At 36.7% G+C, this 72089-nt stretch overlaps 1 pseudogene; it reads left to right on the top strand.

Moving 5' to 3' along the window:
• Nucleotides 42924-44192, top strand: Cct5-ps1 (chaperonin containing TCP1 subunit 5, pseudogene 1; annotated as a pseudogene).

Genomic DNA, 72089 nt, shown 5'->3' with positions numbered 1-72089 from the left:
GAATGGGGAAGAAGCTGGAAGAAGCTAAGGAGGAGGGTGACCCGATAGGAAGTCCAGCAGTCTCAACTGTCCTGGGCCCCAAGATCTCTCAGACACTGACCACCACGCAGGCAGCATACACCTGCTGATATGAGGTCCCCAACACATATACAGCAGAGCACTGACTAGCCTGGCCTCTGTGAGTTAAGATGTATGTAACCCTGGAGAGACTTGAGGCCCCACAAGTGGGGAGGCCTGGTGGGGTGTGGTAAGGGTGTGGCGCCATGCTTTTGGAGACAGGGGACTTATAAGATGGAGAGTGGTTGTGGTGGGCAAACCGGGAAGGGGTGAACTCTGGAAGGTAAAAAAAGGATTAAATAATAAAAATATTTTTCTTAAAGGGAATTTAACTCCACCCAGATTCATTGACTACAACTCACTTCTCCCTCTTTGGCCAGTCTCAAGTCCTCCTTGGCATTTATTCCACAGCTCTGCCATCTCCAGGTTCTAGGGGGTCTTCAATGCAATTCAGGGTTTACGTTCAAAACTGTATGCAATGGTTTCTTTAGGCCCCCATGCAGGAACTGCTCTGCAAAATCTGCGACTTCGGCTGCCAAATGTCATTACCCTTTTCCCATAGACTTCTGGACTTTAAATCTAGAGTAACCTGGCTGAAACTTCCAAGATTTTCTGCTTTCCAGAATGGGAACTTGCCTCTTTTTTACTTGAATTTGAACCAACTTTCCATTGTTGTCGGTCCTTAGCTACTTAAAAATTTCATTAATTCCTTTTCAGAAGTTGCAAGCTTAGCTGGGTGGGGTCTTATGCTGAGGACACAATTCCCTTTATTCCTGTTTGAATCAGTTCTGTCTTTCAACTTTTTCTCTTCTTGAACACTGGCCTTGGCTCTAATGTTATATTTCCAGGAGCTCCTTTTCTCTTTAAATTGCATTTTGTTGTTTGATTTTTGGTTGTTTTTTTGTTTGGTTGGTTGGTTAATTTTTTTTGCCCAGTTTGGCATTTGTCATAATAGATTTGCATACGAGTAATTACTAGTAACCATGTGACATAGTTAACACTAGGATGTCTTGAAATTTCTTTTGCCAGTGCCATTAATCTAAATTCTACAATTTATCCTTGTGTACATTTTTAGGACAAAAGTAAAATGGAGTCACCTTCTTTTCTGGAATATCATACAAATTGTCTCTAGTCCATTTATTAATATTCTTCCCTTCCCAAATTTTTACTTGTGTCTATGTTGCTCTCAATATTACTGTTTTCCCAGTTCCCTCAAGAATGAATCACTAAACCCCTTTTAAAGCTTTCAACTGGTGTTATAATCCAAATAAATCTCAGTTTTCTTCCATAGTACTCCAAACAATATGTTCAAACTTGTCACAACAATAACCCATTCATTGGTATCAATTTCTGACTTAGTCATTTTTCTATTTCTGTGAAAATACACTATGACCAAATAAACTCTTATTTAAAAAAGAATGTAGTTGAGATATTGTTTACAATTTCAGAGTATTAGTCCATTATTATTGCAGGACCAGATAGTCTTGGTATTAGAGAAGGAGCTGAGAGATATTTTTCCTGATTCACAAAGAAGCAAGAAAATAGAGAGATACTAGAGACCTGTCACAGAGTTTTGCCATATCAAAGCCCACCACTTCCAAGAAGGTCATGCATTTTAACAAACATGAATTTATGGAGAATACTCATTCATAGCAATATACTAACTCTTATGAATAAGGAGGTCATGAATACAGCTGAGCAAATATCTGTACAGTAAAAGATAGAGGTCTTTGAACAAGGCTTGTGTCATATTGTAGTTTACTTTTTGATTATTGAGGAGTCTCTGCAGTGATTTCTCTTGTGGCTGAACCAGTTGGCAATACTAAAAGCCTACTACCACTGAATGAGCGTCACCTTTTCTCACACTCTTACCAGTATTTGTTGTTAATTGTTTTCTTAATATTTGGCATTTTAATTTGTGTAAGACAAAATCTTAAAGTGGTTTAATTTTCATTTCTCTAACTTCTAACAGTGTGAAATTTAAGAAAAATGGCAAAGACTATATATATTTATATATAATACATTATTTTATAATAACACATAACATTACACAATACCTAACAGACAACATATAACATATATCTCATATCATAAATATTTTTAAATCTTCCTTTAAGAACTTTTAGTTTAGATACATACTAGTATTTAAGAATTATTTTTGGCTAACTTTTTTTTTTTTTTTTTGGTTCTTTATATGCCTAGGGCTAGCCACTGTACCAGCTCTATCTGGAAGGCAGAGATGGGCAGTATAGATTGTTAAAGGGGGCAAAAGAAACCAATTAACACTTGGTAATATTTACCTTTTTTTAATTTTTTTTTTCAGAGCTGGGGACCAAACCCAGGGCCTTGTGCTTCCTAGGCAAGCGCTCTACCACTGAGCTAAATCCCCATCCCCAATATTTACCTTTCTTAATTCTTCTCTATTCTATTGCTAGAAACCTCTAGCTTCTGGAGATTAACACCTGCTGTTTAACAACCAGGGATTAAGTAAAAAAAAATAGCTTACTCTGGCTCTTTATTTCTTTCCTGGTAAGCCCTTCACTTGATCAGGCAAGAGACAGACTCAGAGTTTCATTAACTCTTTGTGAGCAAGAGATAGAGGAAAAAAAAGTCACACACTCAGAAAGAAAAAAACTCATTCACATCTGATGAGTCAGAAAAAGAGGTTATGTTCATTTTTCATTCATACATACATACATATGTACATACATACATATATACATAAATATTTGGTGGATGGAGCAAAAACACCATAGAGAAAGCTCCGACAATTTTATAATACACATATTTAATATGTGATAGAACAAAACTCCAAAGAGCAAACTCTAACCAACTTTTATTTATGCACACAGGAAAAAATATGCATTCTGTATGAAACTGTAGAAAGCCACACCCAAATACAGAGACACTGACAAACTGGATTAAGCAGAGAATGGCTAAATTGAATCTTTATTGTCATTTTTAGTATTTATATTTTCTAAAGACAATTGATAATATTTTTATTTTTTTCTTTTATTTATATCCCAAATTTTTCCCCTCCCAGTCCCCCCTCACCAAGTTCTTCTCCTGGCTCCCCCCTCTTCTTTACCTCTGAGAGGTTGCCCCCCTTGCATCCCCCTCCCGTGGGTCACCATGTTTCTAGAGGATTAGGCACATCCTCACCTACTGAGGCCAGACAAGACTGTCCTGTGCTACATATGTCCCAGGAACTGAGAACCAGCCAATGTATGCTCTTTGGTTGGTGGCATAGTCTCTGAGAGACCCCAGGTCTCCAGGTTAGTTAATACTGTTGGTCTTCCTATGGGGTTACCATTCACTTTAGTTCCTTCAATTCTTCTCCTAACTCTTCCATCGGGTCCCTGTCCTCAGGTCCATTATTGACAGTATATATCAACATATGCCTCAGTTGCCTGTTGGTTGAGCAACTCAGAGGACAGACATGCTAGGCTCCTGTCTGCAAGTACAACTTAACATCAGTAATAGAGTCATGATTTGATGCCCACCCATTGGATAGATTCTAAGTTGGGCTGGTGACTGGTCTGCCGTTCCTTCAGTCTCTGTTCCATTTTTTATTGCTGCATTTCTTTTAGATAGGAACAATTATGGTTTGAAAATTCTGAAGGTGGGTTTGTGTCCCCATTTTTTCAGTTGGGGTTCTGTTTAATTACTAGAATTAGTATCTTCAGATTACATTTCCCCACAGTTGAGCTTTTAGGATAAACTCACCCACATTAAGTCCTGAAAGCCCCCCTATGCCAGGTCTCTTGGACTTTCTAGCATTTCACTTTACCATACCCCTACCTAACCCCCAGCAACTACATATTTCCATTGATTCTCTTGGTCCTATGAACTTCTCTCCTGCCCCTATATCTGATGTCCATCTTCCTCTAAACCTGATTCTGCACCCCTTTTCCCTTTTGCCTCCCTTCTCCCACACAGATACCTCCTTTCTCTGTCTTCCATGGTGAACTTGTTCCCCCTTCTACATAAAATTGAAGAATTCTCACTTGGGTCTTCTTTCTTTAATTTCTTATAGTCTGTGGAATGTATCATGATTTTCTGTCTCTCGTTTTTGTCTCTAACTTCTTATCAGTATGTACATATCATCGCATATTCTTTGTGTCTGGGTTATTGCGCTCAGGGTGGTATTTTCTAGTTCCAAACATTTTCCTGCAATATTCATGATATCCTTGTTTTAAATAGTTGAATAGTATTACATTGTATAAATGAACCACATTTTCTACATTTATTATTCAGTTGAGTACATCTGGGATGCTTCTAGTTTCCGGCTATTATGAATAAGGCTGCCATGAAAGTAGTGGACCACTGTGTCCCTGTGATATTTTAGAGCATATTTTGCATGTATGCCCAAGAATGATATAACTGATTCTTCAGGTATAATTATTTCCAATTTTTTTAGTGGTTGTACCACTTCACAATCAGACCAGCAAAAGAAAAATCTTTCCTTAGCAGCATGTGGTGTAGTTTGAGTTTTTGATCTTAACCATTCTGATTAGTATAAGGTAGAATCTCAGGGTCATTTTTAATGACATTTCCCTGGTGACTAAGGATGGTGAACATTTCTTTAAGTGTTTCTCTGCCATTCAACATTCCTCTGTTGAGAATCTTCTCTTTAATTCTGAATTCTACTTATCATTATTATTATTATTATTATTATTATTATTATTATTATTATTATTATTATCTTCAACCTTTTTGCCATCCAGTCATTATTCCCCTCCTGTTCTGCCTTCTGCCAGGTCCTTCCTCATCTCTTTCCTCCTCTCCTATCTCCAAGAAGACTCCCCACCACATACACTCACTGCCAGGCCTTCCCATTCCCTGGGGTCGTAAGTCTCTCAAAAGTTAAGTCCCTCTTCCCTCGCTGAGGACATACCAGGAAGTCTTCTGCTGTATATGTGTCTGGGGCCTCAGACCAGATAGTGTAACTGCCTGGTTGGTGACTCAATGTTTCAGAGATCTTGGCAGTTCAGGTTTGTTGAGACTGCTGGTTGTCCTATGGGGGTGCCCTCCTCGTCCACAACTTCTTCTGGCCTTTCCGTAATACAACCACAGGAATCCCCAACTTCAGTCCATTGGTTGGGTGGAAGTATCTACTTATATCTCAGTCAGCTGCTTCTTGGGTCTTTCAGAGAAGAGCCATGTTAGACTTCTATCTGTAAGCATACCATAGCATGAGTAATAGTGTCAAGTCTTAGAGCCTCTCCTTGAGATGAATCCTGGTATGGACTGGTTACTGGACCTCCTTTCCCTCAGTATCTCCTCCATTGGGTCCCTGCAGTTCTTTTAGACAGGAACAGTTCTGGGTCAAGTTTTGAATGTGAGATATCAATCCCATCCCCCTACTTGATATTCCCCATTTCTGTTGGAGGTGGACTCTACAATTTCCCTCTTCCCACTGTTGGACATTTCATTTAAGGTCCTTTCTTTGAGTCCTGAGATTCCCTTACCTCCAAGGTGTTTGGTACAATCTAGACGGTCCCCCGACTGACCTTCCACTTCTTAAGGTTGCATATTTGCATTCATTCTGCTGTCTCTCAAGGCTACATTCCTGCTCCTCCCCCATTTTTATAATCTAACTTAAGTTCTTTATAAATTTTGGACATTATTTTGCTACCAGATGTAGGGGTAGGGAAGACCTTGCCCCAATCTTTAGGTTGCTGTTTTGTCCTAATGAGAGAGTCATTTGTCTTACGAAGCTTTTCACTTTCAAGACATCTCATTTATCAATTGTTGATCTTAGAGACTGAGTCTTTGGTGCTCTGTTCAGGAAAATTTCCCTTGCTCTATTTCCCTACTCTCTCTTCTATTAGATTCAGTGTATCTGGCTTTATATTGAGGTCCTTGATCCACTTGGACATGAGCTTTGTGCAGGGTAGTAAATAAGGATCAATTTGCATTTTTCTGCAGGCAGAACACCAGTTTGACCAGCATCATTTGCTGAAGAAGTTACCTTTTTCTTTTTCATTATATGTCTTTGGATTCTTTGAAAGATCAAATTGCCATAGGTATGTCAGTTGATTTCTGAGTCTTTGATTCTATTGTATTGATCAACCTGTCTGTGTCTTTACCAATATCATGTAGTCTTTTTCACTACTGCTCTGTAGTACATCATGAGATCAGGAATGGGGTTTCGTTTAGAAATTCTCTTATTATTGAAAGTTGTTTCGGCTATTTTTTTTTCATATGAAGTTGAGAACTGCTCCCTTCATGACTGCAAAGAATTCTGTTGGAATTTTGATGGGTATTATATTGAACCTGTAAACTGCTTCTTATATGATGGACATTCATACCTTGTTAATCCTAGTGATCCATGAATGTGGGAGGTCTTCCTGTCTTCTAATGATTTCTTCAATTCGTTTCTTAAGTAACTTTCAGTTCTTGTCATACAGATCTTTTGATTGCTTGATTAGAGTTACCTAATCAAGTTTGGATATTTTATATTATTCCTGGTTACTGTAAAGGTTGTTGTTCCCGTACTTTTTCTCTTAGCCAATTGAATGATGTTTTTGACATATTCTTGGGTTTGGTTTTTGAGAATGCTATTATTTTTTACATTGGTATTCATAAGTAAAATTGTTCTGGAGTTCTCTTTCTTTGTTGAGTCTTTCCATATTTTACATGTCAGAGTAATGATTGCCCCATAAAAAGAATTAGGTATTATTCCTTCTGTTTCTATTTTGTTGAATACTTTGGAGAGTATTAGCATTAGCTCTTCTTTGAAGGTCTGGTAGAATATTTCACTAAACCCACCAGTGGCTGGGTTTTTTTGAAATGGAAATTTTAAATGACTGCTTCTATATTGGTAGGAGGTATAGAAATGTTTAGAGACAGTTTACCTGATCTTAATTTATCTTAGGTATGTGGTATCTGTCTAGAAAATCATCCATTTCATATAGATTTTCCAGTTTTGTCTTTTATAATAAGAGCTAATGTTTTTTTTTAATTACCTCGGTTTTTGTTTTTATGTGTTCCATTTCCTTTTTGATTTTGTTAATTTGAATATTGCTTTTGTTCCCTTTAGTTAATTTGGCTAAGGGATTATCTATCTTGTTGGTGTTCTCCAAGAACCAGCTCTTGTTTTTTTTTTTTTTTTTTTGTTGTTGTTTTTTTGTTTTTTTGTTTTTTCTCTTCATATTGTTCTTTTTGTTTCTACTTAGTTGATTTCAGCCCTGAGTTTGACTATTTCATGCCCTCCTCTTGGGTATGTTTCTTTTTGACCTAGAGCTTTCAGATATACTGTTAAGTTGCTAGTATAGGATCTCTCCAGTTTCATTATGAAGGTACTCAGTGCTATAAATTTTCCTATTAGCATTATTTTCTTTGTTTCCCATAAGTTTGGATATGTTGTGCTTTCATTTTAATTGAATTTGAGAAAGTATGTAATTTCATTATTTCTTCCCTGAGCAAGTTATCACTGAATCAAAAAGTTTCCTTGAGCATATGGTTTTGCTGTTTTTTAGGATTTTTTTTGTTTTTTTTTCTATATTTGCTTTTTTGTTATTGAAGTCCAGCCTTAGCCCTTGATGATTATTTCAATCTTCTTGCATCTGTAGAAGCTCGTTTTGTGTTTGATTATATGGTTAATTTTAGACAACATTCCATGAGGTGCTAAGGAGAAGGTTTATTCTTTTAAAGTGAAATGTTTTGAAGATATCTGTGCAATCCATTTGGTTCATAACTTCTCTCAGTTTCACTGTATTTTTGTTTAATTTCTATTTCAGTGATCTCTCCATTGCTGAGAGAGATATGTTGAACCCTGCCCCCCTCCTTATATTTTGTGAGGCTCGATGTTTGTTTTGAGTTTTAGTTAGGTTTCTTTCACAAATATGAGTTCCCTAGCCTTTGAGCAATAAATGTTGAGACTTCATTCTGATGGATTTTCCTCTTGATGTGTATGAAGAGTCCTTCCCCCATCTTTTTTGATTACTTTTCATTGAAGACCATTTTATTAGATTTTAGAATAGCTACTCCAGCTTGTTTCTTCAAACCATTACCTTATAAAACTTTTTTCTAGCCTTTTCCTCTGAAGTAGTGCTTGTTGTTGTTGTTGTTGTAGTTGTTGTTGTTGTTGAGGTATGTTTGTTGTATGTAGGAAAATAATGGATCATGTTTATGTATCCAGCCTGATAGCCTGTGTATTTTTATTGGGGAATTGTGTTCACTGATGTTGAGGGATATTGAAGACCAGTGGTTGTTTGTTCCTGTTATTTTTGTTGTTGTAGTTGGTATGTTGTGATTCTCTTCTTCTGGTTGATTGTGAGATGATTAATTTCTCATGCTTTCTTTGGTGTAGTTATTCTACTTGTGTTGGAGTTGTTCTTCTAGCATTCTGTAGAGGGCTGGATTAGTAGAAACATTGTATAATTTTAGTTTTGGCATGGAGTATCTTCAGTCCCCCATCTATGGTGAATCAGAGAATTTCTGGTTATCATAACCTGGACTGGTATCTACAGTTGCTTAATATCTACATGAACTCTGTTCAGGATCTTCTTGCTTTTACCATTTCTCGACTAGTCTGGTGTAGTTCTGATAGGTCTGCCTTTTTTGTATTACTTGGAACTTTCCCTTATACTGTTTAATATTATTTCTTTTTTTTTGGTACATTTAGTAGTATGACTATTATATTGCAGAAGGATTTTTTTCTGGTTCAATCTATTTGATGGTCTGTAGGCTTCTTGTATATTTATGGCCATGTCTTTCTTTAGATTAGGTGTTTTCTTCTATGACTTTGTTGTATATATCCTGGCTCTTTCAACTGGTAATATTCTTCTTCTATTCCTATTATTCTTAGGTTTTGTCTTTTCACTCTCTCCTAAATTTCCTGGATGTTTTGGGTTAGGACCTTTTTACACTTAGCATTTTCTTTAACCATTGTATGTATATCTTCTATGCCTGAGCCATCCATTTTTATATAACATCGGTGATGCTTGTGTCTATCTTTCCTATTCACTTTCCTAGGTTTTTCATCTCCAAGGTAGCCTCCATTTCTGTTTTCTTTATTTTAATATTCATATTTTGCTCTGTTTTATTCAATTATTTAACCTCTTTAATTGTATTTCCCTGTAATTCTTTAATGGATTTATTTGTTTCCTCCATATAGGCTTCTTAGTGTTTCTTGTGCTTTGCTGTATTTCTTTAAGGGAATTATTTATATCCTCCTTAAAGGTATCCAGACATTGCTGTAATAGGAGAGCTGTGTTATCATGGTGCCAAATTACATTTGTTGTGTCATTTATGTTGTTAAACTTGTCTTTCACTGTTGTTACAACTCACACCAAGACCATTGGGAGGTGAGGTAAGAAGGCACAGTGTCAATGACACAGACTCCAGGAGTTAGGCGAGTGGCAAAAGCAGACTTATTTATTGTAGCAACAGGGGAAACTTTATACACTCCTACCAGAATCTCATATATAGGTAAAGCAATCAATATTTTATTTTCTGTACTGGCACCTACCATAAACTGCCCCTTTCTAGCTTTTGACCTTTAGTTCCTCCCATAGAATGAATGTTTCCTAGATCATTAGGTTGCTCCGGGCCTGCTTTGTTATCTTAGTGCAATTAGCCTGTGTCACATGAAGATTATTGAACTCTAATCACAACTTCTTTTCTATAGAAAACTTGAAATTACTTGTATAAATTTTGGAATTCTATTAAATCATTATTAGGAAATACAAAATCATCAAATTCCTATACATCTTTAGTACATGAAAATGCATCCTCATGTTGGTCTTCAAAAAATTTGTCCCAGTACTGATACTCAATAATCATTAGGTTATGGAATAGTGGCAGGAAAGGCATATCATTAGCAAGAAGCAATTCTGGAATGATGTCTCTTGGGACCTTGGCTCAGAACAAACCCATTGCATGCCTTGCAAAGTGGTGGACCATTTCCAGGAAAGTCAGTAGCCTGCCTTCAGCCATTTGCATGTAGCTTCTGACTTTTATATATTCTCAATATTAATCCTTTGTTAGATGATTAGCTGAAAATATGATTTCCTACAAATATACTTTTTCATATTCAAGTGTGGTTCCTTTTTACTTTGTTGATCATTTTGTTTGCAGTATCAAATTTTTTAAGTTTTATGAGGTGTAATTTTCCTTGTTCTGAAGAGATGCTTTGATCATGGCAACTCTTATAATAGAAAACATTTACTTGGGGGCTTACATATAGTTTCAGGCATTTAGTTATCCATTATCATCATGGCAGGGAACACAGCAGAATTTAAGTAGACATGGTGATGGATAATAGCATAGAGTTTTATTTCCATAGGCAATGAGAAAAACTGGGCTTGGCTTTAGAATTTGAAATCCTAAAACCTACTTGCCCAGATCACATTTCCTGAGACAAGGCCACACCTACTACAACAAGGCCACACTTACTAATCCATTTAAAGTGTGCCATCCCCTGTTGACAAAGCATTCAGTCTATGAACCAATGGGGACTAGTCTTACTCAAAACTATAAGTTGTCCTGTTTTGTTGTTTGTTAGGTTTAATTGCTGAGCAAATTGAAACAACACAGATTACTCTCTGGACTTGAAAACATTGGTAGAACTCACATGAACGATTCCTCCCTGAAGACTTACTCTCATGGAATCTAAAAGGTTTTAAAAGCAAGTTACCAAAGGACAAAATAATTTAATAGTCCTATTCACCTGTAAAGCCAATTAACCACATTAACGTTATTGCAAGACACAACAAGGTATCAAATATGGCAACTTTTTATTGGGAATATCAAACAAACTTCCAAATGAACTTAAGGGCAACTCAAGAGAGTCAATTCATGCCTGATATTGGAAATTTTTCTAGCTGTAAGGAAAGTAGTTTTTGACTATAGTGGAGAATTCTCTACTGCCATTTTCCTAAACAGTGTAATGCTTAACTATATTCCAAATGTATATTATACCTACAGATCTGTCTAGCACTCACCTTTATTCAAAGAATATTCTTTTCATCTCAGATGGATGAAATTACAGAGATTGAGATATACAACTGGTCAATGCAGACAATAAATGACTATAAGGTAGCCAGTCTCAGTTGAAAATATCTACAGCACAACTTATTTACTTACATCTTAGAGAACATAATGGAATATGGAGGAAAGGATTGTTTTAGTAAACAAGAATGTGTGTTGCAAGATTGCACAATCTATATATTACAGGGTTGATATACTCATGAAAATTTTATAATAATAGTCACCTAAATAAGTACATAACAATGATGACACTACTTGAAATATTGAGGTGGATGGAGAATCTGCATAAGACCTTACCCAAGATGAAGAGCTACAAGGAGTTAATGGATTCTTAGAGAAAAGAAAGAATTTTTCTCCAGGAATAACACCCTCATAGTTTATCTTATTCCTGGTGGTCAGACCTAAACACATATGTATGTGATAAAAACTGAATGGATTATGCTTGTTCTCTCTCTCTCTCTCTCTCTCTCTCTCTCTCTCTCTCTCTCTTTCTCTCTCTCTCTCTCCCTCTCTCTCCCCCCCTCTCTCTCTCCCTCTGTGTGTGTGTGTGTGTGTGTGTGTGTGTGTGTGTGTGTGTGTGTGTGCGTGCATGGGCATGAAACTGTGTCAATGATAATTTGAGAAGTCACAAATTTGAGTTAGAATAGAGGAGAGAAAGGAAGAGTTGGAGTGAACAAGAGGAGGTATGGAAATGATAAGAATCTAATACTATTTTATCAAATTCTCAATATAAAGTTAAAAATGTTTAGGTTTTGAAGCAGTGTTTTAAATATTCATGATGCTCATAAATTTTAAAGTTATTCAGTTAAGTTATATCATGACTAATAGTGACTTTTTTCCCTTTATCCTCTATTTTTTTCCATTTCCTTTCTTTATAAATAACTAGCACCACTGCTCACACATGTCTGATGTAGTTTACAGGACCATATTCAAATAATATTCACTCTATAATAAAAATACTGCTTCACTGATGTTTTCTGATTTTTTTCATTGGAAATTTCTCATCAAAGATCTTCCTTCTTTTTCATGTCCTCTGAGGGTAGAATTATCTAGACTAATGGAGCAAATGGACTAGTTTCACAAGTACTCAGAAGAAAATCTTCCTTTGACATTTCAGTTATCACTTTCAATCTTTGTTTCTGCTTCAATGTAGTCTAGTCAAGAGAAAATAATAGTTCATGAGATACTGTTCAACGAAAACAGCATCAGAAAAATATGCAGAACACCAGAAGATTGGCATTTTAAGACTTAAATGCCACATAATAATTACAACAGTGGATTGCTATCATAAAGCTGCAGATAAAACCTTCTATGTGTTTCACAGTTTGAATAAAGGTAATACAGAGATTTGACAAAGAATGTCCTTGAAATGCAGAACACAACTTGAAATGCCACCAGCTCTCAAGGACACAGTCAGGGTGATACTGGGGCTTATAGGACTTGTGCTGCTGATGCTTACATGTTCTGAAGTCACAGAGGGATGGAGCCTGTGATTCAATTCTATAAAGTGCACCCAGACACTTGACTTCTAAATGAATCCAGCACACCATTCCTGGCTCCAGACTCAGACTGCTGTCTAGCAATGGAGATTTCAGAAGGTTCAGTACTAGTAGTTGAACAAAGAGCCTAAGAAGAATTCCTTTTTTAAAGCTAAACAGTTGTTCAGTCTCCATATAGGTCTGAATAAGAATTAAAGCCTTTCAAGTTAGTTGAATTATCTTATAAATCAAACACTGTTTACCAGCTTTTTAGCTATTGTGACAGAAGTGTCCTGTGTATTCTGGCCTGCATTTTCATGCATGCATTTTTCATTTAATGTGGAACAGCTAGTTTCAGGGAGCCAGGGTTAAAGTGGTAGTATGGCTTTTCTTCTCTGTGCTTCTTTACTGACTTATGATATTTGTTGTTACTGACACATCTTTAGTGATTTTAGTTCTATTAATTCTTTTATTTTGGTTGAAGAAAGTGTCTCATATTAAAGTTTTTCTCTGTGTGCATTTAAGTTTCACACAAAGATTATGATAATACAATAGTTTTATTGGCATAGTCTTCTAAATATTTTGAATTTAGTTTTCATTTTCTATTCCTCCACTTGAGCTCTTTAATAAAAATTGTAAATTATCCATTCAAAGGGCATTTTAAAGCCTTTTCCAATTGCCAGCAGTATTGCTTTTAGATCATACAATATTATTTTACATATATTTTATGGAACTCATTAAGATTTCTTTTGTGTCATAATGCCAGGTTAATATTTATGCCAAACTCAGGGTTATCTATATAATTGTTAACTCTTCAGGTTGAATGGTGGAGCCATTAAAATATTGTAAAATATGAGTTTGCACATAAGCATTGCTACAAAATATAGAAGAAATTGATTGGAAGAAACAAGATTATAATCTCTGGCTTTCAAAACTAGAATTACTTTGTAAACCAAATATATAAAGGTTAAACATTTAAAGTAAATTTAATGAATTTAATGGTTCTGTAATAAATAGGACCATTATATATATTTTTTTTCAATAAATAGAAATATATATATATATATATATATACACATATATTTAAATTTCTACCTGGTAATGAGAAAGATAGTGGCAAATCGTCTTTTCCTTTTTATTGAACATCCACCAAGGTACTCTGAATCATGAAACCACTTTGGCTTCTTTTGCAAGAACTCAAGAATATATGGAAAATTGGAAATAAAACTTAGAATTCTATTGTATGAATTTATATTTGAGGTTAAGCTCAGATTCATGTGAAACTGGTTCTATAGCGTTAATAATTTTGAAATCAAAGTTCTGAAAAAAATCATTGTTTGCATAAACTCCGATTTACATTTTAAAATAATTGAAGTAGAAAATTATTCTACTGCTGTCACAACCTATAGAATATTCTTACACTATCTCTATGAATTGCATTGACTCAAATGCATTTTTTCACTATCTTTATTAAAATGGGTATTTCTTATTTACATTTCAATTGTTATACCATTTCCTGGTTTCCAGGTCAACATCCCCAAAACATCTCACCCTCACATTCTATATGAGTATTCCCCTACCCATCTTCCCCACATTATCGCACTCACCCAAACAATCACGTTCACTGGAGGTTAAGTCTTGGCAGGACCAAGGGCTTCCTCTTCCACTGTTGCCCTTACTAGGCTATTCATTGCTACCTATGCAATTGGAGCCCAGGGTCAATCCATGTATAGTCTTTGGGTAGTGGCTTAGTCCCTGGAAGCTCTGGTTGGTTGGCATTGTTGTTTCTATGGGGTCTCAATCCCCTTCAAGCTCTTTCAGTCCTTTCTCTGAATCCTTCAACAGGGATCCCGTTCTCAGTTGCATGGTTTGCTGCTGGCATTCGCCTATGTATTTCCCTTATTCTGGCTGTGACTCTCAGGAGAGATCTACATCCAAGTTCTTTCAGCCTACACTTCTTTGCATCATACATATTATCTAGTTTGGTGGCTGTATACATATGGGCCACATGTGGGGTAGGCTCTGAATGGAGCGTTCCTTCAATCTCTGTTCTAAACTTTACCTCCCTATCCCCACCAAAGGGTATTCTTGTTCCCATTTTAGAGTAGGAGTAAAGCATATTCATTTTGGTCATCCTTCTTGAATTTCATGTGTTCTGTGCATTTAGGGTAATTCAAGCATTTGGGCTAATATCCACTTATCAATGAGTGCATACAATGTGTGTTTTTCTGTGCTTGGGTTACCTCACTCAGGATGATATTTTCCAGTTCCATCCATTTGTCTATGCATTTCATAAAGTCATTGTTTTTGATAGCTGAGTACTATCTATTGTGTACATGTACCACATTTTCTAAATCCATTCCTCTGATGAAGGGCATCTGGGTTCTTTCTAGCTTCTGGCTATTATAAATAAGGCTGCTATAAACATAGTGGAGCATGTGTCTTTGTTACATGTTGGATCATATTTTGGGTATATGCCCCTGTGAGGTATAGCTGGATCCTCAGATAGTGCAATGTCCAATTGTCTGAGGAACCTCCAGATTCAATTCCAGAATGGATATACCAGTCTGCAATCCCACCAACAATGGAGGAGTGTTCCTTTTTCTCTACCTCCTCTCCAGCATCTGCTTTAGCCTGAGTTTTTGACCTTAACCATTCTGATTGGTGTGAGGTGGAATGTCAAGGTTGTTTTAATTTGCATTTCCCTTCTGACTAAAGATGATGAACATTTTTTTTTATTAACTTGAGTATTTCTTATATACATTTCGAGTGTTATTCCCTTTCCCGGTATCCGGGCAAACATCCCCCTCCCCCCTCCCCTTCCTTATGGGTGTTCCCCTCCCAACCCTCCCCCCATTGCCGCCCTCCCCCACCAGTCTAGTTCACTGGGGGTTCAGTCTTAGCAGGACCCAGGAAACGACACCCTTCATAATAGACCCAAATAATATAAAGTTGAACATTTCTTTAGGTGTTACCTAGCCACTCGGCATTCCTCAGCAGTGAATTCTTTGTTTAGCTCTGAACCTCATTTTTTAATAGGGTTATTTGTCTCCCTGCAGTCTAACTTCATGAGTTCTCTGTATATTTTGGATATGAGCCCTCTATCCATTGTAGGATTGGTAAAGATCTTTTCACAATCTATTGGTTGCCGTTTTGTCCTAACAACAGTGTCCTTTACTTACAGAATTGTAGTTTACTGAGATCCCATTTGTCGATTATTGATATTAGAGCATAAGCAATAGGTGTTATGTTCAAGAAGATTTCTGCAGTGCCCATGTGTTTGAGATTCTTCCCCTCTTTTTCTTCTATTAGTTTGAGTATATCTGGATTGATGTGGAGGTCCTTGATCCAATTGGACTTAAGCTTTGTAAAGGGTGATAAGAATGGATTGATCTGCATTCTTCTACATGCTGACCTCCAGTTGTATGAGCAACATTTGCTGAAAAAGCTATCTTTTTCCATTGGATTGTTTGGCTCCTTTGTCAAAAATCAAGTGACCATACTTGTGTGGGTTCATTTCTGGGTCTTCAATTCTATTCCACTGGTCTATCTGCCTGTCTCTGTACCAATTCCATACAGATTTATCACTATTGCTCTGAAATACTGCTTGAGTTCAGGGACAGTGAATTCCCCAGAATTCCGTTTATTGCTGAGGATAGTTTTAGCTATCCGGGGTTTTCTGTTATTCCACATGAATTTGCAAAGTGTTCTGTCTAACTCTATGAAGAAATGAATTGGAACTTTATGGGTATTGCATTGAATCTGTAGATCACTTTGGTAAAATGGCCATTTTTACTATATTAATCCTGCCAATTCATGAGCATGGGAGATCTTTCCATCTTCTGAGATCTTCAATTTCTTTCTTCGAAGGCTTGAAGTTCTTTCACCTGCTTGGCTAAATCACACTGAGGTATTTTATATAATTTGGGACTATTATGAAGTGTGTCGTTTCCCTAATTTCTTTCTCAGCTTATTTCTCTTTTGTGTAGAGGAAGGCTACTGCTATATTTGAGTTAATTTTATACCCAGCCACTTTGCTGAAGGTGTTTATTGGGTTTAGTAATTCTCTGGTGGAACTTTTGGGATCACTTAAATATACTATCATATCCTATGCAAATAGTGATATTTTGACTTTTTCTTTTCCAATCTGTAACCTTTTGATCTTTTGTTGTCTGATTTCTCTGGCTAGAACTTCAAGAACTATGTTGAACAGGTAGGGATATAATGGACAGCCTTGTCTAATCCCTGATTTTAGTGGGATTGATTCAAGTTTCTCTCCGTTTAGTTTAATATTAGCTACTGGTTTGCTGTATATGGCTTTTACTATGTTTAGGTACGGGCCTTGAATTGCTGTTCTTTCCAGGACTTTTATCATGAAGGGGTGCTGAATTTTGTCAAATTCTTTCTCAGCATCTAATGAAATGATCCTGTGGTTTTTATCTTTCAGTTTGTTTACATTGTGGATTATGTTGATTGTTTTCTGTATATTAAACCATCCCTGCAGCCTGGGATGAAGCCTACTTGATCATGATGGATGATTGTTTTGATGTGCTCTTGGATTTGTTTGGCAAGAATTGTATTGAATATCTTTGGGTCGATATTCATAAGGGAAATTGGTCTGAAGTTCTCTTTCTTCTTTGGGTCTTTGTGTGGTTTAGGTATAAAAGTCAAAAAGCTTTATAGAAGGAATTCGGAAGCACTCCATCCGTTTCAATTTTGGGAATAGTTTGGATAGTATTGGTATGAAGTCTTCTATGAAATTCTGATAGACTTCTGCACTGAACCCATATGGACCAGGGCCCTTTTTGGTTGGGAGGTTTTTAATGGCTGCTTCTATTCTTTAGGAGTTATGGGGTTCTTTAAATGGTGTATCTGTTACTTATTTAACTGTGGTACCTGGTATCTGTCTACGAAATTGTCCATTTCCTGCAGATATTCAAGTTTTGTTGAATATAGGCTTTCGTAATAGGATCTGATGATTTTTTTGAATTTCCTCTGATTCTGTAGTTATGTTTCCCTAATCATTTCTGATTTTGTTAATTTGGACACACTCTCTCTGTCCTCTGCTTAGTCTGGCTAAGGGTTAATCTATCTTGTTGATTTTCTCAAAATCTTGTTGATTCTTTGTATGGTCCTTTCTGTTTCTACTTGGTTGATTTCAGCTCAGAGCTTTATTATTTCCTGCCTTCTGCTCCTCCTGCGTGTGTTTGCTCCTTTATGTTCTAGAGCTTTTAGGTGAGCTGTAAAGCTGCTGATATATGCTCTCTACTGTTCCTTTCTGCAGGCACTCAGAGTTATGAGTTTTCCTCTTTGCCCAGCCTTCATTGTGTCCCATAAATTTGTGTATGTTGTACTTTAATTTTCATTAAATTCTAAGAAGCCTTTAATTTTGTTTTTATTTCTTCCTTGACCAGGTTATCATTGAGTAGAGCATTGTTCAACTTCCATGTATATGTGGGCATTCTTTCCTTATTGTTTTTGAAGACTAGCTTTAGCCTGTGATGGTCTGATAGGATGCATGGGATTATTTCTAACTTTCTGTATCTGTTGAGGCCTTTTTTATGACCGATTATTTGGTAAAGTTTGTAGGAAGTACCATGAGATGTTGAGAAGAAGGTATGTTCTTTGTCTTAGGATAGAATGATCTATAAATATCTGTGGAATCCATTTGGTTCATGACTTCTCTTAGTCTCTCTGTGTCTCTTTTTAATTTCTGTTTTCATGATTTGTCCATTGATGAGAGTGGGGTGTTGAAATCTCCTACTATTATTGTGTGAGGTGTAATACTTTGAGCTTTAGTAATGTTTCTTTTATATATGTAGGTACCCTTGTGTTTGGAGCATAAATATTTAGGATTGAGAGTTCACCTTGGTGGATTTTTCCTTTGATGAATATGAAGTGTCCTTCCTTATCTTAGTTGATGACTTTTGGTTGGAAATCGATATTAGAATGGCTATTCCAGCTTGCTTCTTCAGACCATTTGTTTGGAACGTGGTTTTCCAGCCTTTTACTCTGAGGTAGTGTCTTTCTTTTTCTCTAAAGTATGTTTCCTCTACGCAGCAAAATTTTGGGTCCTCATTGTGTATCCAGTTTGTTAATCTGTGTCTTTTTATGGGTGAATTGAGTCTATTGATGTTGAGAGTTACTAAGGTATAGTGGTTGTTGCTTCCTATTATGTTCGTGTTTGAATGTGAGATTATGTTTGTGTTCTTGTCTTCTTTGTTTTGTTGCAAAACAATTAGTTTCTTGCTGTTTCTAGGGTGTAACTTGCCTCCATGTTTTGTCTTTTACCATTTCTTATCTTTTGTAGGCCTGAATTTATAGAAAGACACTGTGTATATTTGGTTTTGCATTGGAATATCTTGGTTTCTCCCTCTATGTTACTTGAGAGTTTTGCTGGATACAGTAACCTGGGCTGGCAATTGTGTTCTCTTAGTGTCTGTATGACATCTGTCCAGGATCTTCTGGCTTTCATAGACTCTGGTGAGAAGTCCGGTGTGATTCTGATAGGTTTGCTTTTATATGTTTCTTGACCTTTTTCCCTTACTGCTTTTAATATTCTTTCTTTGTTTTGTGCATTTGGTGTTTTGATTATTATGTGAGAGGAGGAGTTTCTTTTCTGGTCCAATCTATTTGGAGTTCTGTAGGCTTCCTGTATGTTTATGGACATATCTTTCTTTAGGTTAGGGAAGTTTTCTTCAATGATTTTGTTGAAGATATTTACTGGCCCTTTGAGTTGGGAGTTTTCAATCTCTTTTATACCTATTATGCTTAGGTTTTATCTTCTCATTGTGGCCTGGAGTTCCTGTATATCTTGGACCAGTAGCTTTTTCCCTTTTACATTTTCTTTGATAGTTATGTTAATGATTTCTATGGAATCTTCTGCTCCTGAGAGTCTCTATTCTATCTCTTGCATTCTATTTATGATGCTTGTATGTTTGGGTCCTTGTCTCTTCCTTTGGTTTTCTATATCCAGGTTTGTCTCCCTCTGTGCTTTCTTTCTTGCTTCTATTTCTATTTTTAATTCCTTCACTTGTTTGATTGTGTTTTCCTGGAATTCTTTCAGGGAGTTTTGCATTTCCTCTCTATAGGTTTCTGCTTTTTTATTTGTTTTTTCCTGCATTTCTCTAAGGGAGTTCTTTATGTCTTTCTTAAAGTCCTCCTTCATCATGATCAAATGTGATTTTAAATCTAGATCTTGCTTTTCTGGTATGTTTGGATTTTCAGTGTTTGCTTTGGTGGGAGAATTGGGCTCTGATGATGCCATGTAGTCATTGTTTCTGTTGCTTGGGTTCTTGCGCTTGCCTCTTGCCATCACATTGTCTCTGGTGTTACTGTGTTCTGCTATTTCTGATAGTGGTTAGACTGTCCTATAGGCCTGTGTGTCAGGAGTGCTCTAGACCTGTTTCTCTGTTTTCTTTCTGCCAGTTATGGGAAGAGAGTGTCTGCTTTCAGGCATATAGTCATTCCTGTCTACTGGTCTTCAGGTGTTTCTGTGGGCGTGTGTCCTGAATCCACCAGGCAGGTCACTTGGTGCAGAAAAGTTGGTCTTACCTCTGGTCTTGGGCCTGAAGTCTTTCCTCAGAGCTGGGTTTCAGCTCTCCATGAGGGCAGCATCCAGAAGGTACTGCCCAAGCTTCTCTGGGGACCCTGTTCACAGGAGGCCCAGATGGCAGTAGGCGTTTTCCTCTAGAGTCAGAAATGTGGGCAGAGAGTAGTCTCCTCTTGATTCCCAGGCATGTCTACCCCTCTGAAGGTCTAGCTCTCACTCCCATGGGATTTGGGTGCAGGGAGCTGTTCGATCAGGTTCCTTCATATCAGGGCAGAGACTGAATCTCAGCATTCCTGCAGCTTGAGTGCCCTTTCTTCCTGTTCCCAGAGACCCTATACAGTTTCCTCTTGGAACTGGGATGTGGGCAAGGGTGGGCAGTACTGGCGGTCTCTTCTGCCCTGCACTATCAGGAGTCCCCACCTGTCTAGGTGATGAGCTCTCTCTCTCCCATGGTGTTTGGTAGAAGGGAGCTGTGGGTCAAATCTATTTTTCTTCCCAGAGCTGGGGACCGAACCCAGGGCCTTGGGCTTCCTAGGTAAGCGCTTTACCACTGAGCTTAATCCCCGGCCCCAAATGTATTTTTTTTTTAAAAAATCAAAATAGATTTGCTGATTTGCATCTGTTCCAAGAAATTGACACTTCTATAACTTAGACTAAAATGAAATCTTCAAAAGTATTCATTTTCCACATAATAAGCAAATTGGCAGCTTTGTTAGCCACAATATATTTTATGTTTGATTAAAAAGTTCAAACTAATAAAAATTTTAATTAACTTAATTTAATGTATTATATTATATACCATTAGTGTACCTAAATATAGTTATGTGTGATGTTCAGTTTTCAACATTTTGATGTTACTAATTTGTTAATATTAGAAAAATCACATTCCATAAGAATATATTTAAAGTACAAAGTTCTCTAGTAAAATACATTTCACAATTTATCTCACCAAGGAACACCTTTTTTCCACCGTTTTTGTCAATGGCTTGCCTCACATATTCTTTTTGCACTGTGTTTTGCAAAGTATCTACCTAGTCTCACCTAGAGACCTTAAACTAACTACAGCCTGAAACATATTGCTGTTACTCAAGGTATCTCTCTGACAGCAAAACAATAATAATGTAGAAACAACTATAAATCTGAAATTGCCTTGTATACATTTTTACAGACATTACAGAGTTGCTACAGATACTCATAAGCTATCAGTAGTTTGTTTATGATTTTCTTCTCTGAGGAAATGATTGGTCTATTTAATACATTTTCTACTGTATTATATTTGAAAGTAGATTAATTTGTGAATTATGGCCTCAAACATTGCTTTTTACCACTTTATATACCTTGGCCAACTTTTATATAACTTTGTGAGTTCAGCTGTGGTGGATATTTTTTGGGGGGACTATTTTATTGCCTTAAACTCATTATGATACTCCTGTCTCAGGCTCCTCAGATTGTAGACACTAACTACTCTTGCCAGCAGTAATTCATTACTCTATTATATATGCAATGTCTGTGGTTTACTTTTTCACCATTGTTCTTATGTTTTCTAATTGCTTCCCCCCTCTCTGTCTCTCTCTAATCATATATACATATATATATATATATATATAATTTGCATAAATGCAGTTTTATCTGTCAATTCATTTTTGAACCTTGTCTGATACAATTCAAGTATTTTTATATGGAAAAAAAATCAGTGAAATTGCTGTTTTTTATTTGTACTTTCTCTTTTTTATAGACCTAATATGTTCATTTTCCTTTCTCAGGCCATGCAATATAAACACTCTGTTCTTATAAAGTTACTAGATATATATTCCCATCTTCATTTACTATATAAAATTGCATGAGGAAGTATAATTTATGCCATGTTCCTGAGGTTTAAAAGTTTAATTCTGGGAGACACACCTATGGAAAGTTTTTGGTGGACTTCTGTGCAAGTACCAAGGTAAGAGACTACATCATATGGTAAGACAGCATCTTAGTTCAGGTCTCTCCTCTTTACAAAGCTATAGTGACATTGATTTAATGCCTAGATCTTATAGGTTCATTTCATCTTACCTACCAAACCTACACTCTACCTGTAAATACCATAAGTTCTTTAAATTCTATCCTACTAATGGATACTAAGTTCCACCAAAAGTTTTGACAACTATACTATCTGCTCTTTAGAATATGCAATACTAACTCTTCAGACACTATTTTAAAATTTCCAGAGTTATACTTATTTTGTTGAAGATTCCTGTATTCATTTAATAGGGCTTTCATAACAAAGCACTACAATAAAAGTGGATGGATGAAAACATCATAGATATTTTCATGTAAATTTTTAAATCTTGAATTAAAAATGTAGTTGTTATCAATTGCTTCTTCACAATTCTGATGGATAATTTTATTCAGGCTTTGCTGCTTGCTTCTACTGTTGCTAGAAATTTTTGTGCCTTGCTTAGATAGTTAATTTTATGCCATCTTGAGTAAGTTAAGTAGTAAACAGTCAGGAAAGTATTATTTGTAGATGTATGTGGAGATGTTTATGAAAATTATGCTAAATTAATTCATTTTCATCAACATGGAAAGGTATCAAAGCATTTAGTACAGACATAAGTAGAATAAATATCAAGGAAATGTGAATAAATCCACTCAATTTTCCATATCTACTTTTCTTAATCTATTTGGAGCTACCAATACTTGCATCTTCAGAAACCCCTATTTATGATATAGAAGTATGTTATAGCCCTACCATCCAGTCTTCTTATCTGATCATTGAATGTAAAATGAATTGTCTCACTAACTTTCCAATTGTTTCCCTTATTGGCAGAATATCATGAGACTTCTGGGATTATACAAGCACATAACCCAAACTTAACAATAATTATTATGTATATATACATAATATATATATATATTATGTATATTTATACATAATAATGAAAATAAATAAAATTAGTATATATATATATTTAGTATATATAGTATACTAATATAGTATAGTATATATATATATATATATTTAGTATGTATACTAATTCTATTTATTTTCATTATTTAAAGAAAATTGATCAATCCTCTTACCTCATAGACATATCTCTCCTGTATCTGACTGTGAAAATTATGAAATGTTATAATGAATTTTGACCTGCCTTATTTATATATGTCCTTGTTTTAATTTATTTTAATTTGAAAAAAGTAGTTTCCAAAAAGACCACAGTGTAGATATCAAGGTTTATTTTATCAGAGTATTTTAGGTAGGTCCTATTTAACCCATAATGATAGAAATAAGAGAGTTCTTTGAAGGGATTATGAGCACAATACAATTTGAATTCTTTCACAATTTAAAACTATTTCTCCATGAATCTGACTTCAGAAATATGTTGTCCTAGTTTACAAAGGTTTGTTTTATATTTTTTATGTGTTGCATTATAATCTTTTCTTGTTTTCTTTGTTTTATCTTACTATAGTTACATGCCCATATGTTTTCTTTGAGTGATTTGAGTTTTCATATTCTTTGGAAGTTTAAAGAATACTTTATATAGCAATAATTTTATGTTTATAGCTATAAACATTTTAGACCTTGTATTTCTAGTTTTCATTGTCTTTTAAATATATAGTCTCCATTTTAATCTCTGAAATGCATATTATCAAAGTATTTTTGTGCAAGAAGTTCAATTAAGTGTCATTACATACTTTGTTACTTTTCATCCATTCAACATTTTTTCTTATGTGTTTATATTTTATATTTGTGTTACTTCTTAAATTTTATTGTGTATTTTAGAGAAAACTTGCAGTTGAGACTATATATATTTTTCATAGGGGAATTTATATTTATATTGATATTTGTTCTATCTGAAACTGACTTCAATATTCACAATCAAATTCTATTTTCTTCTGAATTTTGAAGTATGTGGTCAACTTTTAAAGCTTACATAAATGATAAAATATACTAAATTTAAAATTGTGTTTCCCAGTTTTATCTATTCTACTTGCTTTTTATAGAACATATTCATAATATTTAATATAACAATCATTTTGGGATATATTTTCTTATTTTCACTATACTAACTTTATAAAACAGGGTACCTGCCATACTTTGTTTATTCTGAAATATAGTTTCTTGACAAAACAACAAGTGAATTTACATTAGGAAAAGGAAAAAATGGTATCAGAAACATTTACTTCTGTTGATATCAGTTATCTCTGCTAACCTGATGCAAAAAAGTTGGACTATTATTTGTCATTGTGACTATTTTCTCTTAAGTTCTCTTAATAGTCAATCTTCTAATTATTTTTTTACACCACCAAAACTCCAATATAAGTTGACATATTCTCCTTCTGAATTCTGCTCAAGATTTACTTCTCTTCCACCAATTTAAGCATCTTTAATTTGCCAAGCCTAATAACTATTCTTCCACTGTAATTTTATACTTATTGTTCCTTCTCTTTTAGCAAAGAGTATTACTATTTCTCCATTCCATTACCACTGTTTGTCTTTCCTTCCTTTGCTTATTTTTTTATTTTAGCTCCATTTTAATCCATTGTCTACACATCATTTCTGATTGCTGTTATATGTAAATTGAAGATGATAATATTTTCCCTTTTCTACATAAGTTGTATTATAAGGTGGGTAGAATTCCTGACTCTCCTTTGATCTGAGTTTCTGTGCAGAAGAAGGTGGTAGTAAATGTTGAAGATATAATAAACAGCATCATTTAATCCCATGTGAGGCAGAAACTAATGTTTCTTTTTCAGGTATTCACAGTTAATGATGACGAGAGTTGTGAACAACTTCAAACATAGAAGAAATACAAGAGCAAAACCAAAAGAAAAGAAACAAAGTCGGTGCGAGACATAGAATAATCTATAAATATGATAAAAATATTATATTAAAGAAGAAATAAAAATAGCTCTCAGCCTATGGATCTATGCATAGAGAGAAGTAGAACTCTCATCTACTTCTCCAGCACCATGTTACCATGTCAGCTTGCTAGGCACCATGCTCCCCTGACATGATGATAGACTAACCTCTGAAATTTATCTAGATAACTAACTGGCCAATCCATGCAATGCCTCAGAATATCAGTTACTGGCAAATAAATAAATAAATAAATAAATAAATAAATAAATAAATAAATAGTTGGAAATGTAACAGAATATAACGTTTAATTTTTTGTGTGTTGGAAAGAATTCATTCTAGAATTACAAACTTTGCAATTTCCCTTGCCTTAAGATTCATTAGACTCCAACAATGGATCAGACTGTTTGCTACCCAAAATACTTAGCAAAACTTGCAACCTCTCCAAAATACTTTCCCTTGTATGAGATCCGGGGACCTGGACCACCTATCTCCCTCCATTTATATTCTGAGATGCCGATGTCCAACTCCTTTTTTAGTTGAGGACATTAAATATTTTACCCGCCATAAGCAGTACTTGCATCTAGATATTAGATGTAATTATTTTTAGAACATGTATTTATTATAAACAGCATTTGAGTCTTAATTCTTCTGGAACACACAAAGATATGATCAATATTCTCATGATCAAGGAAGCTAAACATGAACTTCTCTTAGGATAACCAACTCATATTTCAAAAAGTGTTTATTCTCAGGACTGTAGAGTTTGCCCACTGGTTAAGGAAACTTGTTGTTTTTGCAGAGGATAATGGTTTAAAATTACACAACCACATGGACATTCAGAAACAACTCATCCAGCAGATCTGATGCCCATTTCTAACCTCTGTGGCTTAGTATTCAGGCAAAACACCTATACACATAAGATAAAATATATTTCAAAAAAAGACTGCTAAAACTTATCACAATACAAGATATCAATCAAAACACAAACATATTATTAAACAAATAAATACAACACAAAAGCTTCATAATGCTGTCTAATATATATATATTTCAATTTCTGAGCTAAAACATTCAGGTATAAGAATCTAAGGATCTATTCTTGGATTCAACTATAAATGTTTTAAGAAATGATCTTTAGTATAGGCTTACAATGATGTTAGTTATTGGTTTAACTTCATTATGCTGTCTGAGTTTTAATTTTTCTCTGGTGATTTTAATGACAGAAAATTAAGGGAGATATTTCTATTATTAGTGTCCCACAATAAAACAAATAACTTAAGAATATGTATTTTGTTTTACTGTAGTTAAGGGTTGCCTTAAAGATCATGGTATTAGATTTTATGCTTCATATATATAATATTATATAATATATATATATATCCATATATGATATATATATATGGATCATTTGAAACTAAATCATATGGGTTTGTAAGGTAGCTGAGAAAACAAAGGAATTGGCCACTAGAACTAACAATCTGAGCCCAATCCCTCAAACCAATATAATGAAATGAAATACTCAATTTTTGCAAATTGTGCTGAGCTCTATACAATTGCAGTGACATGTATATGCAAACGCCCCCCCCCACAGATACATAGATATATAAAAAATAATTATCTTTGTGTTTCAAAATTTGCCTTTTAGCCATCTTTGAGTGGTGGGACTGGAATACCAACTGAACCACAACACCGTCTACGTAAAACCTGTCATGCTTGCAAGATGTGCTGGGCCATTTGTGACTGAGAGATTGTGGGAGTGGCCAACTAATGATTGGTCTGACTTGAGGCCCATCCCTCAAAAGAGATATCATGTCAAACACTGTCTAGATGGCCAGGAAGTGGAACCTGGTTGGCCCAGAGACCTAGGATAGAAATAAACATATCAAACAACAAATCAATGAACTGATGCTTAAAGATATACTTCTATATTCATAGATTGGTGTATAACCCAATTGCCATCAGAGAAGTTTCTTTCTGAAGGTGATGGGAACAGATGCAGAGACCCACAACCACTTATTAGGGAGAGCTTAGAGAAATCCATGGAAAAGGGGGAAGAATCATCATAGGAGTTAAAGCAGTCATGGATACCGGAAAAACAACCCACAGAATTAACTAAGCAGGGCTCATAGAAACTCACAGAAACTGAAATGATGATGACACAGCCTAGATGGGTTTGCATTAGCTCTTCTTCATATATGTTAAGGGTGTTTAAGTTTTTTTGTTTTTGTTTTTGTTTTGTTTTGTTTTGTTTTTGTTTTTGTTTTTTGGTTGGATTCTTAATAGTGGGAGTGTGGTGTCTTTTTTTTTTTTTTTTTTTTTTTTTGCTTCCTCTTAGAATACGTTTCCTCTTATTGGGTTACATCATCCTGTCTAGATATAAGAATTTGTGCCTAGTTTTATTGCATCTTGCTACAATATCTTCAGTTGATATTTCTAGGAAACCTGCTATTTTCTGAAGGAAAAAGGACGAGCAGTGCATTTGGGAGAGAGAGTAACAAGGAGTTGAAGGAGTGGAGAGAGAGGAGACTGAAAACAGGATATATTGTTTGAGCAAAGAATGCATTTATAACAATGAAAAAGCTTATACATAGCATTATTCTTTAAAATAAAATAAAAAAAAAACATCTTTTTCACAATTCTCCATTTCCCAGTAACATCAGAATGGTTATAGAAAATAAAGACAATTTGTATAAGCCTAAAATTAGAAGAAGTTTTTATATTAATATAGAAGGCTAAATCTGATACTAGTATTAATGGCTTATATTTCTAATTTTCTCAGACTTCTAATAAGGGGTGACTACAATGTTCAAAATATGGCCATTTCTTAAAATATATTACTATACTGATATTGAAAGTGATCACTTTAAATTTCATGGAATAACTAATTAAATAAGGTGCTGTGATAATGAGAATAAAGAAAATTTCTTTTTTTTTTTTCATTTCATAATAGCCCAGATGTGAGCAAGTAAAATAGAAGAAAAGGTTCTGTAACAATTCCTTATGAAAATTAAAGGCCTTATGGTAAATTGGTTATTGTTTGACTGCTGTCAATCTGCTATCACAGAAAAGATACTGAATAGAAATTAGTTTCCTTATAAATGACAGTTACTAAAGGAAGGTGGCAGAATGGTTATGTAATCAAAATATATTTTACAGCTATCTGAAAACTTGGTGTAAAAGTCAAAGTTACATACACTAGTTGTCTGAATATGCAAAATGGATCCAGCATTTTGCTGCAAACATGAAACACACCTCAGTGACAAAGACAAACTCTATCTTAGAGTAAAAGAGAGAAAAATAATTTTCCAGGTAAATTGTCCCCCCCCCAAAAAAAAAAAAACTGGAGTAGCTACTATAATATCAAATAACATTGACTTTCAATCAAAATTTATCCAAAATGATAAAAAAGGACATTTCATACTTATCAAAGGAAAAATCTAGCAAGATATAATATCAATTCTGAACATCTTGCCCAAAAGCAAGGACATCCACTTTCTCAAAAGATACTTTACTAAAGTTCAAAGCACACACTGTACTTAAGCAATAATAGTGGGAGACTTCAACACCCCAAACTCAGAAATGGACAGATGATGGAAACAGAGACTAAAGAGAGACACAGTGAAATCAATGGAAGTTATGAACCAAACAGATTTAACACATATCTATAGAACATTTCATCCTAAAAGAATATACCTTCCTCTCAGCACATCAGAGTACATTCTCAAAAATTGACATTATATTCAGTCACAAAGCAGGCCTTCAACAGATACAAGAAGATTGAAATAATCCCATTGTCCTATTAGATCACCACGGGCTAAGGATGGTCTTCAATAACAGCAAAAACAACAGAAAACTCACAAGCACATGGAAGCTGAGCAATACTCTACTCAATGATAACTTGGACAAAAAAGAAATGAAAGAGTCTTCAGAATTTAATGAAAATGAAGCACAATATATCAAAACATGAGACACAATTAAAGCAGTGCTAAGAGGAAAACTTATAGCACTAAATGCCACCCAAAAGAAACTGGAGAGAGTATACACTAACAATTTGACATCACAACTGAAAGCTCTAGAAAAGAAAAGTTGGAAATACACCAAAGAGGAATAGAAGGCAGGAAATAATCAAATTCAGAGTTGAAATCAACAAAGTAGAAACAAAAAGAACTATACAAAGAATCAATAAAACCAGGAGCTGGTTCTTTGAGAAAAAAATATAAGATGAAACCCATAGAAATACTGCCCAGAGGGTGCAGAGACACTATGCAAATTAACAAAGTCAGGAGAGAAAAAGATAAAACAAAAGAAACTGAAGAAATTCAAAAATGATCAGATCCTACTAAAAAAAATAATAGCCAACCAAATTGGAAATCTAGAAAAAATTGAAAATTTTTAGACAGATACCAGGTACCAAATTTAAATCAGGATAAAAAACATATCTAAACAGTCCCACAACCCCCCAGAAATAAAAGGAGTCATTAAAAGTCTCCCAACCAAAATGAGCCAAGGACCAAATGGGTTTAGTGCAACATTCTATCAGACCATCATAGAAAACCTAATACCAATATGGTCCAAAATATTCCACAAAATAGAAACAGAGGGAGCACTACCAAATTCCTTCTATGAAGCCACAATTACTCTTATAACGAAACCACACCAAAACCCAACAAAGAAAGAGCACTTCAGACCAATTTCCCTTATGTATCAATGCAAAAATACTCAATAAAAAATTCTTGGCTTTGCCTGCTTGTTCTCACTGGCAAGTTCATTCCTTCACTAGCATTAGAGCATCCTTAAGGATTCCAGCATTGAAGACCAGCTGAGACATCCAGTCTGGCAGACTGAGCAAGTACTGCATTCTTGGACTCTCCACTCATAGCCACTGTTGGGTTAATCGGATGGACCACAGACTGGTTTTGCTATGTAGAAAAAGCTAGCCTTACTCCTGAGGCTGCAGAGCAGAAGAGACCACCAACACTGCCCACCCCTGCCCACATCACTGGTCCAAGAGGAAACTGTATACAGCCTCTGGGTTCCCGTGGGGGAGGGCCCAGGAGCGGCAGGACCCCTGCGCCTGAGACACCACCAGAACCTGAAGGGACAGATTGGATAAACAGTTCTCTGCACCCAAATCCCGTGGGAGGGAGAGCTAAACCTACATAGAGGCAGACACGCCTGGGAAACCAGAAGAGACTGCACTCTGCACACATCTCTGATGCCAGAGGAAAACACCAAACGCCATCTGGAACCCTGGTGCACAGAGGCTCCCGGAAAGGGCGGCACATATCTTCCTGGTTGCTGCCACCACAGGGAGCTCGTTGGCAGCACCCTGCGAGCAAACTTGAGCCTCGGGACCACAGGTAAGACCAACTTTTCTGCTGCAAGAGACCTGCCTGGTGAACTCAAGACACACAGAGGCAAAATTCCTCTAGGACCAGGCACTTCCTGTGTTTCCCAGGAGTCCCAAACCCGCGGATCCCGGCCCGCAGCAGCACTCTGCTCCCAAACCCCATGGGAGAGAGACCTCATCGCCTGGTCAGGTGGGCACTCCTGAGGCTGCAGAGCAGAAGAGACCACCAACACTGCCCACCCCTGCACACTTCCCTGGCCCAAGAGGAAACTGTATATGGCCTCTGGGTTCCCTTGGATAAGGGCACAGGAGCGGCAGGAACCCTGCTCCTGAGACACCGCTGGAACCTGAAGGGACAGACCGGATAAACAATTCTCTGCACCCAAATCCTGTGCGAGGGAGAGCTAAACCTACAGAGAGGCAGACACGACTGGGAAACCAGAAGAAACTGCACTCTGCACACATCTCTGACGCCAGAGGAAAACACCAAAGGCCATCTGGAACCCTGGTGCACAGAGGATCCTGGAAACGGCGGCTCAGATCTTCCTGGTTGCTGCCACCGCTGAGAGCTCGAAGGAAGCAGCCGACAAGCAAACTTGAGCCTCGGGACCACAGGTAAGACCAACTTTTCTTGTACAAGTGACCTGCCTGGTGAACACCAGACACAGGCCCACAGGAACAGCTGAAGGCCTGTAGATAGGAAAAACTACACGCCCGAAAGCAGAACACTCTGTCCCCATAACTGGATGAAAGAAAACAGGAAAACAGGTCTACAGCACTCCTGACACACAGGCTTATAGGACAGTCTAGCCACTGTCAGAAAAAGGTGAAGGAAGGAACACTAGAGATAATCTGATGGCGAGAGGCAAGCGCAGGAACCCAAGCAACAGAAACCAAGATTACATGGCATCATTGGAGCCCAATTCTCCCACCAAAGCAAACACGGAATATCCAAACACACCAGAAAAGCAAGATCTAGTATCAAAATAATATTTGATCATGATGCTGAGGGACTTCAAGAAAGACATGAAGAACTCTCTTCGAGAACAAGTAGAAGCCTACAGAGAGGAACCGCAAAAATCCCTGAAAGAATTCCAGGAAATCATAAATAAACAAGTAGAAGCTCATAGAGAGGAGTCACAAAAATCCCTGAAAGAATCACAAAAATCCCTGAAAGAATTCCAGGAAAACACAATCAAACAGTTGAAGGAATTAAAAATGGAAATAGAAGCAATCAAGAAAGAAGACATGGAAACAACCCTGGATATAAAAATCCAAAAGAAGAGACAAGGAGCTGTAGATACAAGCTTCACCAACAGAATACAAGAGATGGAAGAGAGAATCTCAGGAGCAGAAGATTCCATAGAAATCATTAACATAACTGTCAAAGATAATGTAAAGCGGAAAAAGCTACTGGTCCAAAACATACAGGAAATCCAGGACTCAATGAGAAGATCAAACCTAAGGATAATAGGTATAGAAGAGAGTGAAGACTCCTAGCTCAAAGGACCAGTAAATATCTTCAACAAAATCATAGAAGAATACTTCCCTAACCTAAAAAAAGAGATACCCATAGACATACAAGAAGCCTACAGAACTCCAAATAGATTGGACCAGAAAAGAAACACCTCCCGTCACATAATAGTCAAAACACCAAACGCACAAAATAAAGAAAGAATATTAAAAGCAATAAGGGAAAAAGGTCAAGTAACATATAAAGGCAGACGTATCAGAATCACATCAGACTTTTCACCAGAAAATATGAAAGCCAGAATATCCTGGACAGATGTCATACAGAACCTAAGAGAACACAAATGCCAGCCCAGGTAACTGTATCCTGCAAAACTCTCAATTAACATAGATGGAGAAACCAAGATATTCAATGACAAAACCAAATTTGCACAATATCTTTCTACAAATCCAGCACTACAAAGGATAATAAATGGTAAAGCCCAACATAAGGAGACAAGCTATATCCTGGAAGAAACAAGAAACTAATCGTCTTGGCAACAAAACAAAGAGAAGAAAAGCACACAAACATAACCTCACTTCCAAATATGAATATAACAGGAAGCAATAATCACTATTCCTTACTATCTCTCAACATTAATGGCCTCAACTCCCCAATAAATAGACATAGATTAACAAACTGGATATGCAACGAGGACCCTGCATTCTACTGCCTACAGGAAACACACCTCAGAGACAAAGACAGACACTACCTCAGAGTGAAAGGCTAGAAAACAACTTTCCAAGCAAATGGTCAGAAGAAGCAAGCTGGAGTACCCATTCTAATATCAAATAAAATCAATTTTCAACTAAAATTCATCAAAAAAGATAAGGAAGGACACTTCATATTCATCAAAGGAAAAATCCACCAAGATGAACTCTCAATGCTAAATATCTATGCCCCAAATACAAGGGCACCTACATACATAAAAGAAACCTTACTAAAGCTCAAAACACACATCACGTCACACAATAATAGTAGGGGATTTCAACACCCCACTCTTATCAATGGACAGATCATGGAAACAGAAATTAAACAGAGACATAGACAGACTAAGAGAAGTCATGAGCCAAATGGACTTAACAGATATTTATAGAACATTCTATCCTAAAGCAAAAGGATATACCTTCTTCTCAGCTCCTCATGGTACTTTCTCAAAATTGACCACATAATTGGTCAAAAAATGGGCCTCAACAGCTACAGAAAGAGAGAAATAATCCCAAGCGTGCTATCGGACCACCACAGCCTAAAATTGGTCTTCAATAACAATAAGGGAAGAATGCCCACATATACGTGGAAATTGAACAATGCTCTACTCAATGATAACCTGGTCAAGGAAGAAATAAAGAAAGAAATTAAAGACTTTTTAGAATTTAATGAAAATGAAGGTACAACATACCCAAACTTATGGGACACAATGAAAGCTGTGCTAAGAGGAAAACTCATAGCGCTGAGTGCCTGCAGAAAGAAACAGGAAAGAGCATATGTCAGCAGCTTGACAGCACACCTAAAAGCTCTAGAACAAAAAGAAGCAGATACACCCAGGAGGAATAGAAGGCAGGAAATAATCAAACTCAGAGCTGAAATCAACCAAGTAGAAACAAAAAGGACCATAGAAAGAATCAACAGAACCAAAAGTTGGTTCTTTGAGAAAATCAACAAGATAGATAAACCAATAGCCAGACTAACGAGAGGACACAGAGAGTGTATACAAATTAACAAAATCAGAAATTAAAATGGAGACATAACTACAGATTCAAAGGAAATTCAAAAAATCATCAGATCTTACTATAAAAGTCTATATTCAACAAAACTTGAAAATCTGCAGGAAATGGACAATTTCCTAGACAGATACCAGGTACCAAAGTTAAATCAGGAACAAATAAACCAGTAAAACCACCCCCTAACTCCTGAGGAAATAGAAGCAGTCATTAAAGGTCTCCCAACCAAAAAGAGCCCAGGTCCAGACGGGTTTAGTGCAGAATTCTATCAGACCTTCATAGAAGACCTCGTACCAATATTATCCAAACTATTCCACAAAATTGAAACAGATGGAACACTAGCGAATTCTTTCTATGAAGCCACAATTACTCTTGTACCTAAACCTCACAAAGACCCAACAAAGAAAGAGAACTTCAGACCAATTTCCCTTATGAATATCGATGCAAAAATACTCAATAAAATTCTGGCAAACGGAATCCAAAAGCACATCAAAACAATCATCCACCATGATCAAGTAGGCTTCATCCCAGGCATGCAGGGATGGTTTAATATACGGAAAAACAACAACGTGATCCATTATATAAACAAACTGAAAGCAGAAAACCACATGATCATTTCATTAGATGCTGAGAAAGCATTTGACAAAATTGAACACCCCTTCATGATAAAAGTCCTGGAAAGAATAGGAATTCAAGGCCCATACCTAAACATAGTAAAAGCCATATACAGCAAAACAGTTGCTAACATTAAACTAAATGGAGAGAAACTTGAAGCAATCCCACTAAAATCAGGGACTAGACAAGGCTGCCCACTCTCTCCCTACTTATTCAATATAGTTCTTGAAGTTCTAGCCAGAGCAATCAGACAACAAAAGGAGGTCAAGGGGATACAGATCGGAAAAGAAGAAGTCAAAAATCACTATTTGCAGATGACATGATAGTATAGTTAAGTGATCCCAAAAGTTCCACCAGAGAACTACTAAAGCTGATAAACAACTTCAACAAAGTGGCTGGGTATAAAATTAACTCAAATAAATCAGTAGCCTTCTTCTACACAAAAGAGAATCAAGCCGAGAAACAAATTAGGGAAACGAAAACCTTCATAATAGACCCAAATGATATATAGTGCCTCGGTGTGACGTTAACCAAGTAAGTAAAATATTTGTACAATAAGAACTTCAAGATTCTGAAGAAAGAAACTGAAGAAGTCCTCAGAAGATGGAAAGATCTCCCATGCTCATGGATTGGCAGGATTAATATAGTAAAAATGGCCATTTTACCAAAAGCAATCTACAGATTCAATGCAATCCCCATCAAAATACCAATCCAATTCTTCAAAGAGTTAGACAGAACAATTTGCAAATTCATCTGGAATAACAAAAAACCCAGGATAGCTAAAGCTATCCTCAACAATAAAAGGACTTCAGGGGGAATCACTATCCCTGAACTCAAGCAGTATTACAGAGCAATAGTGATAAAAACTGCAGGTTATTGGTACAGAGACAGACAGGTAGAACAATGTAACAGAATTGAAGACCCAGAAATGAACCCACACACCTATGGGCACTTGATTTTTGAAAAAGGAGCCAAAACCATCAAATGGAAAGAAGGTAGCATTTTCAGCAAATGGTGCTGGTTCAACTGGAGGTCAACATGTAGAAGAATGCAGATCGATCCATGCTTATCACTCTGTACAAATCTTAAGTCCAAATGGATCAAGAACCTCCACATCAAACCAGATACACTAAAACTAATAGAAGAAAAACTAGGGCAGCATCTCGAACACATGGGCACTGGAAAAAATTTCCTGAACAAAACAACAATGGCTTATGCTCTAAGATCAAGAATCAACAAATGGAATCTCATAAAACTGCAAAGCTTCTGTAAGGCAAAGGACACTGTTGTTAAGACAAAACGGCAACCAACAGCTTGGGAAAAGATGTTTACCAATTCTACAACAGATAGAGACCTCATATCCAAAATATGCAAAGAACTCAAGAAGTTAGACCATAGGGAGACAAATAACCCTATTAAAAAATGGGGTTCAGAGCTAAATAAAGAATTCACAGCTGAGGAATGCTGATGGCTAAGAAAAACCTAAAGAAATGTTCAGCATCTTTAGTCATAAGGGAAATGCAAATCAAAACAACCCTGAGATTTCACCTCACACCAGTGAGAATGGCTAAGATCAAAAACTCAGGTGACAACAAATGCTGGCGAGGATGTGGAGAAAGAGGAACACTCCTCCATTGTTGGTGGGATTGCAGACTGGTACAACCATTCTGGAAATCAGTCTGGAGGTTCCTTAGAAAAATGGACATTGAACTGCCTGAGGATCCAGCTATATCACTCTTGGGCATATACCCAAAAGATGCCCCAACATATAAAAAAGTCACTTGCTCCACTATGTTCATCGCAGCCTTATTTATAATAGCCAGAAGCTGGAAAGAACCCAGATGCCCTTCAACAGAGGAATGGATACAGAAAATGTGGTACATCTACACAATGGAATATTACTCAGCTATCAAAAACAACGACTTTATGAAATTCGTAGGCAAATGGTCGGAACTGGAAAATATCATCCTGAGTGAGGTAACCCAATCACAGAAAAACACACATGGTATGCACTCATTGATAAGTGGCTATTAGCCAAATGCTTGAGTTACCCTAGATGCCTAGAACAAATGAAACTCAAGAAGGATGATCAAAATGAGAATGCTTCACTCCTTCTTTAAAAGGGGAACAAGAATACCCTTGGCAGGGAAGAGAGAGGCAAAGATTAAAACAGACACAGAAGGAACAGAGCCTGCCCCACATGTGGCCCATACATATACAGCCGTCCAATTAGACAAGATGGATGAAGCAAAAAGTATAGGCCGATAGGAGCCAGATGTAGATCTCTCCTGAGAGACACAGCCAGAATACAGCAAGCACAGAGGCATATGCCAGCAGCAAACCACTGAATTGAGAATAGGACCCCCGTTGAAGGAATCAGAGAAAGAACTGGAAGAGCTTGAAGGGGCTTGAGACCCCATATGTACAACAATGCCAAGCAACCAGTGCTTCCAATGACTAAGCCACTACCTAAAGACTATACATAGACTGACCCTGGACTCTGACCCCATAGGTAGCAATGAATATCCTAGTAAGAGCACCAGTGGAAATGGAAGCCCTGGGTCCTGCTAAGACTGAACCCCCAGTGAACTAGACTGTTGTGGGGAGGGCGACAAGGTGGGGAGGATGGGGAGGGGAACACCCATAAAGAAAGGTAGGGGTGAGGGGTATGTTTGCCCGGAAACCGGAAAAGGGAATAACACTCGAAATGTGTATAAGAAATACTCAAGTTAATAAAAGAAAAAAAAAACTAAAAAAAAAAATTCTTGCAAACTGAATCCAAGAACACATCAAAATGATCATCCATCATGATCAGGTAGCCTTCATCCCAGGGATGAAGGAATGGTTCAATATACAGAAATTCATCAATATAATCCACTATATAAACAAACTGTAGGGAAAAAAAAACACATGGCCATCTGACTGGATGCTGGGAAAGCATTTGACAAAATTCAACATAACTTCATGGTAAAAATCTTGGAAAGATCAGGATTTCAACGTCCATAGCTACGCATAGTAAAAGCAATATAAAGCAAACCAGTAGCCAACATCAAACTGAATGGAGAAAAACCTGAAGCAATCCAACTAAAATAAGGGAGTAGACAAAGCTGCCCACTCTCTCCCTACTTATTCAATAATGTACATACAATCCTTACAAGAACAATTAGAAAACAAACGAACAAACAAACAAAAAAATAGGTCAAAGGCATACAAACTGGAAAGGAAGAAGTCAAAATGTCACTATTTGTAGGTGATATGGCAGTATCCTTAAGTGACACCAAAAATTATACCAGAGAACTCCTTCAGCTGAAAAACAATGTCCTCAAAGTGTCTGGATATAAAATTAACTCAACCAAATGAGTAGCCTTCGTCTACTCAAAGAATAAACAGGCTACGAAAAAAATCAGGGAAATGACACCCTTCACAGTAGTCGCAAATATATAAATAATATAAAATACCTTGGTGTGACTCTACTCAAGCACATGAAAAATTTGCATGAACCCATCTTCAGGAATCTGAAGAAAGAAATTGAAGCTCTCAGAAGTTGGACAAATTTCCCATGCTGATGTATTGGCAGGATTAATAAAGGAAAAATGGCCATCTTGCTGAAAGCAACCTACATACTGAATGCAATTCCCATCAAAATTCCAAATCAAATTTGCAATTTGCAAATTCATTTGGAATAAGCAAACACCCAAGATAGCAAAAACTATTCTCAATAAAGGAACTTCTGCGGCAATCACCATCCCTGAATTCAAGCAGTATTACAGAGCAATGGTGATTTTAAAAAAGTATGGTATTTGTAAAGAGACAGGGAGGTAGATCAGTGGAATAGAATTGAAGACCCAGAAATGAACCCACACACCTATGGTCACATGGTCTTTGACAAAGGAGGTAAAACAATCCAGTGGAAAAAAAGACCACATTTTTCAACGAGTGGTGCACTTTCAATTGGAGGTCAGCACGTAGAAAGAATACAAATCAATCCATTCTTATTCCCTTGTACAAAGCTCAAGTCCAAGTGTGTCAATGATTTCCACATAAAATAAGATACAATAAAATGAATAGAAAAGAAAGCGGGAAATAGCCTCAAACACATGGGTACTGAGAAAAATTTCCTGAGCAGAATATCAATGACTTATGTTCTAAGAACCAGAATTGCCAAATGGACCCTCATAAACTTGAAAAACCTTCTGTAAGTTAAATAACACTGTCATTAGGACAAAACGAAAACCAACAGATTGGGAAAAGATCTTTACCCATCCAATAAAGGGCTAATATCTAATATATACAAGGAAGTCAATAAATTAGATTCTAGAGAACCAAATATTTCCTTAGTAGGAATGGGGTACAAAGCTAAACAAGGAATTGTCAAATAAGGAATATCGAATGGCAGCAAAGCACCTAGAGAAATATTCAACATTCTTACTCATCAGGGCTATGCAAATCAAACAACTCTGAGATTCCACCTCATACAAGTCAGAAAGGCTAAGTTCAAAAACTCAGATGACAGCAGATTTTGGCAAGGACCTGGAGAAAGAGGAACACTCCTCCATTGCTGGTGGGATTGCAAGCTGTTACAAACACTGTGGAAATCAGTCTGATGTTTCCTCATTTACCTGTATATAGTACTACCTGAGGACCCAGCTATACAATTCCTGGGCATATACCCTAAAGATTCTCCAACATAAAACAAAGACATATGCTCCACTATGTTCATAGCAGCCTTATTTATAATAGCCAGAAGCTGGAAAGAATCCAGATGCCCTTCAATGGCAAACTGGATACAGAAAACGTGGTACAATACAGCTACTAAAAACAATGAATACATGAAATACTTACAAAAGTGGATGGAACTAGAAAATATTATCCTGAGTGAGATAAAAAAAAAGTGGTGTGCACTCACTGATAAATGGATATTAACCCAAAAGTTTGGATGACCCAAGATACAATCCACAGACCATATTAAGCTCAAGAAGAAGCATGACTACAGTGCAGATCCTTCAGTTCTTCTTAGAAGGGGAAACAAAATACATGACAAAATAGGGAGACAAAATGTAGAGCACAAACTGAAGAAAATGTCATCCACGGATTGCCCCACCTTGGGACCCATTCCATATACAGTTTCTCCAGTGTAGGGGAATACCAGGGCATTGAGGTGAGAGTTGGTTTTTGGGTTGGGGAGCATCCTCATAGTATCATTGTGGGAGGTGATTTTATAGGGTGTTTCCAGAGGGGAAACCAGGAAAGGAGATAATACTTGAAATGAAAATAAAAATCCAATAAAAGAAAAAAAATTACTATGTTATAAAATTGATCGAGGTTTTCCACATAATTTTCCATCCAAACCTGATTATAACATTGGATCATATTGTCTTTAACTCCATGAAAAATACAACCTAAAATCTGGACATACTTTAATATGAAATGAGGGAAATAACCATTCAGGTAAATTCAGGTAAAGTCTCTCTACTTTAGCTATAATAACATATTCCCCAAATCATCTTAACAAATATGGAGTTCATTCAGCATATAGAGACACATTATAGTTTATCATAGTAGGGAATTCATAGTAGCAGGATCCTGAAAAAAACTGGTCACTATACATTTGCTGTCAAAATGAAGGCAATAAATGCATGCTCTCTAGGTCTGTGCTTGCCCTCTGAATTTTATGCAATTCAAGGTCTGTTGTGTTACCCACAATTACAATTGCTTTTCTCACATCAGTTAACTTTTAATTTTTTTTAAATAGTTACACTCCTCTGACTCCAATTTGTATTGTCCCTGTAATCTTGGAAGGACAATTTACTTAATGAAAATGTAATCTTTCTTTTCTAGTAGCTGTTTACCTGTCAATACATTGACAACCATGGATCTGGGAGGATCACTGTACTCCATATATCATAAGTTCAATGAAACCTGGTGTGTGTGTGTGTGTGTGTGTGTGTGTGTGTGTGTGTGTGTGTGTGTGTGTGTAACATAAAATAAAACAATTTTTAATATGGATTTTAAGATATCCTTAATATTATCTTTTCATCAAGCCCTAGTAAGATAAATAGAGGTAACTGACAATAGGGAATTGGATTGGTTAGGTGATATATATCATTCCTAATAAAAATTATGCAAGTAAAAATGAAAATGAAATATTTTTTCTTCAAGTGAACAAATTCTAGACATAAACAGTCTCACCAATTTTATAAGGTGTAAATACTGGTGACTCCAGATTACTTTTTTTGTTTTGTTTTCTTTTCATCTATGGTTTCTATTTATTTTCCAAGATACTTCAGTCCAGCCCTCATATCTGGATTCTAGCAATCAGGAAAATAGAAGTGGAAAAGATAGGGGCAATCTTTTTATTACACTTTACTAACAGACCTTCGGTACCCATCAGTCTAGTCACCTTACTATACTCAGCTAAGTCTATTTTTAAAGAATAAGGGAATGTGGACACTGGACAAAAAATACTGCATTTGATACAAAAGAAGAAATGGGGTTTTGCATTGATTTGGATTTTTGGCCTAAAAAACTGTTCCTTCTTAAAATTTACAAGAGTAATATATTGTTTTTTCAATAAGGTAGTCAGTATGGTTAATATATATGAATATAACACATAAACAAATTATTCCTTGTCTTATGAGGAGTGATTGAACATGATTTGATGATGAGGCAGATAGAGCCACCTCTTGCAGGGCTCAGTGCACATCCTAAAGTGAAGTTCTTTTGCCCCCCTTTTTTTAGAATTCTCTTCAGTTCTTCCTCTATTACGAATGTCTTAATTCACTTTCTTCCCATAATTAATTACTACATAGGAGATTATGAAATTATTTTGCAATGTTATCTCACACATGGCAATACAATTCTAGTAGTCCTCAAAGATATTTTAGTAATTTTGTATTTAGTAATTACAAAAATAAATATGAACTTTTTTGTTAAATACTGAGATTTCAAATTTTCTCTGTCTAAATATTACATATTTCTTGCATATATTCCCTCAGAGATATATTAACCACTACAGGCACTTTTAAGAGAATGAATTTTAAAGAAAAAGAGGTTCTTGTTACAAAACAAAACATTATTATAGTAATAAAGTTATCTCTAAATTCTGAAGAAATCTTGAAATACTGTAATTTATTTTATTTTATATAAATAGGGTTCAGAGAGAATATTGTGCTAAAGGAACTGTCTCATACACATTTTTTGTTTAAATCTTGCAGAATAACAGGCAAATATATGTTATGCTGATGAACATCAGGTGACAAACTTGGCAAGAACACTGCAGGTTTCAAATTGTAAGCTTGTGAATTAACACAGAGCCAGTATGGAAGAGCAGTAACCTAGCCCTCTTCTCATTTGTGATAAGAACATCAATATTATTCACTGTCAGCATTCATTACATTTAGCAGGTATATGCTTCTATCCCTAAGGGTATGTTTCATTGATGTTTTTCTTAGCAAACAGCACAAGGACACAGGGATTCAAACTCATATCTAACTGGTATTTTGAGTCTTCTCTTTTTCTCCATGAAGCATTTACTACAGAGGAATAGAAACCATTTGCAAGAATTCTTTCAATTTTATGATATTATCATGAATACTTAACTGACATAGTTTAAGCACCTTTGATGTGAGAACAAATAATGTAAAATATATGCTCTTCATGTTTCTATGTTCATTTTAAAGTTTTAACTTACACACTTTGAAAACACAGTGCAGATGTATGTTTTGTATTATAGATTTCCTTTGGTGTTTTATTAATCTATTAATTCCAATCAAAAGTTAAACTTACAGCTCATGTCTTAGTGAACTTTTTATCATGGTGTGCTTCCTTTTTTGCAGAAAATCAACTTTTTCTTTTATAAAATAGACATATTGATTATCTGTGTGCATGAGTTGCCCATCAGCCCATGATCTGCAAAGGAAAAATTTTCTCACCCTAACAAATAAACACTTTAGACTGAGTTCCTTCTTAAAGGGGCCATTATGCAACTACATGTAATGGACTCAGATATTGAGCTGTGGGGCAGCTAAAAAATTCTTTAAAAGAATAACAGGAAAATTATTATGAAGAAGAAAAAAGGAAAAATCAACATAAGTAAGGTAACATTCAGCAAATTTCATTTTAAATGATGGATAAATTTAGGCCAATTTCATAGCAAATTTCAGTCCTAATACAATTTGTCACTCTTTCTTAAATTACATATGTGCCCCATGCATGGATCCCTAGCAAAACTGTGTTACAGGTGTGAGAATAAGTACTTTAAATTTCCAGGTTATAAACTAAAATAGTCAATAGATTAATGAATGATTAGAACACTTTCAATTTTTCTCAAGTAGAATATAACAGTCTCCCTATGGAGAAATGAAAGATTAGAAGATGATTAAAAGAGAATAATAATATTTCAACATATAGATATTGAACAGATATGGTATATATGGTCATAACATTCTTCATATCTATCTTTTACCATCAACATTATATTACAATATGGAAAATTTTTTCAGATTTAACACTAGATGTTGATTTCATTTTCTTCTGCCTTTTATGGAGTGACCCCCTATATCCAAGAGGAAATTATGCTCAAATTCCTTCTTTATGAAGATGCTAACAATAATGTACTCCATCCTGTTTCATATATATATATATATATATATATATATATATAGTATGTATATATCAATAATACATATTACAGCAGTTATAATATTTACAGAAAATCATATTAACTTACTTCAAAGAGATAAAATTGAATGAAGTCAAAACTATTAGGATTGGAGAACGCTTGTTCCAGTTCGTCCACCAGGGCATCAGTGGAGATCGTTGCCTCAGATGAGTATGGGCACCCCTTTCTCATTTCAAGGACCAAGATTGCAAGTCTGGTCTCCTGGAGTTTGAAGCCCTCAAGTCTCATATCATGGCTGCCAAAGCTGTAGCAAAAACAACGCAGATGTCATTGGGACCAAACACACTGAATATGATGATAGTTGATAAGGGTGGCGATGTGACTGTAAACAACGAAGATGCCAACATTCTAAGCATGATCGATGTTGACCATGAGATTGCCAAGCTGAGAGTTGAACTGTCTAAATCCCAGGATGATGAAAATCGATATGGGACCACAAGAATGGATGTCTTGAAGGTGTCTTGTTGGAAGAAGTTGAGCAGCTGCTGGACTATGGCATCTACCCAATAAGAATCACTGATGGCTAAGAACAGCCTGCCCGAATTGCTATTCAGCACCTGGACAAGATCAGCAATAATGTGCTTGTTGACATAAATAACCCTGAATCTCTGGGCTCCAAAGTGGTTAACAGCTGTCACCAACAAATGACTGAGATTTCTGTGAATTCCATCATCACAGTAGCAGATACGGAGCTGAGAGATGTTGACTTTGAGCTCATCAAATGGGACAGCAAAATACTTGGGTGGCTGGAAAACACCAGACTCATAAAGCATGTGATCATTGATAAGGACTTCAGTCACCCACAGATGTCTGGGAAAAAAATGGTGGATTCTAACATTTCGATTCTCATGTGTCATTTTGAGCCAGCTAAACAAAAGAAAAGGCACAAGCTGTTGTCACATATATGAAGGACTACAAATCCCTGGAGAAGTAGAAAAGGAAAAATCTGAAGAGACGATTGAGCAGATTAAAGAAACTGGTGCTAACCTAGCTATTTGAAAGTGAGATATTGATGATGAAGCCAATCATGTACTTCTTCAGAACTGCCTGCCTACAGATCACTGGGTAGGAGGACCTGAGATTGAGCTGATCGCCATTGCAACAAGATGACACATTGTCCCATGGTTCTCAGAGCTTTCCTCTGAAAAGCTGGACTATGCTGGTATGGTCCAGGAGAACGCATGCTGGTTATCCAGCAGTGTAAGAACTCTAGCACTATGAAAATTTTTATCCAAGGATGAAACAATATGATCATTGAAGAAGCAAATTAATCCCTCCATGATGTATCCCTGTGTGTCATCCAGGACCTCATCCCTGACAATCATGTTCTGTATGGAGGAGAGACAGCTGAAATATCCTGGGCCCTGGCAGTCAACCAAAAGGCAATCGGTAGATTGCGTTTTTTAACCCTCTAAAGGAAGAATGGATTAGTAAAAATCGTTTCTCAATCGGTTGGTTGCTGTTTTATCCTAATGACAGTGTTCATTGCCTTATATAATCTTTGTAAGTTATGTGTTCCCATTTGTCCATTCATTTTTTTTAATCTTTATAAACTTGAGTATTTCTTATTTACATTTTGATTGTTATTCCCCTTCCCGGATTCTGGGGCAACATAGCCCTAACCCCTCCCCCTCCCCTTCTATATGGGCTTCCCCTCCCCATCCTCCCCCCATTACCACCCTACCCTCAACAATCACTTTCACAAGGTGTTCAGTCTTGTAAGGACCAAGGGCTTCCCCTTCCACTGGTACTATTACTAGGCTATTCATTGCTACCTATGAGGTTGGAGCCCAGGGGGAGTCCATGTATAGTCTTTGGGTAGTGGCTTAGTCCCTGGAAGCTCAGTTTGGTTGGCATTGTTGTTCATATGGGGTCTCGAGCCCCTTCAAGCTCTTCCAGTCCTTTTTCTGATTCCTTCAACGGGGGTCCCGTTCTTAGATCAGTGGATTGCTGCTGGCATTCACCTGTGTATTTACTGTATTCTGGGTGTGTCTCTCAGTAGAGATCTAGATCCTGTTCCTGTCAGCTTGCACTTCTTTGATTGATTCATCTTATCTAGATTGGTGGCTGTATATGTATGGGCCACATGTGGGGCAGGCTCTGAATGGTTGTTCCTTTTATCTCTGTTTTAATCTTTGCCTCTCTATTCCATGCCAAGAGTATTCTTGTTCCCCTTTTAAGAAGGAGTAAAGCATTAGCATATTGGTCATCCTTCTTGAGTTTCATGTGTTCTGTGCATTTAGGGTAATTCAAGCATTTGGGCTAATAGCCAATTATAATGAGTGCATACCATGTGTGATTTTCTGTGATTGGGTTACCTCACTCAGGATGATATTTTCCAGTTCCATCCATTTGCCTAGGAATTTCATAAAGTCATCGTTTTTATGGCTGAGCAATATTCCATTGTGTAGATGTACCACATTTTCTGTGTCTATTCCTCTGTTGAAGGGCATCTGGGTACTTTCCAGCTTCTGGCTATTATAAATAAGGCTGCTATGAACATAGTAAATCACCAGTCTTTGTCTTGTATTGGGGCATCTTTTGGGTATATGCCCAAGAAAGGTATAGCTGAGTCCTCAGGTAGTTTAATGTACAATTTTCTGAGGAACCTCCAGACTGATTTTCAGAATGGTTGTACAAGTCTGCAATCCCACCAACAATGGAGGAGTGTTCCTCTTTCTCCACATCCTCACCAGTATTTGCTTTCACCTGAGTTTTTGATCTTAGCCATTCTGACTCGTGAGAGGTGAAATCTCAGGATTGTTTTGCTTTGCATTTCCCTTATGACTAAAGATGTTGAACATTTCTTTAGGTGTGTCTCAGCCGTTCGGCATTCCTCAGTTGTGAATTCTTTGTTTAGCTCTGAACCCCATTTTTTAATAGGGTTATTTGTCTCCCTGCGGTCTAACTACTTGAGTTCCTTGTACATTTGGATATAAGCCCTCTATCTGTTGTAGGATTTGTAAAGATCTTTTCCCAATCTGTTGGTTGCCATTTTGTTCTTCCAACACTGTCCTTTGCCTTACAGAAGCTTTGCAAGTTTATGGGATCCCACTGTCGATTCTTGATCTTAGAACATAAGCATGGAACGATCTGCATTCTTCTACATGCTGACCTCCAGATGAACCAGCACCATTTTCTGAAAATGGTATCTCTTTTTCATTGGATGGTTTTGGCTCCTTTGTCAAAAATCATGTGACCACATGTGTGTGGGTTCATTTCTGGGTCTTCAATTCTATTGCACTGGTCTATCTGTCTCTCTCTGTACCAATTCCATGCAGTTTTTATCACTATTACTATGTAATGCTGCTTGAGTTCAGAGATAGTGATTCCCCCAAAAGTGCTTTTATTGCTGAGGATTGTTTTACCTACCCTGTTTTTTTTTTGTTATTCAAGATGAATTTGCAAATTTTTCTGTCTAACTCTCTGAAGAATTGGATTGGTATTTTGATGGGGATTGCACTGAATCTTTAGATTGCTTTTGGTAAAATGTCCATTTTTACTACATTAATCCTGCCAATCCATGAGCATGGGAGATCTTTCCATCTTCTGAGGTACCATATAGATCTTTTATTTGCTTGGTTAAAGTCACAACGAGGTATTTTATATTATTTGGGACTATTATGAAGGGTGTTGTTTCCCTAATTTCTTTCTCTACTTGTTTCTCTTTTGTGTAGAGGAAGCCTACTGATATATTTGAGTTAATTTTATACCCAGCTGAAGGTGTTTATCAGGTATAATATTTCTCTGGTGGAACTCTTGGGATCACTTAAATATACTATTATATCATCTGCAAAGAGTGATATTTTCACTTCTGCTTTTCCAATCTGTATCCCCTTGACCTCCTTTTTTTCTGATTGCTCTGGCTAGAACTTCAAGAACTATATTGAATAAGTAGGGAGAAAGTGGGCAGCTGTGTCTAGTCACTGATTTTAGTGGGATTGCTTCAAGTTTCTCTCCATTTTGTTTAATGTTAGCTACTGGTTTGCTGTATAAGGCTTTTACTATGTTTAGATATGGGCCTTGAATTCCTGTTCTTTCAAGTTTCTCTCCATTTAGTTTAATGTTAGCTACTGGTTTGATGTAGACGGCTTTTACTACGTTTAGATATGGGCCTTGAATTCCTGTTCTTTCCAGTACTTTTATCATGAAGGGGTGTTGAATTGTGTTAAATTCTTTCTTAGCATCTAATGAAATGATCCTGTGGTTTTTATCTTTCAGTTTGTTGTTATAGTGGAATATGTTGATGGTTTTCTATGTATTAAACCATCACTGCATGCCTGTGATGAAAACTACTTGATCGTAGTGCATGATTGTTTTGATGTGCTCTTGGATTCGGTTTTCCAGAATTTTATTGAGTACTTTTGCGCCAATATACATAAGGGAAATTGGTCTGACTTTCTCTTTCTTTGTTGGGTCTTTGTGTGGTTTAGGTATAAGAGTAATTGTGGTTTCATAGAAGGAATTCAGTAGTGCTCCATCTGTTTCAATTTTGTGGAATAGTTTGGATATTATTAGTATGAAGTCTTCTATGAAGGTCTGTTAAAATTCTACACTGAACCCATCTGGGCTTGGGCTCTTTTTGGTTGGGAGATCTTTAATGACTGCTTCTATTTCATTAGGGGTTATGAGGTTGTTTAAATGGTTTATCTATTCCTGATTTAACTTCGGTACCTGGTTTCTGTCTAGGAATTGACCATTTCCTGCAGATTTTCAAGTTTTGTTGAATATTGGCTTTGGTCGTACGATCTGATGGTTTTTTGGAATTTCTTCTGATTCTGTAGTTATGTCTCCCTTTTCATTTCACATTTTGACAATTTGGGCACATTCTCTGTGTCCACTCATTAGTCTGGCTAGCAGTTTATCTATTTTGTGACTTTCTCAAAGAACCAATTTTTGGTTCTCTGGTTTCTTTATATGGTCCTTTTTGTTTCTACTTGGTCGAATTCAGCTCTTAGTTTGATTATTTCCTTCTACTCCTCCTGGGTGTATTTGTTTTTTTTTTTTTTGTTCTAGAGCTTTTAGGTGTGCTGTCAGGCTGCTGACATATGCTCTCTCCTGTTTCTTTCTGCAGGCACTCAGAACTATGAGTTTTCCTCTTATCACAGCTTTCATTGTGTCCCATGAGTTTGGGTATGTCTTGCCTTCATTTTCATTAAATTCTAAGAAGTCTTTAATTTCTTTATTTCTTCCTTGACCAGGTTATCGTTGAGTAGGGCATTGTTTAACTTCCATGTATAAGTGGGTGTTCTTCCCTTATCGTTACTGAAGATCAGCTTTAGCCCTTAGTGGTCTGATAGGACCCATGGGATTATTTCTATCTTTCTGTATCCACTGCGGACTGTTCTTTGACCAATTGTATGGTCAGTTTGGGGGAAAGTACCATGAGGTGGTGAGAAGAAGGTATATCCTTTTGTTTTAGGATAGAATGTTCTATAAATATCCCTTAAGACCATTTGTTTCATGATTTCTCTTAGTCTGTCTATGTCTCTGTTTAATTTCGGTTTCCATGATCTGTGTATTGATGAGAATGGGCTGTTGAAAACTCCTACTACTATTGTGTGAGGTGCAGTGTGTGCTTTGAGCTTTAGTAAGGTTTCTTTTATGTATGTAGATGCCCTTGTATTTGACGCATAGATATGTAGGATTGAGAGTTCATCTTGGTGGATTTTTCCTTTGATGAATATGAAGTGTCCTTCTTTATCTTTTTTGATGACTTTTTTTTTGAAAATCGATTTCATTCGATATTAAAATGGCTACTCCAGCTTTCTTCTTCAGACCATTTGCTTGGAAAGTTGTTTTTCCAGCCTTTCACTCTGAGGTAGTCTCTGTCTTTGTCTCTGAGGTGTGTTTCCTGTAAGCAGCAGAATGCAGGGTCCTCATTGTGTATCCAGTTTGTTATTCTGTGTCTTTTTCTTGGAGAGTTGAGACCAGTAATGTTGAGAGATATTAAGGAATAGTGATTATTGCTTCCTGTTATATTCATATTTGGATGTGAGATTCTGTAAGCTTTTCTTCTCTTTGTTTTATTGCCAAGGCGATTAGTTTCTTGCTTTTTCTATGGTGTAGCTTGACTCCTTATCTTAGGCTTTACCATTTATTATCCTTTGTAGCACTAGATTTGCTGAAAGATATTGTGTAAGTTTGGTTTTGTCATGGAATATCTTGGTTTTTCCATCTATGTTAATTGAGAGTTTTGCAGGATACAGTAACCTGGGCTGGCATTTGTGTTCTCTTAGGGTCTGTATGATATATGTCCAGGATATTCTGGCTTTCATACTCTCTGGTGAGAAGTCTGGTGTGATTCTGATAGGTTTGCATTTATATGTTACTTGATCTTTTTCCCTTACAGCTTTTAATAATCTTTCTCTTTTTTTGTGTATTTTGTGTTTTGACTATTATGTGACAGGATGATTTTCTTTTCTGGTCCAATCGATTTGGAGTTCTGTAGGCTTCCTGTATGTTTATGGGCATCTCTCTTTAGGTTAGGGAAGTTTTTTTCTATGATTTTGTTGAAGATATTTACTGGTCCTTTGAGCTGGGAGTCTTCACTCTCTTCTATACCTATTATCCTTAGGTTTGATCTTCACATTGAGTCCTTGATTTCCTATATGATTTGGACCAGTATCGTTTTCTGTTTTACATTATCTTTGACCATTGTGTAGATGATTTCTATGGAATCTTCTGCTCCTGAGATTCTCTCTTCTATCTCTTGTGTTCTGTTTGTGATGCTTGTATCTATGGCTCATTGTCTCTCCCTTTGGTTTTCTATTACCAGGGTTGTTTCCCTGTGTCCTTTATTTATTTTTTCTATTTCCATTTTTAACTCCTTGGCCTGTTTGATTATGTTTTCGTGGAATTCTTTCAGGGATTTTTGTGATTCCTCTCTATAGGCTTCTACTTGTTTGTTTATGTTTTCCTGCATTTCTCTAAGGGAGTTTTCATGTCTTTCTTGAAGTCCTCCAGCATCATTATCAAATGTGTTTTTAAATCTAGATCTTGCTTTTCTGGTGTGTTTGGATATTCAGAGTTTGCTTTGGTGGGAGAATTGGACTCCGATGATGCTATGTAGTCTTGGTTTCTGTTGCTTGAGTTCCTGAGCTTGCCCCTCGCCATCAGGTTGTCTCTGGTGTTACCTTGTTCTGCTATTTCTGATAGTGGCTAGACCATCCTATAGGCCTGTGTGTCAGTAGTGCTGTAAACCTTTTTTCCTGTTTTCTTTCAGCCAGTTATGGGAGCAGAGTGTTCTGCTTTTGGTCATATAGTCTTTTCTGCCTACTGGTCTTAGCTGTTCCTGTGGGCCTCTTTCCCGAGTATACCAGGCAGGTTGCTTGGAACAGGAAAGTTCGTCTTACCTGTGGTCCCATGCCTCAAGTTGCTCATGGGGAGCTGTTTTTTGTTCTCGGTGAGGGTGGCAACCAGGATGGCCTGTGCCACCTTTTCCTGGAGCCCCTGTGCACCGGGGTCCCGGATGACATTAGGTGTTTTCCTCTGGAGTCAGAAATGTGGGCAGAGTGTAGTCTCTTCTGGCTTCCTAGGCATGTCTGCCCCTTTGAATGTTTAGCTCTCCCTCCCATGGGATTTGGGTGCAGAGAACTGTTGACCGATTCCCTCCATTTGTCCATTCTTGATCATAAAACATAAGCCATTGGTGTTCTGTTCATGAAAATTTCATCAGTGCCCATGTGTTTCAGGCTCTTCCCCAACTTTTCTTTTATAAGTTTGGGTGAATCTGGTTTTATGTGTAAATTATTGATACATTTGTACTTGAGCATTGTACAGGGCAATAAAAATGGATCAATATGCATTCTTCTTCATACTGACCTCCAGTTCAACCGGCAACATTTGCAGAAAATGTTATATTTTTTCCACTAGATAATATTAGCTCCTTTTTCAGAGATCCTACATCCAATAGAGTGCTAATATCCAAAATATACAAAGAACTCGTGAAGTTAGACTGCAGAGAGACAACTAACCCTATTAACAATGGGGTACAGAGCAAAAACAAAGTATTCATAGGTGAGGAATATCTTATAACTGAGAAGTACCTCAAGAAATATTCAACATTCTTAGTCATCAGGGAAATGAAAATCAAAACAACCCTGAGATTCCACTTCACATTTGTCAGAATGGCTAAAAGCAAAAACTCATGTAACAACAGATGCAGTCAAGGATATGGAGAATGAAGATAACTCCTCTATTGTGCTTGGGATTGCAAGCTAGTACAAACACTCTGGAAATAATTCTGGATGTTACTCTGAAAATTAGACACAATACTACCTGAGGACCCTGGGAATGGTCCTACCTGGGAATATACCCAAAAAATGCTCCAACATAAAACAAAGACACAAGCTCCACTATGTTCATAGCAGCCTTATTTATAATAGCCAGAAGCTGGAAAGGACCCAGGTGTCCTTCAACAGATGAATAGATACAGAAAATGTGGTATATATACACAATGGTTTACTACTCATCTATTAAAAATAATGACTTCGTGAAATTCATAGACAAATGGGTGGAACTAGAAAACATCATCCTGAGTGAAGTAAGTCAATCTCTCTCTCTCTCTCTCTCTCTCTCTCTCTCTCTCTCTCTCTCTCTCTCTCACACACACACACACACACACACACACACACACACACAAGCCCACACATGATAACCACTCACTATTAAGTGGATTTTAGCCCAAAAGCTCAGAATGCCTAAGATACAATCCATAGACCACATGAAGCTCAAGAAGAATGATGACCAGAGTGAGCATGCTACAGTCAATCTTAAAAGGGTGAACAAATATTCCTAGGAGGAGATATGGAAACAAAGTTTGGAGTAGAGACATAAGGAATGGTTAATCAGAGCCTGCTCCACCTAGGATTCCTGCTTATATACTGACCCAAACCCACCAAACCCAGACAATATTGCTGATGCAAAGAAGTGCATGCTGACAGGAATCTGTTATAGCTGTCACATGAGAGGCTCATCCAGAGCATTAAAAATACATATGTGAATGCTAGCAGCAAATTATTGAACTTAGAAGAGGGTTCCCATTGGAGGAGTTTGAGAAAGGATTGAAAGAGCTGAAGGGGTTACAACTCCATAAGAACAATACCAATCAACCAGTGTCCACAGGGGCTAAATCATCACTCAAGAATGGACATGGACAGACCCATGGCTTCAGTAGCGTATGTAGCAGAGGATGACCTTGTTGGGCTCCAATGGGAGCAAAAGCCCTTGGTCCTGCCAAGATTGGACACCCCAGTGTAGGTGAATATCAGTATAGGGGAGTTGGGAAGGGTTAGGTGGTTGGGTCGGGGAAAGGAGACAACATTTAAAATATATATATATAATTATATCCAAAACAAAAAATTGTATTTTCTATTCTTGTTTTTGGTAGGGTGGACATTTTTACTATGTCAATTCTATCAGCCCATGAACTGGGGAAATATCTCCATTTTTTGAGATCTTAATTTCTTTCTATAAAGTTTTGAAGTGCTAGTGATAGATCTTTCACTCATTTGTTGACAGTTACCTCAAGTTAGATTATATTATTTGTGATGATTGTAAAGGGTGTTGTTTCCTTAATTTCTTGCTCAGTCCTTTATCATTTATATAAAGGAAGGCTACTAATTTATTTGAATTAATTTTATATCCTCCCACTTTGGTGAAGTTGTTTTTCAGCTGTACAAGTTCTCTGGTAGAATTTTTGGTGTTGTTATGTATGCTATCATTTTATCTGCAAACAGTGATACCTTTACTTCTTCTTGGCCAATTTGTATCCCCTGAATGTCTGTTGTTGTCTTACTGCTCTAGCTAGAACTTCAAGTACTATATTGACTAGATATCCTTTTCTTGTGCTGACATCCTTTTCTTGCCCCCAATTTTAGTAGAATTGCTCCAAGTATGTCTCCATTTATTTTGATATTGGCTGTTGGTTTTCAGTAAATTGCTTTTAAATGTTCATGTATAGGCCTTGAATCCTGATCTCTCCAATATTTTTAATATGAAGGCTGTTCTATTTTGTCAAATGTTTTTACAGGATCTAAAGAAATGATCAGTAATTATTTCATTGAGATTGTTTTTACAGTGGAATGTGTTAATGGATTTTTGTATACTGATCCAACCTTACATCCTTGGGGTGAAACTTACTTCATTATGGTGAATGATGGGTTTGATGTGTTCTTGAATTTGGTTTGCAAAAATGTTTTTATTGGATATTTTATTTATTTAAATTTCAAATGATATACCCATTCCTGGTTTCCCCTCAGGAAACTCCCTATCCAGTCCTCCCTACCGCTGCTTCTATGAGGGTGTTCCCCTACTTATCTACCCACTCCCATCACACCATCCTGGCACTCACTTACACTGCATCATCCAGCCTTCACAGAACCAAGGGTCTCTACTCCCATTGATGCCAGATAAGGCCATCCTCTGTTAGATATGCAGCTGGAGCCATGGTCTCTTCTGCTGTACTCTTTTGTTGGTGATATAATCTCTGGGAGTTCTAGGGGGTCTGGTTGGTTGATATTGTCTTGTTATGGGGTTGCAAACTCCTTCTGTTCCTTCTGTCCTTTCTCTAATTCCTCTATTAGGGACTACATTCACATCCAACGGTTGGCTGCTAGTATCTGCCCCTGTATTTGTCAGGGTCTTGCAGAGTCTCTCAGGTGACAGCAATATCAGTCACCTGTCAGCATGCCCTTCTTGGCATCCTCAACCATGTCTGCGTTTGATGACTGTGTTTGGGATAGATCCCCAAGAGGGGCAATCTCTGAATGGCCTTTTCTTCAGTCTGTAATCAATTTGTCTCCCTATTTCCTCCTGTGAGTATTTTGTTCCCCCTTCTATGAAAGACTGAAGCATCCATTCCATATTCTTGAATTCATTTTTTCTGTATATTATATCTTGGGTATTTTCCTGCTTTTAGTGTAGAAGATTTGTAGAAGTATCTTGTTTTTTTTTTTTTAATTTCCTCTGTTTCTGCTGTTATGTTTCCCTTTTCATTTCTGCTTTTATTAATTTGGGTACTGTCTCTGGGCTCTTTAGTTAGTTTGGGTAGGGATTTGTGTATCATTTTGATTCCCTCAAAGAATCAGCTTTTGGTTTTGTTGATTCTTTGTATAGTTCTCTTTGTACTATTGGGTTGATTTGGGCCCTGTTTTGACTATTCCCTTCCTTCTATTCCTTTTGGTTGTGTTTGCTTCCTTTTGTTCTAGAGCTTTCAGGTATACTGTTAGGTTGGTAGTATAGTATCTCTCTAATTCATATTCTCTTCTTTTATTAAATTGTATATATTTCTTTATTTACATTTCAGTTGTTATCCCCTTTCCAGGTTTCCTGTCCATAAGCCCCCTAAAATCCCATAAGGGTGTTTCTCCCCCCATCCAATGCCCCTTATCACCCTCTAACATTCCCCTACACTAGGGGTCCAGCCTTGGCAGGACCAAGGCTTCCCCTTTGTCTGATGCCCCGACAAGGCCATCCTCTGCTACATATGCAGTTGGAGCCCTGGGTAAGTCTGTGGATAGTCTTTGGGTAGTGGTTTAGTCTCTGGGAGCTCAGGTTGGTTGGCATTGTTGTTCTTATGGGGTTGCAAGACCCTTCATCTCTTTCAATCCTTTCTCTAATTTCTCCAACCTGGATCCCATTCTCAGTTGTGTGGTTTGCTCCTAGCATTCACCTCTATATTTGACATGCCCTGACTGTGTCTCTCAGGAGAGATCTATATCTGTTTCCTGTCAGCATGCACTTCTTAGCTTCAACAATCTTATCTAGTTTTGGTGACTGTATATATATATATATATATATATATATATATATATATATATATATATATATATGGGCCACATGTGGGGCAGGCTATGAATGGCCATTCCTTCAGTCTCTGCTCTAAACTTTGCCTCCGTATCCCCTCCTATGGATATTTTTGTCCCCCCTTTAAAGAAGGAGTGGAAGCATCCACATTTTGGTTATTCTTCTTCTTGAGATTCATGTAGTCTGTAGATTGCATATTGCGTAATTCAAGCTTTTGGGCTAATATCCACTTGTCAATGAGTGCATACCATGTGTGTTTCTCTCTGATTGGGTTACCTCACTCAGGATGATATTTTCTAGTTCATTCCATTTGCCTAGGCATTTTATGAAGTAGTTGATTTAATGGCTGAGTAGTACTCCATTGTGTAGATATATCACATTTTCTGAATCCATTCGTCTGTTGAAGGGCATCTGCGTCCAATTTTTTTACTAGGGTACTTAATGCTATGAATTTTTCTTTCATTATATCCCATCCATAAGTTTAGATCTACTGTGTCATCTTTTTCATTGAATTCTAGGAATTCCTTGATTTCTTTTTTTCTTTTCTTTTTTTCTTTTTTTGTTTCTACTCGGAATAATTTATCATTGAGTAAAGAGTTGTTTAGTTTTCATTGGTATGTGGGTTTTCTGTTGTTTTTGTTATTATTGAAGACCAGTCTTAGGTCGTGGTGATCTGATAAAGTGACTTTGATTATTTCAGTCTTCTATCAGTTGAGCCTTGTTTTGTTATCAATTATATCGTCAATTTTGGAGGAGGTACCATTAGTTTCTAAGAAGAAGGTATATTCTACTTTTTAATTGTGAAATGTTCTGTAGATATCTGTTAAATTTGGGGACAAAAATGGAGAATAGCCTGAGGAAAAGGAGGTCCAGCAATAGTCCCAAATTGGGATACAGCTCAAGGGGAGGCCCCAAGGCCTGACACTATTGCTGATGCTATGGTGTGCTCACAAAAGGGCCCTATCATGATTGCCCTCCCTCCAAAAGACCGAACAAGAAGCCAAAAGAGTCATGTGCAGATATTTACACCCATCCAATGCAAAGAAGTTGCTGACCCATGTGGTTGAATTAGGAAAAGGCTTGAAGAAGAAGAGGAGGAGGGCAACACTATAAGAAGACCAGCAATCACAACCTACCTGGACCCCCGAGATCTCTCAAACACTGAGCCACCAACGAGGCAGCATATACCACCTGATATTAGGCCCTAATATAATGTGTATATATATATATATATATATATATATATATATATATATATATATACATATACATATACACACACACACACCACACACACACACACACACACACACACACACACACAGAGTACAGGTCTGCTGAGTTTGAACTCAGAGAAGATGTACCTAACCCTAAAGGAATTGGAGCCCCCACAGAGTGGAGAAGTTGAAGGATTGGGGGTAGGATATTTGGACAACCTCGTGGAGAATGGCAGAGGAGGCATGGGATGTGGAACAGTCAGAAGATGATCTATGAGGAGGATAAAGTCTGGACTGTAAAGAAAATAAACTAACAAACAAACAAAGTCAAGGTAGAAGAAATGTAAGTGTTTGTAGAAAGGAAGAGAATTTGTAAAGAGCTAACTTCTGAAGTTATCATAGCTATTGCCTGTAACAACTCAACAACAGTTTTGGTTACCTGCACTACATCAAATTTGTCAAAAGTTTATTGTGAATTCGGTAGGGAGTTTCAGTGTCACATATTGGCCATACTGCAAAGGCTACTAACATTTAATGTCTACTGAGAAAAAGGCAAATCATTATTCTTTAAATATGAGACCCCTTGTAGGTTTTTGTTACTCTTATGTATAGACCAATACTAATGGGTATATGGGCATTATTCAACTCTGGGGATTATTTACATCTTCATTCTTAGGCTAAGGAAAAAAACAAGCTTTAACCTATGGACCTTAATTCTTTCTTCCTTCATTCACTCCTTTATTCCTTCATTTTTCCTTTCTTTCCTCTCTCCCTCCCTCCTGCCTTCCTTCTTTGTTTATATTAAGAGTTTAGAGTACTGGTTTAGAGTACTTGTTTCTCTTGCAGAGGAACTCAGTTCAGTACCCAGCACTATATAATATCTTATGATCATTTGAAACTTCAGTTTCAGAGGATCTAACTTCTGTGGGGATTTCACAAATTTGGCATTAAAAAAAAACATTCATGCAGAAAAATTTCCTCATATATAATTCAAAAAATAAATTAAAAAAATGTGTTTACATTCTATGGTTAGGATTAAAAAGGTAAACATACAAAGCATTTTCTTGACAAAAGAGCCAGACTAATTATCGTTCATATCTTTTCTTTAAATAAATAAATCTTCTACATTAAGATGTTGCAATATGATGTACTAAACATGCTTGAAGCAAATTTTAAATGAGATGAGAATTTGCTTCAAAAAACACATTTCTTTTTATACTCTAAAGTCACACAATGAGGTTTATCATTGCTGCTGAATATAGAGGATATTGGGATATCCCTGACTTTGTAATTAATAATGACAAGTACAAGGCAATATAACTGCACTTACAATTCATGCTAAGCAGTGTTTTATGAGCTACACAACGTATATTTGTTAGCAGCTCAAGCTCTGGCCTTACTTATTAAAAGTTAAGTAAAGTTGGCAAATATGTACATTTATTAAATTTCTGTATTCTGTACAATATGTAACAATACATTTAAATGATGTAGGATGAGTCTTACCATAAAGAAAATACTAAATCATTATTACTTATCATTATCAAAATTAAGCTGGTATAAACTTAAAATAATAAATATTTACATAATACATGTGAATTATTTGAAGCTATTTGGTATTTTCAAAAAATCCTTAATGCTATAAGTGTTGTAAGTCATAATGATGACATTTCATTCCTAAGATATGGAGAATCAAAATTTGCCTAAAGAATTATATCTAAAATCACAAGGACAGCCAAAATCACCATGAAAACTGCAAGCTAGTTTATGTTGTCCTTGTGCAATAAGCTTCAAAGGCATGCTAAATTGAGAATTGATTCAGTAGATTAGAGACAAGAATAATCAAAGGTTTTTTTTTTTTTCCGTACATAAAAGTGACAAACCATTTTCCCAAAGTCAAACCTAAATTCTTCTTCACCTCTCAATTATAAAAAATTAATAAAAAATACATTACAAAAATATAAGTATAAAATATAATATAATAGTATAAAATACAATACAAAATTTACCTTAAAGAAACAAAACATGTTGGGAATCTAGTACCTTAAAAGTAGAGCAAGATGTTGACTAAAAATATTTTTTCTGAAAATCATGCTTGGATTTAATAACCTTATTCTCTCTAGACCTATCATTCATGATCAGCAATCCTTTGCATATTGATGAATACAAATAGCTAAGGCTAAAAAGAAAAAAAAAGTATACCTCCTTTGTAGTGCAATCTGACTTTAGAACTTAATTCTCTACCTATTTTAATTAACTGTTTTCAATCTGACAGCATTAATATATGGAACAATTCTTGAGTATAGACCTAATTTCCACTGAAACATCAGCAGGGGAATCATTTAAAGTATTAGTTGCTAAACTTTTATCAAAGTACTAGGATATTTAGAAATGTTTAACCTCAGTTTGAAAACAAACTCCTGAGGATAAAGTGGGAAAAACCTAATTTTTTAGCTTCGCCTAAGAATTATATATGTGATATTAAATATATATATATATATATATATATATGATAATGGATGATAATGCTATTATCAGGTATTACAAATTTAGTTAGGGATTGGATTGAGATCTTTGCTTACAGTAAGCAGTATTCAACCACTACAATATACCCTCACATCTCCTGGAATCCCTAATTTCAATATTATTTTTGGATTGTATATCACCATTTTCACAATATTTGAATGGTAAGATATATAGCCTTCAAAGAATATTTCATTTGCATTTTAGAACACTTAAAATGGAGATTCAAACTTCTACTTCTGTCAATTCTATTTTACACACGCTAAAATTGAGTATAGATGATCCTGATAACAGAAAGTTTTATTTACTTATGGTCTATAGTTGTTTGATATTATATGTTATCCATAAAGTTATGTTACAAGGCAGCAAGTGGGTGCCTGCACCCTCAGAGTGTCCCTTACACTGGATATGACCTTTTCTCCTTATGACTCTGCAACTATGCCACATACTATCAGCATTAATTTCTCTCTCTCTCTTTCTCTCTCTCTCTCTCTCTCTCTCTCTCTCTCTCTCTCTCTCTCTCTTTCTCTCTCTCTCTTTCTCTCTCTCTCTTTCTCGCTCTCTTTAATTTTATAACTGAGTGACACATCTGTATAAGTATCATTTTAGTTTTTATCAATTATAGTTAAGCTAAGCTAAATAATTATTGATTAGTAAGTTTATTTGAACACAAGCGTTGTGATATAGCAATAGCTGACCTTATACTGGAGACAACTCTGAAGTGACCAACATGTCAAATGTACAATGTAGAAATTGTATATAAGGAATGAATGACATCCGAGAGGAAAGAAGTAGAATGATGCAGAATGATGTGAGATATCATTACATTATTCTATATGAAATTCAATTTAATACTTAAAAACTGATTATTTATGTATCTATGCACTTGATATATTTGGATGGAGGGAGATTGTGAGCAACTAATACTTCAGAAATCAAATGTATTCTATATGTAAACAATGATAATTGTTTATCAAAAAGTAACTCTACTTTTCTGTCATTTATTACTCTGATAATGTGTTACTTTAGAATGGAAAGGCCTCACTGATGTACAAATAACTAAATAAATTTTTATTGTTATAATGTTATGTAACAGATATTATTATCGTCACTAGAGTCTGAGGCCTTGCTAACAACCTGAACACAGAAAGGATGGCTGAGCAGGGAATAAAACTGAAATAAAATCCAAACTATACTCAGATAAATGCGATGACTCACAACTGTGGTAAAGGCATTTAGAAGACTGAGGCAACAGAATTCCTTCCTAAATATGTTTAAAACCACCATATAGAGAAGATTAAACCATCTTGAGCTGCGAAGTAAAAATGCGTCTGAAAACAACAAAAAATTTTTGAGATGAAATTTCAACTCAATTAGAATATGTAAATCATTAAGTATATGGTAAGTGGATCATGCCACAATTTTAATAGTCAACAGACTAAAATTAGTTGATCTGAAGCTGGAACCCATCCTTGAATATATAATAACCAGCCTAAACTATTAGTGAGGCCAGATTTCAAAGAACCAAGTGAGAAAATGTATCTCATTGTTACAGTGCTTGGTTAACATGTGCATGGTCCAGGGTTTGATCTGTAGCTCCAACAAAATATGGATGAGAATGTAGAGGTGAAAAGCTCTTCAGATGGGATGTAAATTATTCCAGTAACACTGTAAATCAGACAGAATTTCTTCAAATAATTATACATGGAACTTCTAAATAATCCGGCTATATCAATTTTTGGATAGAAGTAGCCTCAGGGGATTATCAGCTGAAGGTGGGAAGTAGTTAGCTCTGATAGAAAGAAAATTGCAGGATATACATCTAGATAATATTGATCCAAAGATGACCTGCATATTAGATATCTTACCTTCTACTCATTCCTCTATAAAAATTCTCATGCAGAGGGAAGATTATATCTTAGAAGGGATATTTTTAGCACATAAACAGTAAACTTTTTAAAAAACTACAGAAAGAAAGTTTCTTACTTGATACTTAAAGAAAAATGAGAGTTCAGCAATTAGCTGGAATGGATCTAGCTGAAATTGTGTTACCTTTTACTAATGCAGAGATTGCCTCACTATGAGCACAAGAGGAACACTGGCAAAGAGAATGTAGTAATTTCTTGGGATAGATTAACAACAGATACCATAAAAGCAAGTACTTTAATTCAAAAAAGAACTTATTTGATTATTCCTCATTTAATAAAAAGAATTCCAATTTCTGAAGCACCTACATTTTACAATGATTTTAATAAATCGGGAATAGCAGGATACAAATCAAAACATGTAAGTAAAGTGGCTGAGAGTCCCTATAAATTGGTTCATAATCTGAACTATATGCAATACTCATGATGTTGTCAGCTTTTCAAGAGTCTCTTAATACAGTAACTAACTCTCAATATGTAGAAAGGGTTGTTTTACACATAGAGACTGCTGAACTTATTCAGGATTATGAATTGACTTCACTATTTACTCAGCTATAACAAATGATCAGGAATAGATATAATAACACACATCAGATTCCATATGAGTCTGACAGATCCTCTGACACAAAGTAATAATAAAATTGATCAACTATTGATAAGATGTACACTAGAGGCTTCGGAATTCCATTGAAAACACCATGTTAAGAGCAAAGATCCCAGACCCTGTGAGAGAGAGACCCAACCGCCTGGTCAGGTGGGCATTCCTGAGGCTGCAGAGCAGAAGAGACCACCAACACTGCTCACCCCTGCCCACATCCCTGGCCCAAGAGGAAACTCTATAAGGCCTCTGGGCTCCAGTGGGGGAGGGCCCAGGAGCGGCAGGACCCCTGTGCCTGAGACACCACCAGAACCTGAAGGAAACAGACCAGATAAACAGTTCTCTGCACCCAAATCCCGTGGGAGGGAGAGCTGAACCTTCAGAGAGGCAGACAAGCCTGGGAAACCAGAAGAGACTGCTCTCTGCACACACATCTCAGACGCCAGAGGAAAAAGCCAAAGACCATCTGGAACCCTGGTGCACTGAAGCTCCCGGAATCGGCAGCACAGGTCTTCCTGGTTGCTGCCGCTGCAGAGAGCCCGTGGGCAGCACACCACGAGTGAATTTGAGCCCCGGGACCACAGGTAAGACCAACTTTTCTGCTACAAGAAAGCTGCCTGGTGAGCTTGGGACACACGGAAGCAGAATTCCTCTAGGACCGGGCACGTTCTGTGTTTACCAGAAGTCCCACACCCGCGGATCCCGGCCCGCAGCAGCTCTCTACCCTCAGACCCTGTGAGAGAGAGACCCAACCACCTGATCAGGTGGGCACTCCTGAGGCTGCAGAGCGGAAGAGACCACCAACACTGTTCACCCCTGCTGACATCCCTGGCCCAAGAGGAAACTGTATAAGGCCTCTGGGCTCCCGTGGGGGAGGGCCCAGTAGCGGCAGGACCCCTGCCTGAGACACCGCTGGAACCTGAAGGAAATAGGCCAGATAAACAGTTCTCTGCACCCAAATACCGTGGGAGGGAGATCTGAACCTTCAGAGAGGCAGACAAGCCTGGGAAACCAGAAGAGACTGCTCTCTGCACACACATCTCAGACGCCAGAGGAAAAAGCCAAAGACCATCTGGAACCCTGGTGCACTGAAGCTCCCGGAAACGGCGGCACAAGTCTTCGTGGTTGCTGCCGCTGCAGAGAGCCCGTGGGCAGCACCCCACGAGCGAACTTGAGCCTCGGGACCACAGGTAAGACCAACTTTTCTGCTGCAAGAAAGCTGCCTGGTGAACTCAAGACACAGGCCCACAGGAACAGCTGAAGACCTGTAGAGAGGAAAAACTACATGCCCGAAAGCAGAACACTCTGTCCCCATAACTGACTGAAAGAGAGGAAAACAGGTCTACAGCACTCCTGACACACAGGCTTATAGGACAGTCTAGCCACTGTCAGAAATAACAGAACAAAGTAACACTAGAGATAATCTGATGGCGAGAGGCAAGCACAGGAACCCAAGCAACAGAAACCAAGACTACATGTCACCATCGGCGCCCAATTCTCCCATCAAAACAAACATGGAATATCCAAACACACCAGAAAAGCAAGATCTAGTTTCAAAATCATTTTTGATCATGATGCTGGAGGACTTCAAGAAAGACGTGAAGAACTCCCTTAGAGAACAAGTAGAAGCCTACAGAGAGGAATCACAAAAATGCCTGAAAGAATCGCAAAAATCCCTGAAAGAATTCCAGGAAAAAATAAATAAACAAGTAGAAGCCCATAGAGAGGAGACACAAAAATCCCTGAAAGAATTCCAGGAAAACACAATCAAACAGTTGAAGGAATTAAAAATGGAAATAGAAGCAATCAAGAAAGAACACATGGAAACAACCCTGGATATAGAAAACCAAAAGAAGAGACAAGGAGCTGTAGATACAAGCTTCACCAACAAAATACAAGAGATGGAAGAGAGAATCTCAGGAGCAGAAGATTCCATAGAAATCATTGACTCAACTGTCAAAGATAATGTAAAGCGGAAAAAGCTACTGGTCCAAAACATACAGGAAATCCAGAACTCAAACCTAAGGATAATAGGTATAGAAGAGAGTGAAGACTACCAGCTCAAAGGACCAGTAAATATCTTCAACAAAATCATAGAAGAAAACTTCCCTAACCTAAAAAAAGAGATACCCATAGACATACAAGAAGCCTACAGAACTCCAAATAGATTGGACCAGAAAAGAAACACCTCCCATCACATAATTGTCAAAACACCAAACACACAAAATAAAGAAAGAATATTAAAAGCAGTAAGGGAAAAAGGTCAAGTAACATATAAAGGCAGACCTATCAGAATCACACCAGACTTCTCGCCAGAAACTATGAAGGCCAGAAGATCCTGGACTGATGTCATACAGACCCTAAGAGAACACAAATGCCAGCCCAGGTTACTGTATCCAGCAAAACTCTCAATTAACATTGATGGAGAAACCAAGATATTCCATGACAAAACCAAATTTACACAATATCTTTCTACAAATCCAGCACTACAAAGGATAATAAATGGTAAAATCTAACATAAGGAGGCAAGCTATACCCTAGAAGAAGCAAGAAACTAATCGTCTTGGCAACAAAACAAAGAGAATGAAAGCACACAAACATAACCTCACATCCAAATATGAATATAACGGGAAGGAATAATCACTATTCCTTAATATCTCTCAATATCAATGGCCTCTGCTCCCCAATAAAAAGACATAGATTAACAAACTGGATACGCAACGAGGACCCTGCATTCTGCTGCCTACAGGAAACACACCTCAGAGACAAAGACAGACACTACCTCAGAGTGAAAGGCTGGAAAACAAATTTCCAAGCAAATCGTCAGAAGAAGCAAGCTGGAGTACCCATTCTAATACCAAATAAAATCAATTTCCAACTAAAAGTCATCAAAAAAGATAAGGAAGGACACTTCATATTCATCAAAGGAAAAATCCACCAAGATGAACTCTCAATCCTAAATATCTATGCCCCAAATACAAGGGCACCTACATACGTAAAAGAAACCTTACTAAAGCTCAAAGCACACATTGCACCTCACACAATAATAGTGGGAGATTTCAACACCCCACTCTCATCAATGGACAGATCATGGAAACAGAAATTAAACAGTGATGTCGACAGACTAAGAGAAGTCATGAGCCAAATGGACTTAACGGATATTTATAGAACATTCTATCCTAAAGCAAAAGGATATACCTTCTTCTCAGCTCATCATGGTACTTTCTCCAAAATTGACCATATAATAGGTCAAAAAAACGGGCCTCAACAGGTACAGAAAGATAGAAATAATCCCATGCGTGCTATCGGACCACCACGGCCTAAAACTTATCTTCAATAACATTCAAGGAAGAATGACCACATATACTTGGAAATTGAACAATGCTCTACTCAATGATAACCTGGTCAAGGAAGAAATAATGAAAGAAATTAAAAACTTTTTAGAATTTAATGAAAATGAAGGTACAACATACCCAAACTTATGGGACACAATGAAAGCTGTGGTAAGAGGAAAACTCATAGCGCTGAGTGCCTGCAGAAAGAAACAGGAAAGAGCATATGTCAGCAGCTTGACAGCACACCTACAAGCTCTAGAACAAAAAGAAGCAAATACAGCCAGGAGGAATAGAAGGCAGGAAATAATCAAACTTAGAGCTGAAATCAACCAAGTAGAAACAAAAAGGACCATAGAAACAATCAACAGAACCAAAAGTTGGTTCTTTGAGAAAATCAACAAGATAGATAAACCCTTAGCCAGACTAACGAGAGGACACAGGGAGTGCGTCCAAATTAACAAAATCAGAAATGAAAAGGGAGACATAATAACAGATTCAGAGGAAATTCAAAAAATCATCAGATCTTACTATAAAAACCTATATTCAACAAAACTTGAAAATCTTCAGGAAATGGACAATTTCCTAGACAGATACCAGGTATCGAAGTTAAACAGGAACAGATAAACCAGTTAAACAACCCCATAACTCCTAAGGAAATAGAAGCAGTCATTAAACGTCTCCCAACCAAAAAGAGGCCAGGTCTAGACGGGTTTAGTGCAGAATTCTATCAAACCTTCATAGAAGACCTCATACCAATATTATCCAAATTATTCCACAAAATTGAAACAGATGGAGCACTACCGAATTCCTTCTACGAAGCCACAATTACTCTTATACCTAAACCACACAAAGACACAACAAAGAAAGAGAACTTCAGACCAATTTCCCTTATGAATATCGACGCAAAAATACTCAATAAAATTCTGGCAAACCGAATTCAAGAGCACATCAAAACAATCATCCACCATGATCAAGTAGGCTTCATCCCAGGCATGCAGGGATGGTTTAATATACGGAAAACCATCAACGTGATCCATTACATAAACAAACTGAAAGAACAGAACCACATGATCATTTCATTAGATGCTGAGAAAGCATTTGACAAAATTCAACACCCCTTCATGATAAAAGTCCTGGAAAGTATAGGAATTCAAGGCCCATACCTAAACATAGTAAAAGCCGTATACAGCAAACCAGTTGCTAACATTAAACTAAATGGAGAGAAACTTGAAGCAATCCCACTAAATTCAGGGACTAGACAAGGCTGCCCACTCTCTCCCTACTTATTCAATATAGTTCTTGAAGTTCTAGCCAGAGCAATCAGAGAACAAAAGGAGATCAAGGGGATACAGATCAAAAAAGAAGAGGTCAAAATATCACTATTTGCAGATGACATGATAGTATATTTAAGTGATCCCAAAAGTTCCACCAGAGAACTACTAAAGCTGATAAACAAATTCAGCAAAGTGGCTGGGTATAAAATTAACTCCAATAAATCAGTTGCCTTCCTCTATACAAAAGAGAAACAAGCCGAGAAAGAAATTAGGGAAATGACACCCTTCATAATAGACCCAAATAATATAAAGTACCTCGGTGTGACTTTAACCAAGCAAGTAAAATATCTGTACAATAATAACTTCAAGACACTGAGGAAAGAAATTGAAGAAGACCTCAGAAGATGGAAAGATCTCCCATGCTCATGGATTGGCAGGATTTAGAAAAAATGTCCGTTTTACCAAAAGTAATCTACAGATTCAATGCAATCCCCATCAAAATACCAATCCAATTCTTCAAAGAGTTAGACAGAACAATTTGCAAATTCATCTGGAATAACAAAAAACCCAGGATAGCTAAAGCTATCCTCAACAATAAAAGGACTTCAGGGGGAATCACTATCCCTGAACTCAAGCAGTATTACAGAGCAATAGTGATAAAAACTGCATGGTATTTGTACAGAGACAGACAGATAGACCAATGGAATAGAATTGAAGACCCAGAAATGAACCCACACACCTATGGTCACTTGATTTTTGACAAAGGAGCCAAAACCATCCAATGGAAAAAAGATAGCATTTTCAGCAAATGGTGCTGGTTCAACTGGAGGGCAACATGTAGAAGAATGCAGATCGATCCATGCTTACAGTGTGATCATTGTACAAAGCTTAAGTCCAAGTGGATCAAGGACCTCCACATCAAACCAGACACACTCAAACTAATAGAAGAAAAACTAGGGAAGCATCTGGAACACATGGGCACTGGAAAAAATTTCCTGAACAAAACACCAATGGCTTATGCTCTAAGATCAAGAATCGAAAAATGGGATCTCATAAAACTGCAAAGCTTCTGTAAGGCAAAGGACACTGTGGTTAGGACAAAACGGCAACCAACAGATTGGGAAAAGATCTTTACCAATCCTACAACAGATAGAGGCCTTATATCCAAAATATACAAAGAACTCAAGAAGTTAGACCGCAGGGAAACAAAGAACCCTATTAAAAAATGGGGTTCAGAGCTAAACAAAGAATTCACAGCTGAGGAATGCCGAATGGCGGAGAAACACCTAAAGAAATGTTCAACATCTTTAGTCATAAGGGAAATGCAAATCAAAACAACCCTGAGATTTCACCTCACACCAGTGAGAATGGCTAAGATCAAAAACTCAGGTGACAGCAGATGCTGGCGAGGATGTGGAGAAAGAGGAACACTCCTCCATTGTTGGTGGGATTGCAGACTGGTAAAACCATTCTGGAAATCAGTCTGGAGGTTCCTCAGAAAATTGGACATTGAACTGCCTGAGGATCCAGCTATACCTCTCTTGGGCATATACCCAAAAGATGCCTCAACATATAAAAGAGACACGTGCTCCACTATGTTCATAGCAGCCTTATTTATAATAGCCAGAAAATGGAAAGAACCCAGATGCCCTTCAACAGAGGAATGGATACAGAAAATGTGGTACATCTACACAATGGAATATTACTCAGCTATCAAAAACAACGAGTTTATGAAATTCGTAGGCAAATGGTTGGAACTGGAAAATATCATCCTGAGTGAGCTAACCCAATCACAGAAAGACATACATGGTATGCACTCATTATAAGTTGCTATTAGCCCAAATGCTTGAATTACCCTAGATCCCTAGAACAAACGAAACTAAAGACGGATGATCAAAATGTGAATGCTTCACTCCTTCTTTAAATGAGGAAAAAGAATCCCCTTGGCAGGGAAGGGAGAGGCAAAGATTAAAACAGAGACTGAAGGAACACCCATTCAGAGCCTGCGCCACATGTGGCCCATACATATACAGCCACCCAATTAGACAAGATGGATGAAGCAAAGAAGTGCAGACCGACAGGAGCCGGATGTAGATCGCTCCTGAGAGACACAGCCAGAATACAGCAAATACAGAGGCGAATGCCAGCAGCAAACCACTGAACTGAGAATAGGTCCCCCGTTGAAGGAATCAGAGAAAGAACTGGAAGAGCTTGAAGGGGCTCGAGACCCCAAAAGTACAACAATGCCAAGCAACCAGAGCTTCCAGGGACTAAGCCACTACCTAAATACTATACATGGACTGACCCTGGACTCTCACCCCATAGGTAGCAATGAATATCCTAGTAAGAGCACCAGTGGAAGGGGAAGCCCTGGGTCCTGCTAAGACTGAACCCCGAGTGTACTAGACTATGGGGGGAGGGCGGCAATGGGGGGAGGGTTTGGAGGGGAACACCCATAAGGAAGGGGAGGGGGGAGGGGGATGTTTGCCTGGAAACCGGGGAAGGGAATAACACTTGAAATGTATATAAGAAATACTCAAGTTAATAAAAAAAAAAAGAGCAAAGATTTAATGAAAGAATATTCTATCACTTGGTAGTGAGCCAAGAAAGTTGTGAGGCAATATTCTATGTGCTCATTATCTATTTGAAGTAACCCTACAGGTACTCAAAGAAATGATATTTTGCAACTTGCTCTCTTCCATTTTACAGAGTGTGTTAAAGTAAAATATGTGCATAATACTGTAGACACAATTCAGAATTTCAATGGGCAAATTACTTAGCTTCAAAAAAAGCCTGATTTGTAATTGCATATTTGTTGGATGTTGTGACATGTGGGAATATCCATATAAATTAAAATGGACAATAGTCTAGCATATGTCTATAATAAGATGAAGCAATTTTTCACATATTATAAAACATGTTACAGGAATATCACATAATCCTACAGGACACACATATGTGGAAATATGTAATTGAACTCTAAAAGAGATTCTGAGCAGGTAAAAGGTGACAACAAATACCTGCAGAGATAGATCAAATAGTGTTTTTTTAACTTTAATTTTTTAAATGCTAATAAACAAAACTATGTTTGTTGAAAGATATTGTCTTGTTAAAATGCTTAATTATAACAGCATGTTTCTTTTAAGGAAGTTCTGATATTAAAATGGAAAATGTGTTACACTGGGAGAGAGGTTATACCTATATTTTCACAGGAAAAGGAATGCTATGCATTGCTACCAATTTGATACAGATCAGCCATAACAAAAGGAGATCCCCTGAAAATCTTGGCTGTGGGCATAAAGAAGTGATTGACAAGATAAACAAGATAAGTTATCTATGTGTGATGATGCATATGTCTTCTTACATTGGGACAGCTCTGGGACCAGCTGAGACTTAAAATTGTCTATACATAGCCAATAACACTTATTAGGCACAAAATTGTCTTGACTTTATAATGTCGTGAATGGAAAATTATATTGTAGTTTGATTATGTGATCAAACTAAGCTCTAAAGAAAGGCAGTTGTCTTTATTGATCTTTCTTAACAGATATGTGTACCTTGCACATTCCATATGAATTTCTTCACAAAGTTATGTCTTACTTGTAATGTTTGCATATTGCAGAAGGAAAGAGGAAAGAGAATGCCTTGAAAGATTCACACTCTGGAATGCTGAGATTCTGGGACTTTCCATTCCAGACACTTGTGTGATTCAACCTCAATTACATTGAAGCTGTTTCCTCTAAAGTCTTGCTTCCAAGACATTTCCATAACAGCTAGCTTGCCCATCCAGCCTTTCAGACTGTTACCATCAGGACTTCAGCTGAACCATGAACTTTCTCAGCACATAGGGACTACAAAGCAAATGGTGCTAGTTAGCCCTTCTTTGACAAAACCAATTTCCCTATCTACCTTTGGACAACTCGATGAGAATTCATCACCCCAGTTCAGCTAGAAGAAACAAAAGGTCATTAGCCCAGTGCTGTAGGTTGGGGTGGATTGTTCTGGTTATTTTATGAAACATAGATATATATTTTGTGGTACGGATACTTTGCAAATGCTGTACCTTTGGATGGGGAAGAAAATAGAAATCTTAGAGTCAGGTATATCTATCTTTTACTTTATTCTCTATCCTTTTTTCTTAAGTAAAGAAAAGGGGGTGGAAGAGAAAAGAGGTGATATAGTGATACTATAGAAATTAAGGAAATAGACAAATAGGAATAGGTTATCAAATTTACTCTTAAGTAAAAATTGTATAGCCTTAATCTTACATTGGTAGAAATCTTTACAATTGATATGAATTGAAGTTATAATTTTTATATTGGTATAGAATTTTTTATAGATTGATGCAGATTTAAAATTTTCCTTGGTATGAATTTCTTATATTAGTTAAAATTTAGAATTAATATTATTACTCTGTAATAGGCATTGTGCCTATGCAACTCATTTAATACAAGCCTTAGACCAATTCCTTGTAAGACCTGCCATTACAAACAGTTTAGGATGATTAACACAAGTTAGGGGATAGATACTGAAAACATGGTTATATTATATTCTTATCTAATTATATTAAAGAGCTTTCTAGAGTATTCAAATTGAAGTAGCTAAGAGTAGTCATAGTTTAAAAATTGAAATATACTATATATATAGTCTTCAAAAATATCAGAAATCCACAGAATCTGACATTTAATCATGTCATTATTATTAAAAATGTTGAATAGAGATATGTCTGTTCTTGACAGTATCACCCTCATGGTTCAAAAAAGAAATTGAACATCACATCCTCCAGATAAGTTTGCTCCAGTTATGGCAAGGTAACTACTGGACAAAAATTGCCATCTACTGACATAAATACTGACCAGCAAAAGATATACAATACGGAATAGTAGACAACTTGGTTCTGCCAAGACAAAGTAAGCTAGTCCTCAATAGTTCCTGCTTTATTTGAGGTCTGTCAGATGATCCTGGGACAGAAAGCTAAAGTCTGATGCTTCAATGTTTTGAAGAATGAGTGAGTGTTCAGGTAGTCAGCCGTCTCTAAAAATTGGTTAAGTTCTGAAAGCTTGTTTGTACTTCTGATATTTTCAGGTATCATTTAAGTCATTCTCACACTTCTGATAGAGTTGAAAACTAGTTGTAGTATCATGATCAAACTCAAGTTGTTGAGCATTAAGAGAAATGATATGGATTTGAAAGGATATTTTTCAGATGGTGATAACAAGCTAAAATCAGAACATAATCCAGATATAGAATTGTAAGTTTTTTAAGATAAGAATATATGGTAAAGAGCTTTATCTAAATTGACCAATATGACAGATTAGTTGTTAAGTGTATATTACCATTTGCATAATTGCAAGAGTGCTGTTGAATTTATTTCTGAGAGAAAAGAGAATTTTATTTGGACAGAAAGGGGGAAATATTGTGCATTGCCTTTAGCTCTTGCATTTTTATGTTAATTTTTCTTCCTCAAGAGAGGCTGTCCCCAAGGACGATTACATCACAGATAACATACTCTGTCTCACTGAAACTTCTCCCCATTTTGACTGATCAAACAAAAGCTATAGCAGATGATTGGACAGTGGAAGGGAATGATGGGTCTAGAGGTTTCACAGAAGGAAGAGGAGAAAGAAAATAGAAAGGAGGAAGAGGAGGTTGTGGAAGGAAGATGGATCAGAACAGTATTGCCCAGAGAAGCTGCAAGGAGCAAGGGTTCTCATAACTGGGGAATAAATCAGTTTAGTGATACAGCTGCTCAATCTAGGCATATAGCTTATAAATATAATAACTGAGTTGTATGTTTTTATATGGGCTTATTGAGGTAAGAAATTACCATAATATAGTTTATACACATTAACCATATTAAATTACTACAGCTATGTCTTTACATTCATGGTTATTGCAACATTTTTCATGGTAGCAGCATTATTCGTGCAGCTGAAGAGGACATCAACAGATGAATTGACAAGGAAAATGTAATGTAATGTAATACCTACTTAATAGATTTGTTTGAAAAAAGATAAGAAATGCATTAATCATGAAGAATGAAAGAACATAAAGAAGAAGAGTTTCTTATGCATGTAAAAGGGGAACACAAGGAGATAGGGAGGACATAGGATAACAGGAGAGATGGATGTGATTAGGTATACATTACAGTTATACAGGCAAATATTACACTAATACCCCTTACTTCATAAAACACATTCATGCTAATAAAATATGTGTGTTAATAAAATATGCGTGTATGGGTGGGGGGAAACAGTGAGAAATTGCCTCTTAAGGTAATGAAACAACAGTGAACACCTAAATTTGTTAACATAGGCATGATGAAATTTCTATCAAATCATGAAACAAAGTTGTTATGAATTGTGGAATTGGATTCTAGAGACAAACATCATTATACACTGCTAAAATATCAAATAATATCCATTCCACAAAAGATGATTAAAAGGCTTATTAAATGCTAAAAGTTTCTAATGTTAAAAATTCCAGTTTTCAAAACACTACATACTTATTAAAAGCATTATAAGGAAAGGACCATGCTGTAACATGATAGCAGTCCAAAATCTATTTATCAGCAGAAATCCTAAAATTAAATATGGGGGCATATT

The sequence above is a fragment of the Rattus norvegicus genome, chromosome X (genome assembly GCF_021556685.1).
Source record: "Rattus norvegicus strain SHRSP/BbbUtx chromosome X, alternate assembly SHRSP_T2T, whole genome shotgun sequence".
Taxonomy (NCBI): domain Eukaryota; kingdom Metazoa; phylum Chordata; class Mammalia; order Rodentia; family Muridae; genus Rattus; species Rattus norvegicus.
This window is presented reverse-complemented; position numbering and strand designations above follow the sequence as displayed.